Source organism: Prosopis cineraria, unplaced genomic scaffold (assembly GCF_029017545.1).
Source record: "Prosopis cineraria cultivar Desert tree isolate PC_DT_omini unplaced genomic scaffold, ASM2901754v1 PC2, whole genome shotgun sequence".
NCBI classification, from domain to species: domain Eukaryota; kingdom Viridiplantae; phylum Streptophyta; class Magnoliopsida; order Fabales; family Fabaceae; genus Prosopis; species Prosopis cineraria.
The window spans coordinates 8,648,785-8,720,873 of record NW_026555333.1 but is presented as its reverse complement, the minus strand read 5'-3'; the positions used below and the strand labels follow the sequence as shown (position 1 = coordinate 8,720,873).

Sequence of the window (72,089 nt, the reverse complement as noted above, 5' to 3'; positions counted from 1 at the left end):
GTTGTACTCATCCCTCTCTTTTAACATATTACAGAGCTAGCTCATCTAAAAAGAATAGAGGAAAGGAGCATTAGGCCATGTGATATTAATTACTTCTGTAGGCCTTTTCTTTTTATTTTGATATATGTATTTAGTTTATGATATTGCCAACTAGGATAATATATTTTTGATCCATTTGCATTATGAGTTTTGTGTTGGGAAAAATGTATTTTGGGTTCTTGGGAATGTGGTTTGATGCTTGTGTTATATTAATGGGCCAGAATATTAGTACAAGTGAAAATAGTTAATATCTGCTTAAATTGAGAACTTGAATGTTGTTATGGTTTCTCCTTGTGTTTTTGATGTCCAAGGGTGAGCAATTGATATTAATTATATGTGAATGAAAAGAAAAAATTCATACATATGACAGGCTATTGATGAATAAATGATATATATATATATATAGTATGATGACTAGGTAATAGTCATTGTGATTAATGTGATTGAGACCTTGGCCCCCTTTGCCAGTTATGGAAGGGTTTGAGTGGCCAAATATTATGTTATAAATATATATATATGTATGTATTGTATGTAGGTATTATGGAGTAAAGCATAGAGAGAAAATAAAGGGGGAAGCTTTTCTCCCATGTTGATGTGTTTCATTTATTATGCTTCCGCATATGTCTAATTAAATGATATGAATTTTTGAAATATTTTAAAAACTTAGGATCCATTTGTGTCGAATCGTTTGTAAAAATACATGTTAAAAATTTATTTAGAGTAGTCTCTTATAGGATAATCCTTTTGCATTAGTCATTAATTTATTATAGTTAGTCTGATAATTAAATCCTAATTTAAGACACCCTTTGCATAATATGATTGATATTTACCACAAAGTGATTTATCCAAAAGTTAAGAGGTTATATTTGATCTCATTATCATGTTAATATAGTTATTTACTATATAATTGATTAAAAAAATTAAATAGTAAATTTAATAAGTAAATAATAGAGCTTCTTATATTAAACGAAACTTTAGATCTCAAAGATGTATTTAAAATCATTCAATACTTATATAGAAGATGAAACTTTAACCGATTTAATAATATTTTATATTGAAAAAGAAATTGATAAAAAATTTATCATAAACAATAATTAATTATTTTTATGCTATAAAAAAATTGATGAGCGAAACTTAAAAAATAAAAATATATTTATTTTTTATATATTTATTTTTTTATATTTATTAAATTGAATATAAATGTATACGTTCAAATATTTATGTTATATTAATGATGGGTGTGTGTATAAATTTATATTAATGATGGGTGTGTGTATAAATTTCCTTCAATTATCATATCTAACTTTTGATTTCATCTCTCCCTAATAAAAATGTCTGGCACTACCACTGTTCACCATTAAATTGTAATTCTATCATCCAGATTGCACGCACAAAAAAATGGACTCTCAAATTGGATGGGTTTTGAACATGAAGTTGGATAGAGTCTGCATCCAAAATTTCAGCTAACACAGCAATCATACGGGCGAATCCAATCGCACAGAAGTAGATGAAAGAAACATTGATGATATCGGGATCGAATCAGTTGCTCCCAAAATTCTTCTTGTGCAAAAACGGTCTCTCGCTGCATGGAGAGTGTCTTCAAAGATGTCATGGCACCAATGACAGCGAAGATCAGCTTCAATACATGCCTTTGCATTTCTAGATAAGACTCCAAATTGTTGAGTGGGCATGTCATAAAACTAAGTTTTTCATAGGCTTCTTCGATTGTGAAATTCTTGGTAGAAGAAGATCCCCATGAAACAGAATCTTCCCCAAGTTCAGGAGAAGGGGGAATAATTGGAATAAAATTACTTAATAACATCACGTGGAAGATATGAACGTGAACACTACAAACACAATAATATGTTATCATTAACTACCATATTAAAGTGGAAGCTTTTTAGCTCATTTTTTAACCTGAAAGCTGGAAACAAAACAGTGCACTGTAAACCATGCATGCGTGCTGCAGCTTAGTCAAGGCATATCTTTTTGTGAATCTCAATGCCTTGCAAATCAAGCGGGGTTAATCTGGACTGTTCTGTATCGTCACATGCCTAGTTGTCCACCATCATGCAGTACATTATTACTAAATTCACCATATGATAGGAAATATTTATTGTGGGGTGAATTACAATACTCAACTGATAACCTGTGAATTCGTGCTCTAGAGTACTTAAGTTTAAATTTGTGCAGCACAACTAACCAATCAATTCCATTCAAACCCAGAGAAGGTCAACTCTCCAGCCAGGCCAAGGAATCCCGGAGCATTACAAATACCCCTATAATCCCCAAACAAATCTGTATATTTGGAATAATTTAGTGATTTATTATCTATTACTTACACTCTGCTAATTTAAGAGGATATTTATGACTTTCTCATACTATAATCGAAATTATAATTATGAATAAAAAGTCATTCAGAAGCATGCATTCGTTGAACAAAACCCCACATGTTTTGGGAAGTATGGTTATGATTAGAAACCAGAGCAATTCCCCTGTTTACAGGGTTAATTAAAGAATAAAAAAGATTAAAAGGCACGGACTTCAGGGAGAGAACAACATTTATGCAGTGCTGATGTATTTTGTTTTTATATTATTTATTGATTTATTGATTATTGATTATATATTCAGATATCCAATATCCCATTGATTAAAGCACTTTCCTTGAAATTGAGTAGGGCTTATTAAGAGTTCCGTTTATTGGTTGATGGATATATTTAGTTATTTACCGTTCACGGCACGTTAGTAATTTCTTTCATCTGAACTTCATGATAACAGGTTGTTAATTAATTCACATCTCGTGTCCTTTCTTTCTTGTTACTTGCATTTTCTTTATAATTTTAGCAGATAGTTATCCTAGATCCTAGTTTATAAACATATATCGCACGTAAGCTTTTATTGTATGACAATCTTGAGGCTCCTCTGAAAGAGCCGAGAGTAAGTACAAGGCACACGGTTTTCCATGTTTCCCAGCGCGGGAACTGGTTAATTTATAAATCATGTTGTTAATTACATATATAATATTACAACACATCTTCATTCTTATTTGCACTTCACGGCTGCAATAGTGGCCACGCACAGCCAGATGTCTCTTATTGCATTTAAGTTGTGCCTATCTGTATAAATAACTTCATAATTCACATGATCAGCTCAGAATCTGCTTTGTTCTTTATGGTGAAATCAAAGGAATCTTTTTTTCCCTCTCTATAAATATTATCGACTTGCCGCCTTCAACTTGTATGCCTATTAAGCCCATTAATATTATAATTATTCTAGAGAGGATATGTTCATTGATAAGCGTAGTCATGGTTGACTTAATAATATTCCTGTGTCAAGAGGGATATATCAGCTGAACGGCAGGCAGGCTCTATATAGAGTTGGGGCTGGTGTAATGAGTTTAATTTGAAGATTGAGACGGAGATATTATACAGAGAAATACAGAAAGATGGGGAAGATCAGTCCATGTGGCGCAGAGGAAGGAGAAGGCCTGAACAGAGGAGCGTGGACGGTTCAAGAGGACAAGTTACTCACTTCTTACATTGAGACCCACGGCCAAGCCAAATGGACACTCGTTCCTAAGAAAGCTGGTAATTAGTCTCTCATCTCTCGCCTTTTCCTCTGATTCACTGTGCATGCATGACCTTTGACATTAATACAAAATGCAGGCTTGAACAGAAGTGGAAAAAGTTGTAGGCTCAGATGGTTGAACTATCTCAGGCCTGATATTAAAAGAGGCGGTATCACCCAGGATGAAGAAGAACTCATTATCAGACTTCATAAACTTCTTGGTAACAGGTTATTCCCTCCCCGTTTTTCTCAATTCGTAGGTTATCTTACTTTTGTTAGCTTGTTAATATGAATCTATCTCAGGTGGTCTCTCATAGCTGGAAGGCTACCTGGCCGAACGGACAATGAAATCAAGAACTACTGGAACACCACTCTGGCAAAGAAGTTAAGAGCACGGTCATGTTCAATGTCTGAACTAGATGGAACCATCATATCAACAGTAAATAATAAGCCTGGTGTCACTCAACCACGAGTAATCCGTACCAAGGCTAGTAGATGCAAGAACGTGATGATTCAATATCCCCGGAGTCCAAAGCAAAAATCGCCAGCTTCAAATGAGCCACAGATTTATGAATCTCACCAAACCACTGATCAGTTCTCAAACCAATGTCAGGGTTCTGATGCTTCAGAAGCTCAGCTTTCACAGGAATATCAGCTTCACGAAAATCACAGTTCATCAAATGTGAATTTATGGAGCCCTGGAATAAGAAATGAGTTTCTAGATCAACTAAATGAAGCAGAATTTTGCCCACGCTTTAACCTTGACGAACTTTTGGTCAGTTGGACCAGTAGTGGAAAACTCGAGGACAACATCGCTATGGATCTAGATATATCCCTCATAGATGGACCTGACTTTGTTTAGTTTGAACTATATGTCTGTTAAGACCGTGTAAACGACATGAATGAACAATAATGAGAGACTAGTTAAAAATTCCACTTTTGGTCTTGCAAGTAAAACTGATTAAAAGAAGTAGCCTCATCATTCGTCTTCCCACTTGTTTTCTCGTTTATTTTCTTTTCTGAGTGACGAATCTCTATTGATACATTTCTTTTCTGAAGGACGTAAAATAAGCCTTTTGACTTCTTGTCTCTGATGATAGTTCTCTAGATTTAATTTTTAGGACGGAAATGCACTAATTTTTTCTTTGTACTTTGATCATTTGCGAAAATTTGCTAAATATTCTACAATTTGCGTGATAAAGCATGTGGGTGGAGCGTATTAATGAGTTCCTCTTTATCGTGGGTTAATAGATAGATGTAGCCATTAGAAAGAATCTCAGTGCATGTTTGGCTTTTTTTTTTTTTTTTTTTGGTTGCTGACCGGAAGGACAATTTCATTAGAAAAGTCACATCATATGCAAAGTTTACAAACACTAATTCCGACAAACGAGAGCTACGACAAAATGGAACCGATACTACGAGATCTAAAATACAAAACAAAATATAAAGGAACAAATTCAACAAGCAGATAGCCATGGTCCTGCAGATTGGAGAGGCAATGACTAAATTCTTGACTGCCACGTGATTCAAAGAGTGGCCATCGAGAGTGAAGCCATCCCCTTTCCAACACTGCTGGCAGCTTCGAAAACTCATTCTACAATAGAAGGATCAGAAAATATCTGAAAATCAGTAAGAACTAAAAAGAAAAAAATATCATAGCAGACCAGCTGAATCAGCCATTATCATACACAAAATTAATCCACAAGACAAGATTATTAAAAATAGGATTAAAAAGCGCACAAAAAGAGACCCTATGAACAAATACAACAATGCAAACACATAAAGAAAACAGGGGCAAGTAAACCATCTGCAACGTTCCAGAATTTCTTTCCAAAAAATAAATTGGGTTTAGACATGATTGGGAACTAGGAAGTGATTTTGGGCAGTTAGAATGGGATAGGTTAGGGTTTTGGACTAGTAGGTTCCTAGTTCATGCCATGCTGATGAAAGACAAAATGACATTGCACGATAAATAAATATCAATCGTCAACTCTTTTTTTTCTTTTTTTAATCAGAGGGACAGGTGCTAACACTTGAGGTTATTAGTAGAATGAAACCCGCTACATCGCGCATAAGAGAGGGAGGTCATATACCATCAAGCTATAAGGCCATTAACCAAGCCTTTATGGGTGATTTTGAAATCATTAAATTAGGCAAGGTATAGGTGACACATACTTTGAGTATGCATAAGAATCTCTCAGTTTTAATTAAACGATCAATATATCACAATATAATATAATTTTTTAAATTAAAGATTGAAATAATAAATTGAAATAAGTATAAAGTCTTAAATGCTAAAACACTTTTGAAAATATTGCCTCTAATTGGGCTTGCTTAATTCAACACGTCAATCTAATAATCTATTAAATTTTTATTCTTATAAAAACTAAGTACGCAGAAATCAGCTTTAATTTAAAAAAATAATGGATTTCATAAGAAAATTAATGTCAAATTATGATCTCTTTGCAATTAAAATTTTTAAATTAAATACTCATTCTCTTGAGTTTCAGTGCTATTTTTTTAAAAAAAAAAAATCTTGTTTTGGCATTCATCTTTTTATGAGGTCTTCACTTATTATTTTTTTAAATTTATTTTTTCTGGAAAGAGGCTATGATTTAATAGATGATTGGATTTTTGTTTTACACACAAACAATTTGCAAAGTCAAGAGTCAGTATCAATCATGTCGATTTTGATATGTACAATTAAAGTGCTTTAGTTTTATTATATAGTATCGTAGTGACTAATTTATTATCCGTGGCATCACGTTTAATTTACGTGCATTTGTGCCTCTATTTTTAATCATATATAGTTGAAGTTGGACGCAAAGCAAGGTCCGGTGCTTGCGCAACTACACATGAGAAAGTCATTACGCTTAAATGTTGAATTGATGTTTCGAACTTGCAAGCACTTTTTTTTTTTTTAATCAATGACTTAAACATAGCAATAAAAAATGAATTTAAAGCACTTTGTAGTGTGGTGTTGAAGGGCGGTCTTACGTCAAACCATATCCGATCCCTAGCAAATTAATTAAGCCACTCTTCTTTGAGTGTTAGATTATTATGTATCTCATCGCAACTCAAAATTCAGAGCGGTTTGCTCCACTTGGTTAAAATAGTAAAATAGAACTAATGTTACGTTGTATCGTTCTTAGAAAAACATTTTTTATCATCAAAATTTCTCTTAATTAATCTGCAATTTGGACCTTGCGTTTTAATTAGTATTAATTTCATCACAATATTCCAAAACGTTATATAAATAGTCCTATATATGAGAACTAGATTTTGAACCCGGTGTACTTTAAACATGAGGATCGTCACATTTTGAAGCCGTATAAAAGAACTAGATTAACATTAAGTAAAATAAATTAAGCAAATTACAAATGGAATTTTTTTACCCAAAAATTACAAGTTGGGTAAAACGATGATGAATATGAATTGTGTTTTTTCTATGATTTAATTTTATAAAAATAAAATATTTTTCTGCGTGACGGTTTTGAAATGAACTGGCTAGTTCTTTTTTTTTACCCCCATGCAAAAAAAGTTAGGTGAATGCTCACATTTCACTCCTCCTTATTATATTATAACAATTGACCTTATAATATTCTACTACATCATTATATACTTTGGAGAAATCTGATCATCGGTATAATTTTTTTTTTTTGGGGAAAAAATAGTTAGATTCCTTATATGCCCAGTTTATAGCGTTAGTCGAATATTTTATATAGTTAACCATGAATTAAAGCACATTTTAAAATTAGTATAATTTACTAGTATTTCATTTTACTAGAGATCTACGTATGTCCGGGGAGCAAAAGAATCTATTAGAGCCTGTTTCTTTTCTATTTTTAAAAATTATTTTTTGTTTTTTAAAAATAGAAAAATTTAAAAACTTGTTTGATTGAGTGTTTTTTATTTAATGTTTTGTAAAACTATTTTCATCTGTTTCTTTTTAAAAACAAAAAATAAAAGCAACTTTTATTTGCTTTTGTGTTATTGTTATTATTTTCAAAATATACTACACTTGATTATTAAAAATTATAATTATTTTGATCAATTTTTATTATAAATCACCATAATTAACCATTTATAACCATTATTATTAGTTTATTTTTTAATTCTAAAACCATTTTAAATTAACATAACCAAACGGATTTTTATTTTTTTATTTTAAAAAATAATTTTAAAAACTATATTATAAAACAACTTTTAAAAATAAGAAATGAGAACAGAACCAAACAGGCCTTAAGTGTTTGATCTTATTTCACTATTTTTCAAATTGTCGGTTCATAAGTGTTCTTTTTTTTTTTTGACATAATAAGGATTTTCCTCATGTTCACAAGATTATATTTTCAAATTTTATTACTAATATGACGACATTATTGGTCATCAGCAATATGTAAGTACATACATTATTAATTATAATAAGAGTATTTTTAACTATTTTAAAGAGACTATGAAATATAGTTATTGTCAATGGAAATTGTCTAGTTGATAATGATTTAATATATAATTAATAAAGTCATGTGTTTTTCAAATCCTACTTCTGAAATGAGATGCATATTTCCCTTCTTTCTCATTCCTAACTAGTTAATATGATCGACCAAAAAAAAAATAGTTAATATGAGAACACCTTCATTAACTGGGTTATTCTTATTTAAAATAATAATAAATACAGTAGACAATTAGTAGAAGAGTCTTACAAAAATGAATAATATAAAGTTGCAAAATAAGCTCTAGTAATTATAATGAGGGAGAGTATTTAAGGCACGCAAGGACGGATCTAGTAGGGCAAGGGGGGTGCTTCGCCCATACTTCAAACCGTTGGCAAAAATTATGATTTGACTAATAAAAATTTTAAAATAAATTTTGACCCCCACTTGATGTTTTATTTATAAGTTGGCCTCCCATTAATTAACTCCTCCATGGCTCCATCCGCCCTAAGGCACGTGTTTATATTCAGTATATTTTACCGTTTCATTTTACCGGAGATCGATGCACAGCTAGCAAAAGAATATATTAAAATATTAAGTAATTTGTGGATTTGATTTGATTTGATTATTAATTATCATTGACTTGTCGGCTTCAAGTAAGCATCGGGCATGTTGCCCTGAAAGCTTGGGGAAATGAAGCAGAGTTAAAGCATCGAACTAATGAATATCGGTATATGTTTTTTTTTTAAATATCAACAAATATGTGTGTGTGTATTTTGGCATAAAATGGGGCTAGAAGCCCAAAAAGAATATAAAGAATCTATCCACCACTATCAAAAAGGGTTGCCAGAAGGCTAATTATCAAAAATTTGAGGCATAATCAACAAGGAAGTCAGATTCAATTGTCTACGTGAAGACCGGTTGATAGATGATTTATAAGTATATATCCAAGCATTTTTTTTTTTAATCTTAAACGCATGCCTTCATGTTAGTGAATTTCTAAGGTTCAATTCACCTCAATTTTTAGGTAAAATGAAATTTCCTTGATTAGTGGCAACCTATTTTTGGAAATAAACAAATGACAGTCCAAAAAAAAAGTGAGAAGAAAATTAAAATACAACAGAATTCTAAAAAACGTACGACACTAAATATATTATAGAAGTGACTTTTTTTTTTTGAACATTGAGAACAAACACTAACAGGTACTTCATTCGATTCTATTTATAAATTATTTTTATTAATTTTATTAATACTAATATAATAAAAATATAAGGAATAAAAGTAAATAAAATTTTAAACATAACTCTCAAGTAAAAAATAAAAAATAAGTTAATCATATAATATTATTTTTTATCTCTCTCTCTTACTTTTTAAGGGTAATTTAAAAATTTTAATTTAAAACAAAATAATTCCATCAACAAATAACTTGTAAAGTGGACTAGATTATTATTTGGGCTAAAATATAAAACGTCACTCAAATAAATTACAGGATTACTTGGGCTAAGTAACTAAAGCATTAGATCCAATATAAACAAAAGAGCCAACCCCAAAACTCGATAAAGACCACAATAAATAAATATGTTGAAATCCCGTCATCTGCAAACATTGAACCGTTACCATGAAAAGACATAATCTCAAGTAATGCTGAAATCTACGAACTTCACACCCAAATATCTTAGTGAAATGAGCTTATTACCAAAATGGAGAGCATGAAAGAAAGACCGTGTCATGAGTTTCGCGAGATTCCTGATTCTTTGGCAGAACGTATTAGGTCTTAAGGGAGAAACTACCACCACTTTGACACTACAAATAAAAGATGAAGACACAGAAGAAAATAGTCAATACTCAACTAAAGACTCGCATTTTATACTTTTTAACCTTTAAGTTTATCAGTTAATTTTTAGTTTAGACTTGTCATTTCTTGTACTTTAATAAAATAAAACACTTGTTCTATTAAAGTTTTGTATCTTTTTACATTCGAGTGAATTGTGATAAAGGAATTTGAGACTATTTTTATTATCAATTGAGACTCAACATCTCTGACACACTTTATATCTATTGTTCATATATGAATAGTTATATTTTTAAAAAGTAACTTATATACTAAACTAAAGAGTATGTTAACTTCAGCATTCGACTGTTACAAAATACTTTGAAGTTTGAATCTTTCAAGCAGTTCCACGCTTGGATTTTTTCTTCAGGACAGTGCTTTCACACTTTCCTTTTCTTTTTAATATATACGTATATATAAAAGGTTTAGATGAATTAAGTCCCCATATTTATCAAAACCAGAACATGTTTTAAAATTTAAATAGTATTTATAAAAATACTTAAAGATCATTAATTAATAAAATTTTCACATTCATAACAAGATTTGATACCACAAGTAGCGGAGCTAGGACCTTTAGCTAAAGGGGACATGATATTATTTAAATATTAAATAATTAATTTTAATTATATTTAAAATTTCTATATATAAATTATATATCTTGCAATGATCTTGAGTTTGATAGTAATTTTTTAAAATTTATTTTTATTCATTGTTGTACAAATTTGATTTATATTGTTTAAAGATTATTCCTCCTCTAAATTTTAATGACAATTTAACTTTAATATAAATCAGATTTTAACATACATATAAAGTATCTCTAATATTTAACTGATTAAAAAGTAAAAAAAATACAAATTTACGATGGTATTTAAACAACAAACAGTACAAAAAAATGTTTGTTCTCTCGAAATTTTAAAAATATCACAAATATAATATTAGAAAAAAAACTCCTTCAATCTTCTCAATTTCCCATCATTAGAGGATGCAAAATTAGAACACTAGGGAGAGAGAGGACATAAAACTAATACTACAGATTTTATATCTAAAATTTCAGAGGCTGCATCTGCCCGCCTTAGAATAAAAGTAGCTCCACCAGTCACCGCAATCTTAAATGTCATAAGCCAAATTTTTATTAACAAGATAAAATTTGATGATAAGCTTTCACACTTTATATTTTCTAGGTTTAAAAAGTTTTACAGATCATCAATTAATAAAATTATTATATCATTAATGAAATTTAATTTTACGATCTTGTGACTTATGAGTTACATTTTTTCTGTGTTGGTCCTCTTGTTTAAATTCTTGTTCTCCTTCTTCAGCAAAATTTTGATCTACATTTCATCCTCGGCGGCTGTAAATTGCAGAGTTAGCCCATTTCCCTTCAGTAAAAGAACCTGGATTGGCTATCGTAAGTGCTTCTGCTTAAAATGATCTAGGGCTTGTTTGTTTTAGTTTATTTCATAAAAAATAAATTTTTTAAAAAAATATTTTATCAGTTTTTATAATGTTTGTTTAAATTTTTGAAAATAATCAGAATAAAAATTTTTTTTGATTATTTTAAAAAGCTATTTTGAATAGTTTTTGAAAATAATCTAATACGGTAGATGAGATAGGGTTTTAAAGAGATAGGATACATGAAAATATCATAAAATTTTAAAATAATATAACAATAAATTATTTTTATAAAATAAAAATTAAGGAAGATATTATAAAATTTAAAAATAATAAATTAATAATCACTTTTTATCATTGTAACCAAACATAAAATAATGTATGATTTTTATAAAATTTCTATAAAATAAATATATTTTTATAAAATCTTTAAACTATCTAAAAATTATATATTTTTTTAATCTTAAATAAACGAAATCCTAGCATTACTTTGTCGAAAACTCTTTAAAGACAGATTACTTTTTTCTTTTTTTCCCGTAGAGACTGTTTAAGATCTCGAAGAGGAAAAGAAAAAGAAAATTACAATTAAGGACAAACAAAAAAAAGTTGTTGCTCATGCGATCAAATAATTCAGATATTACTTTATAGGATCAAAAGACTGAATCATAATTAAAAATTTATTATAAAAAATAAAATTACCCCTTATATATACAAAAACTCTTTTAATAATAAGTTTGATCCTCATTTAGGAAAAAATAAATTTTATTTTTATTTTAATAATAATTAATTCCCTTATGACCAATTTTAAAAAAATTAACTTGGTGGTGAAGAGGAATAGGTGTTGTAATTTATGGAACAAGTCTCAATTTAGGAAAAAAAAACAAGTTCCATTTTTATTTAATAATAATTAATTTTTTTATTAACAACTTCAAAATATTAACTTGGAGGCCAAGAGGAAATATTGTGAAATCTGATAAACAAGTATCTATTTTAGGAAAAACAATTATCCCATGACAACAAATATATAAATAAGGGATAATTTTATCTTTTCATAATAAATCTTAATTGCTTTTAAAGACCAAATAATTTTAATATTACTATGTAAGATTAAAGAATCTTAATTGATCTTTAAAAGAAATTAATTTTTCTCACTGATCATTCATTCTGATTTTCTCAAGAAAAAAAACCAAAACCAAGCACCCACCAGCGAATTATTCAGTGGAGACAAAAATTATCAATAAAAATTCGGCATTGAGATCAATTTTTTTGTAGTGAATGATTTTCATATCCGCCATTTTACGACATCCAAAATCGCGGTGGAAATAAAAAACTATGCCCGGGTATAAATTAATCATTTTTATTGCATATAGCTATTTTTGCTCTCTAGGTTTGAAATGTACGTATTTATAGAATTGCGAATGTGGATCGTTTCCTCACCTCCCTTAACATTTAATCTTATTCATCTCTTTAATTGTTCATCTAATTTAACTGTATAAAATTACTAATACTAGAATAAATTAAAGAGATAAAAGTACATTTTAGAAGTACTTTGAGAATATTATTGAAAATGTATTTAGAAATTGTAAGATGATGAAACTTTTGAAAAATAAATTTAAAAAGTTGAGTATAATTATATTTGACCATGTTATTTCAAATATAATATATTATTCTTTTATTTAAAAAATAATGCTAATTCATTAAAAATATAATAATTATTTAAATAATAATAATTAGAGATCAAATTTTTAACATTATACATTGAATAATTAATCATATTAATTTTTAACATTATTGTATATTCAACTATGTGTAAAATTTTTGTCTCATAAATCAAAATTCATTTTTTATACTTTTATTATTTAATATATCAAATTGTATTAAACTTTTTTGGAATAAAAAATGTAATCATATATATTTTTTGAATCATGTTAATTTTCAATATTAATGTATATTAAATTATTTATTATATAATGTTTCTAACATATCAAACTTTATATTTTTATTTTTATTATTTAACATATTAAATTTTATATTATTTTAATTTTTTCACATTTTTTAAACATTTCTAATTTTAATATATTATATTTGTATAGTAAAAATTATAAATTATCATAAATTCATGTTTTTTGGTCGTTGTGTATTTAAAATCACATTTTAAAATATAAATTATCATTAATTTAAATAATTTTTAATTTACTAAACTAATTTTTAAAAAAATGCATTTAAATATAAATTTTTTTATAATAATTAATCTTTATTAAACCAATTTTTAACAAATGAACGCTCAGCAAATAAATTTTTAGGAAAGAGAAGCAAACACAAGTGAACACTTAACTGCTTTGAAAGACAAGACGAATTAATGGTATACAAAAGCTAAAAACGAATCCAGGGCCAATCCCCAGAATCCATCATGAATGTTGTCAAATCTAGATCCGCACTGACAACGTTCCTGAACCCATCAGTTATCCGGCAATCGACAAGTTCGTCGATAAGCGAGAACTCGTCTGCTTGAGCATCCATGGCCACGGGCATGCTATTGTCAAGGCCAAACTCCCTGAAAAAATCTACTGCATTCAGTTCATCTTGAAACTCATCATTCCGTTCAGGACCCGACAAGTTGACATCTGAATTCTGACATTCACCAACAGCCTGCGGAAACTGGTCTGTGAACTGGCGAGTGAGGTGAGCTTCCTCAAAGACCAACTGGTTGGAAGCTTGAGAGTTAATGGTTGACGTTTCCTCAGAATAAGGAGGATGTTGGATAACCACGTTTTTGCATCTTCCGGCCTTCTTTTGGATTACTAGTGGTCTGTTGATTTCATCAGACTCGCCTGATTTGCTGGATGGATGTTGTTCAGACGTTGGGCCTGACTGTGTTCTTAGCTTCTTAGCTAAAGTGGTGTTCCAGTAGTTCTTGATTTCATTGTCTGTTCTTCCAGGTAGCCTTCCAGCTATAAGAGACCATCTGTGTATGAAATACGATTACTGTCACAGTACTGCTGGAGTAGGAAGAAAAGAATAATAGGAAAATAAAATGGAGAGGGAATATATAACTAACCTGTTACCAAGAAGTTTATGAAGTCTAATGATGAGGTCCTCTTCATCTTGGGTGATGTTACCTCTCTTAATATCAGGCCTGAGATAGTTCAGCCATCGAAGCCTACAGCTTTTGCCACTCCTATTTAAGCCTGCAAATTACTGTCACGCTCCACGCAAATTGGAGAGCAGCAGGAATAAAAGGAAAATTGAAAAGGAAACTTAGAAGTTAATTACCAGCTCTTATAGGGACGTGGGTCCATTTGCCTTCGCCGTGGACCATAATGTAACAAGTGAGCAACTTGTCCTCTTGAGCTGTCCACGCTCCTTTGTTCAGTCCTTCTCCTTCCCTGGAGCAACTTGGAGTAGTGCTCCTCCTCATCTCTCTCTCTTTTATTTCTGTTTCCTCCTGGAACTTAGACCAATCATGACTCTTTTTATAGACCACTGTACTCAACCAATATGGCCAAAATTAAACTCGTACTCTGAATTTGTTGTACTACAAAGCAACGTTCATTAATACGTGTTTGGTTTTCCGTAGTAAATAAATAATAATAATTAATTGTAAAAGAATATGTAATGGTGTGTATTCAAATGAGGTGGGTGTGGCTCTAGATTAAGAAAAAAAATTCCCGAGCTCATCACGTGCTTCATGAAATTATTATCCAACTATATATCGACAACTTCAAGTTTAAAGGAGATTATATTGGCTATATATCTGATGCACATCGTTAACCGTCAAATGCAAAGAGACAAAAGTGTTGAGGGGTTCATGCTTGCAAGAATAGTTATTTCCCTTGGAATGCAAGCTTTCGCAGGTCTCCTAGTTTCGTTCGACCATGAAAGTCAATGTAAGAAGTGAAAGTAACGAAGTAAGTAGCTGTAAACCACGGTGCACGTGTCCATGTTATGATGATAAGAATATGCTTTGGTTACTACTGGTCTTGGGTTCTCAAGTACAATAGGTTTGGTTCGTACGCTGTTGGTTTAATCACGGCTTGGCATTTGGTTAAGAAATTTTCCTATATAAATCACATTGATAAGATGGACCAGTCTGCTACAAAAGCTAATGTGTAATTAGCTTGAATAAGGAGCAGCACCACATACCGTTGAAGTTAACTGAGTCCAAGGGATAGTTATATTATTCAACCTGGGATCTCTTATATATGTAGAGTACATATCTATGTTTAACTATTTCGTCTATGTCAACTCATACGCGTTACTTTGTCGTCAAGGGTGAACCTACCAGTCTCAAAGATCATCATTATGAATCTTTCATCAATCATCCTTGACCTTCTTCCTCGGATGCTGCCAGGGTTGCGTGCTTGTTACTACTTAGAAAGTTAGTTACGCTTATTATTATGAGAACCATTATATTAAGAGCTAAAAATTGCATATGCGCGTTTTGCAGCTCATCATCACCTTGCCTTCGAGTTTCATGGACTCATTTTTTACCTTGAAAGCTGTTACCGATTTTTATAGTTAAGAACGGACGAATAAGACAGGGCCCTGATCAATTTCTTACCTGCACTGCAATCACTCACCTTTTGGGGGTTTTACTCTGCACTGCAATCACTCACCTTTTGGGGGTTTTACTCTGCACTGCATGTATTCTTTATTCAACGCCCTTTTTACCTAACGAAAAAAGGAATCTACAGAAATTAATTACATGTCAAGACCCTAAACTGAAAATATTTTCATCGAGGGATATGAACATTGCTACCGAACATTTGGATCAACAATTGAGGGGTTATTCTAACTTAACTACTCAGTGGTCTTAAGTTTGATTCCTAAAAATGCAGAAGCATCAAAACTCGGTGGTAGAGCCAGCCGCTCAAAGAGGTTTATCAATACTTGATTCGGACTAAGTTTTGGTCTCTCATTAAGTCTCCTCGACTCAACATGGGACAGGGCAAGATATTGAGTGCACAAGCCCCAAAAAAATGAGGATCTAAACATTTTGAATTATTTTGAAGACGTCTATGGTGAAAATTTTTAATCGTAACGAGTCATTAAATCCTCGAACATTAACCTATAGAAATAGGAGAAAAAGATTTGTTTGGGCAGTAAAAACTATATTATGTTTTATGATATTAAGTGTAATTTCTCGTCCCCATCATTAAAAATTATCCACTTATAAATTTTTTTTATCTAATAACCATTCAAAATATATACTTTTAAAATTTAAAATTATTTTATATGAATAAATTTAACTTAGAGCTCCAAATGTAGGTCCAGTGAAAAGGATTACTTAACCGCCTCTAATTCACTTGTTAAAAATAGAGAGGAAAAAAATTATGCTGAGTTTTAAAGTTTGCTATTATTTCAAATCCAACACAGTTCGAACTTAAATCAATTAATTGGTGGGCATGATATCGAAGTTTGTTGTTAAAAAACTTTAAAATGTTTTTTTTTAAAATAGAGAAATTAACTAGTTTGACGAGGATGCTGTTGTCTGTTGAGCCCATTTGTAAGCTCCTGGAATAGCCGGGACAAGTACGAAATGCCGGGCCGAAATTCAGTACAGGATATCCAGTTTCAAATGAGGCACGCTGTAGTTAGAATATCTGAAAAGAAAAGAGGGGCAAACGAAGGTTGCGTCAGTAAAGATTTAGTTAATAACTTATAAAATTATAACTTTAATTTAAATTTTTTTAATAAAGATTCTTTAATTATATTTATTTAAATTCAAAGTTCATAATTTTCTAAAATTTCAGTAAAATTTGATATTAAATTTATGTGGAAATAATAAAATTGCCTTTTACTTAAATTAATATTAAAATTTTTTCACTTCACTTGTTTATTTAATTAAAAAATACTGTTAATTATCTTATTTCACTTGTTCATTTTTTTAGAATAAAATAAAATAAAAGTTTGACAATAAACAAGTACAGTGAAGAAATAAATAAAAGTTCGCAAGTAAATGAATAATATATAGTATAAGAATTAACAAATTATCTTAAGATAATTTGAATACCTAAAATAAAAATAAATTAAGTGAAAAAATTAATAATATTTTATAAGTAAATTAACAAATAAAGTAAGACAATAAATAGGGAAGTTATGATATTACTTCAAATCAGGGGTAATTTTATTATTTTTTTCAAAAATTTAATATCAAATTAGTACATCTGAATTGCAATGTAATTTCACAATTTTAAATTCTTTGCATTTAAATAAGTGTAATGATCTTTACTGAAATTCTCCCTTTAAATTTTGTTACTATCATTTTCCCTCTATTTAAAAATGTAAGTCATTTTTAATCAAATCTCACCCTCCAATAAAGTAATTATCTACTTTCAAACTAACCTTATCTTTTCATATTTATCCCTAACAAATACTCTATAATAACTATAAAGTCATTATTAATAGGGACACTTAAAAAAAAAGGTAATGATTACATTTTAAAATACTAAAAATGCCTTATAATTTTTTAACATCCAACTCCCTAAAAAATATCTTATATTTTTAAATAAAAAGAATAATTAATTTGTTCATAGGCGATCTATAAACACTTTTGAAAGTGATCCTTGAACTTGGAACCATGGCACGTCTATGATGATTCGGCGGACCTTAATAAATTAAATTATTGTAAGACTCATATAATTGGATGAAAGAATTTGTTTATTACCCTTTGCTGCGCTATAAAGTTTTAACCTGCATGCACATGCCCGCACACACAGACATGCAGGGTTAAAGTTACTTAATTATCACATGGGCCCCCTAATTCCCATGCCCAAGCAGTTTACTGTGAATCATCTTTCATGCTGAGTGCGCGTCTCAACCAAAATGGAGCAAGTTCGGGAAGTAGTTGAACTGTGTTGGAAATTCGATCAAGCACACGAGTGAAGTCTAACCGTAAATTATATATGTACATATTTATTGTGGACAACTTTTTTAAGTGGCAGGATCATTTGGTGATTGACTCGAAATCTTATCAGCAAAGCTTAATAAGAAGTCAGATACGTTTTATGAATTTCAAAACCCGGCAAATTAATTAAAAAAATTATAATAAAATTTTTTAAAATTATATAAATGTTAATGATAATTTGATCCTTCAAAATGTTATACTTTCACTAAAATCTCTTAAAAATTTTTTATCATTAATAAATTAATATAAATGATTAAATTACCTTTAATTTTGTCTCAAGTGTTGTTTAAAAAAATCACAACTTTTTTTTTAAATTATAAGAATGCAATAACAAATTACAAGTTCACATGTAAAATTCTTAATATTGTTAAAGTGTTGAAAATAACAAGTGTCAATTATAAGTTTTATTTAAAAAATTATAACTTTCATTCTTAAAATTTCAATAATACAATGCCAAATTACAAATTCATATGTCAAGGGTAATCTATCAATTTGAATTAAAGATAATTTAATTATTTATATTAATTTATTAATAATATAAAAATGTATGATGACTTCAATAAAATTATAATATTTAAAAAAATAAAATGATAAAACTTTTCTAAATCACGTGGCAATGCATTGCTGAACTTTGAATATGCTCCTCCCTACTCTTGCGGAGATTAGTGTTGTTCTTGGGCAATATCGACACACGGAGAAGTAATTGACTGATGCAACTTTGTCATTGTAGCATCGATCTCCATGAATACAGGGCCGCGTGGTCCAGTAATGTACAAGCACCAAGTGGCGTAATCATTAATAGGCACCGTAACGGAGAAATTCTTAACTCACATTAGTTGACTTGGCTTGAGGGCAAGAAACAAACAAACGAAGACAGCAGATCCAGGGGCAGCTTCTGTCAAGATACATGTCGATGAATTCCAAGGGGTGGCGAATTAATCGGGTTATGAATGAATTGATATTCAATATCACGTGGCAACATGTCCGACATGGAATCATAGCCATAGGAAGTTACTCTGCCCCTTCCGCTAACAAATTCAATAATAATTCACCTAACCCTTTGAAACTCTAACTTCAACTTCAACTTTGTGCACAGGACCCATGATCGAGGTCAATCTCTAGGTTTACGGATCCCAGGATAAAAATTAGGAAAGATGATAAATAGATTTCAAAAAAATAATTAATTTTTTAAAAAATAATATGTTAAACTTTAAAAATTTATAAATTTAACTTTTAATTTTATAATTTTATTGTGATAAATTTATAATTTATATTTTTAATGTTAATAAAAAATAAATTTATTTATTCTTAACTATATTAAAATTTAAAAAATAAATTATAAATTTATCATAATAAAATTATAAAATTAAGAGTTAAATTTATAATTTTTAAAAATTTAACACTTTAAGACTTCTTTTAAATTAATTAATCCTCTTAAAATTTATTTGTCGTTCTCCCTAAAAATTATAGACACACATTGATGGAAATGGTATGTTCACATACGACATTTTTTCGCGTGTTTATGTCTGCGTTTATTCCTCCGAAAAGGCTCTATTAATTTTGGTGCTATATGTAGGATAAAGTTGTACTTCTCTTGGTTCAAATTGCAAAACATTTTTCAGCTAAACTTTTGTTCAAAATATAAGACATGATTAGTCTTTTTTAAATTTTTTTTAAACTTAGCTTTGAAATAATTAATTAATGTAAGTATGAGAAATATAATAGAACTAAACACTTTTTTCACTCTTCATAATAAAAAGATTAAGAGCAAAAAAGGAAAGACATACAATTTTTGTTTGGGATTAAAGAAATAATTACTTTTATTGGCATGTGAAACATGGTTGAAAATGTCTTATAATTTGGATGGAAAATGTCTTATAATTTGGCAAACTTTCAATTCCTAAACACTTTTTATTTTGATCATTCATTTCAATGAAAGGCAAATTTGAAAAATTACATTTTTTAATTTAATAATATTAACCATTATTTTTTAAAAGTCGCGAAACTATATAATTAGACTAGTGGGAAGAAATCTTGAAAACCTTTTTAATTAATGTGTGCAAAAGGGAAAAGTCAATTAAGTCAATATCTGCGCACTCAAATATTTTAAAGTCTCCAATATTCTAATTAATTATTATAATAAATAATTAACAATAAACATCAATCAAAGTTCAGTTTTTTTAATGAAATAATGGCAAAGAAAAGTATACTTTAATCGCGTGAACAAGTTTGATAATTACTGAGTTCAATGTATCTTCATTGAACTAATGGCTTGCCTCTTGGCTTTTAGATATGAATTTGGATTAGAGGCAAAAAGCTCTCATTGCATGTATTCTTTGGCATATTTGAAAATCCAGATGCTCAAGGTCATGGTGGACCCTTGTTTTGTTAATAGTCGTGCGAATAATATGCTTTTTGAATTTTGGGATGCTAATGGCTGGTTTAATAATGCTGGTACTGTTGTTGATCATGCTGAATTTGACCAATGTCAAAACTAGGTTGCTCTCTTGGGAAATTATTTAAAAATTAATACTGATTGTGCTTTCAGGGAGAACCTAAAGCATGCTGCGATTATTTTTCTTGTCAAAGATTGTAATGGAAGGTGTGTGGATGGATCATCAGGGATTTGTGCTGCCTCTTCTGCTCTCAAAGTAGAATTCTTAGCTATGGAGTGTGCAGTTGAATTTGCAGTTCACAATGGTCTTCATAACCTATATATTTTTTGAATTTAATTCAAAATGTCTTGTTAACTGTTTAAATTTAAGATTGGCTTCTGCCGAATGGAAATGTTTTTACTCTTTTGAGAACATCCTCTTTAAGAGGAATTTTTTAAGGAACTCTTTGTTCTCTTGAGTTCCCAAGGAAGCTAATATGGTGGCAAACTGGGTTCCTCTGTATTGGGTTGCTCAGCACTCAATTCCTTTACTTAATCTTTTGAAGTTTGATCGTTCTTCTTTTAGAGATTTTGGTTAATGTTTTACTTTTTTTGTTGTTTGCTCTGCTTTTGTTGGTTGCAAGGCACTTTAATTTATTTGAAGCTCTTTCTGATGGCAATTGCATGGTCGAATGGATGGTTTTGGTAGAGTCAATTCATTATATGTGTCATTAGTTTTAACAGAACATGTGAATATTAAACACATACTTAAAGGTTAAACGCACAATTTCATTTTATTGCTCAAGAGTGGAAACGGAAGGATCTGTTAAATGAAGCGTAAATTAATCTAGTCAAAGTAAGTAAGACATACATATGTTTACCCAAAAAAAAAGAAGAAGAAGAAGAAGTTAGCAAGACACTTAAAAATGCTGTTACCTAGCCTCGTTACATCTCTATTTTAGGGGCGCATAACGAAGGATCATCAGCAATTAGATAAAGCCAAAAAATAAATAAAAAAAATTATCAATTTATTATCAGTAAATAAAAAATATATATTTTTGGGAAAAATATAATATTTTATTTCATCAAAATTCTCCTGACCGGATTTTTTCAGCCGAAGCATCATATTTTTATTTAATGATGATTCAATTCAGATGATTCATTTGTTCACTTATTGGCCGCAACCAAAAATAGCGAAGGATTAAGATTAAACATTAAATGTTTGTTCTAGGTGACTTTAACTATAATCAGGGATCTTCTGAAAAATGTTATCATACTTGAATTTAGATTCAGCAACTGTACTTAATATATGTATTGAGTGTTTATATCATTTTAACAGTTGAAATTTAGATAAATGGTTTTGAAGTCATGCTTCATTTGAGATTAATAAATAAGTGAATTTATCTGAGTTATTGATATTGATTTCAATGACTTGGATGGTACAGATGTTCAGTGCTTACAATCATCAAATCCAAATCCATCATACCTCATACGCAGTCCTTCAGCCTCCGCAGTTATTATACTGTTATCTATAATTTAATTTGATCATAATATAAATAACGATATAGAGGTTAATTAATGAAAAGGCCGTACAAGATTCATTCTACTCCAATTATTGAGGATAGCTTATGGGAACAGCAAGCAAGAGATGACTCTGTAGAAGCAGAGCTGTATTCTTAGAAATGAAGATTTCATGGCAAGTGTCAGTGTCATGAGTAAGTAATGCTAGCTGCAGTCTTCAGTATAAGTTTGGAAAATAAAGACCGTATCCTATATTGGGGGAAGCAATGAGCTACTGTCTTTGGACCTAAAATACATACGAGCTATATGGCTAATTTATATTTCTTAAATAAATTAGTTAAGTAGGTTATTTGTAAGAAAACCCCTCATTTTAATCATTTACATTGAAAACTATCTTTATTGATTTGAGTTTTACATTTATAATCGAAATGAGCATTTATTTGTATATGGGAAAAATAAGTTATTTAATTTAATTTCGACCAAGTTACATATTTATGTCAGCTAATTAAACCATATTGCCTTGAATAATTTACCATAAAACAAGTTGCACATTTCAGACCAATTATTGTTTATTTTATTTCAGATAACAGTTCACATTTTATAACATATATTGGTTTTGATTGATTGCTTAATTTTATTAGTCAACCTTGTGCTGTATATATTATATTGTGTAAGGATTGATTTACGTCAAGTACGTACGCGAGCACGTAGTAATTAGATTTCAGACATGATAAAAAAAATATTAAATTTGAGGAAATTACATAATTATACTATTATTATAAATATTTAAATTTGCATTTTTAATAATTATCTCTTACCGCACATGTAAGTTTCAAAACTTATAAAATACAATGAAACATACATACTATAGTATATAATCAAAATTAAATTAGTAGAAACTATATTTAATGTAATGATTAAGTTTCAATGCAAAAATTACATGAGTTGTTTGACTTTGTTGTTAAGCTGAATATGCTGATGACAAGATTTTCACTTTGAACCATTGAAATGATAATATAATTTTGAGATAATCCAACGGTTCAGATTATTATGTAGCTTATTCCTATATAGATTGGGTAAAAGAGTAACATATCAATATTGTTGTGAGGCAATCTAATACTCCCTCCAGGACCTTTTTATGAGAGAATTAGCTATTTGTCTATTATAAGAATCACGAGTATAAATTTATTGGAAAAACTGGCATAAGATCGATAGATAAATGCACTACTCGAACAAAATCTTTGTTCTACCGAGTTTATTTCTCTCGCGCGGTACATCTCTAGCTACGTACACATTTTCATCCGTTGATTTGATTATCCACTTGATTTAACGGTCATGCCTTTATTATTATCTTTTAAATGTTTTTGGAGATGCTTCGTTGTTTTGATAGTATTTAAATGAATAACATATTTAGTTTAATACTATAATTAGGGATCTTACATAATTAAACCAGATAATCGGATGAATTTGCATATGGGGAGAGATATTGATAAAAATTATGAAGAGGATCCAAATCAATCATTCAACTCATATTCTTCTTGTATTATATATACTAAGCAGTTGCATGGTTTTTGCCAACCCTCTCCACTGCTACAAAGGATCTCTCTTTAAGAACTATATATCTCACAAAATGATCAATGATGTAAAATTACTCATCTCTTTCTATTTATTAAGAAGGACACATTTTATTACACACTTTTAGAACTGGCTTTTTAACATATCAAGCATTGCAAATTATCTGCAGATCAAACTACAATCCTCATATTTAAATTTAACATTGAAATATCAATTTTCGATGTCATTTTTATAAAAGAGATAGACTTATATATAAATTTACACAAAATTTGATCTAAAGAGAAATTAATTCGTTCATTCGTGAGATAATGCAGCTATATCATATAATGTGGTTAGATTTAGTTTAGCAACACTATTACAAAAAATACTTTTTGAAGTGCTTATTTTTAACTTATGAATACACTTTTAAAATGCTCCCATAGCTAGCATGGCCTAAAGGAGAGGTTCCCCTAAAAGCGCTTTCATAGGCTTTATAAGTTTTAGTTCTATGAAAATTATGGGAGCGCTCTTTGTATGTCATTTTTGTAGTAGTGCAAGTTGGAGAGGTACAGCTTATGGCTGTGATCAGGCTATAAAGCCAGATTAAGTTAGTCAGAATTTATTAGGAAGTTAATTATGCATATATTCATCATCTGCTAATGTCAGCTGTATTACATGAATTAGTGCAAACTTCCATCAGCGAGGGATGTACAATGTTAAACCCTTGAGTTCTCATTTTGTTAGTGAAATAGACATAATACCCAATTTCCTCATTTCTCCCTCACCTTCACTCTTTGGATGCCGAAAAAAGGAAAGTTCCTTCACTCATACGTCACACAATCCTTAGACAAAAGAAAAAACAAAGATACTAAAATCTCGATTAAACAATGGGGCCGGAAAACAAAGCCATCGGGACAGAGATGTTTTTTTTTTTTTTGTTCACTATTCATACGTCACAAAATCTGCCCTTAATTAGACGCGCTCGCAGTGCAAATCAATTCACTGGACTCACATCCAGAACCTCAGATTCCAGGAGGAGGGCCAATGAATCTATCTCCCACATGGCAATGCTATTGAAGTCGACCTCCAAGCCACTTGTGGTCCAGCCATTGAACATAACTTGGTCACTAGCTCCGCACTGATCATCATGAGCATGCCTGGCCACACTGCTATCACGATTCATGTCCGAGCAAAGATCATAATTTTCATTAAACTGATGATTTTCATGGACATATTGAGGCTCTGGAGCAGGTGAGTTTCGAGATTCATTAGTGAACTGGGTGGTTATGCCAGCTTCCTCAAACTCCATCTGGTTTGAAACGAGCAAATTTTCCTTCGGACATGGGGGATGTCGGATAACCACGTGTTTGCATTTCCAAGGCTTTGTTTGGATTACTGGTGACGGGGTATCGTCGGGCTTCCTTGCTGTTGATTTGCTCGCTGGATGTTGCTCAGTCGTCATTTCACATGATTGTGTTCTAAGCTTCTTTGACAGAGTTGTGTTCCAGTAGTTTTTTATTTCATTGTCTGTTCGTCCGGGTATCCTTCCAGCTATGAGAGACCATCTAAATGATGTATATTTAAAAATCAGGAAGAGTAAGTCAGTCAGATAAACTACATATACACGAACCATGAAATAATGACAAGGGAGAGTGAGCATTAGCAACCTGTTGCCGAGAAGTTTATGGAGTCTGATGATGAGATCCTCTTCATCGCTAGTGATGTTTCCTCGCTTGATGTCAGGCCTGAGATAGTTCAACCATCTGAGCCTACAGCTTTTGCCACTCCTGTTCAAGCCTGCATTTTTATACTTGGAATTAACGTCACGCTCAGGAAAGAAAAGGAGGGATAAATATCGAAGTTAAATTACCAGCCGCTTTAGGGACGTGGGTCCATTTGCCTTCGCCGTGGGCCATGATGTAAGAAGTGAGTAACTTGTCCTCTTGAACAGTCCATGCTCCTCTTTTCAGCACTTCTCCTTTCTCGGAGCAACATGACCCTCTCCCCATCTCTCTCTCCTTTTTAAGAATTTCTCAGTCTCGGTGTCTTTGATCTTTGGAAAAAACACCCTAATAACTCATGTGTGTGTGTTTGTGTGTGTGACTGCATATATAGGCCTCCATGCAGACAATGACGAGTGAAAGTCAACTTTGGATTTGCTGTCTTAGAAAGCAACATTCAAGATTGCATGTGTTTGGTTTTCTGCATCAAAAGAATAACTATTTCTTTCTTTATTTTGGTGTTTTGTGGATTGCAGTGCAGATAGACAAGTAACTTATTTTGCCTTTCAGTGGTTTAAAATAGTAATGATTCACGGGAGATTTTAGCTTATGTTTAAGTTTTTGCAGCACCACTAAAAACAAAAAGGGCGAAGACGTTTTCTAGTTATTTAATCACCAACAAGATATATTCTCGAGAATTCGTAGCCAAAGAAAGGGACGCAGGACTCCATCGCTCTGCGTCACACAGTCATGAAATAAAATTTCTGGGGAATCCAATCAGGTCATACGAGTATTGATTATTGGACATGTCTTTCTAGCTAGCTAGCACATATATATGTATATATATATATATATAGAAGTATCCGACGTTGAATTTCTTTAATTCAACAAATGAACAACTATGAGGATAACGTGCAGAAATCCCATCAAACACGGAAGAGAAGCTAATTAGAAAGGAGACTGGTTAATGATAGAGTCACAGAAACAGAATGGCAGTGGATATAAAACAATAAAGGTATGTTGTACATGAGTAGAAGTTGGAAGGATCGTCACCGAATCGTTGAAGTTATTTAAAAGAGATGTGTGAATTATAAGCAACTAATTAATTCTTAATATAATTAAGAATTTAATGAGGAGGGCAGAGCAACTTGTGTTGGCTATTGTGTTCTGTGCTTCCGTGTCTGGCTGACTCGATCCGGATGAACACCCCCTTTCGTTCTTAATTACCCACCACACAAGCCTCTAAAATTCTTCCCGTCTTGTGTTTCTGAGTATATACCATTCAGTCTTTGAACGGCAACATATATATAATATATATATATATATATATATATGAATTATTTTTTTAAATAAACAATTCAGAAATTATTAAAAAGAATTTGCTAGTGAAAAGTTTAGATAAGCTTAGTCTCAAGGGTTTGCCAAGATTAAAACTACATACCTCCAACTATAAATATTTATGAATCATTTATTAGCAAAGTTTTCACATACATTGCCATCAAAATTTAAATTTACAATCTTACAAGTTACGAGTCAAATTCATATTAATTATTGGACTTATCTTTATTATATCGATGAAAAAACATGTTAAACCAGATTAAAATCTATTGAAATTTATTTTGTTTTGCTTCTAAAGTTACTTAAAATGTCAAGTTATTGAAGTTCATTGCTTCGAGTCCAAGACTCAACGATTTCACAGTTGAATGGGGAACCCATGGATCCATCGTGCATGGACAAGAGAACCGGGTGGCTTATGTGTGAGCTCCAAGTTTCAACCGAGAAGCATTGGCAGAATGTGGACCCAAAATACTTAACCCAGCCTCTTTTACTTTTCTTGTTTTATTAATTTTCTTTGAAGGCGTCAGAACTTCATTTTAGTCCAAGAGCCACTCAACTCATAGTGGGCCTAACCCACGTACGAGAGTAATATCATGTCCTGCCATGTCGGACCTTCCAAACTTATTAGTCAAGATGCATTATAAAATTATAATGATGTACCAAAAAAAGATGTATTATAATATCTTACTCCCTCTGATCCTTGTTATAATGATCTATTAACACTTTTCTATATAGATTAGTAAAATCAGTTAAATTAATGAATGTTTTTAAAATTTTAAAATGATCCTCGGTAAAATTTATTAAATAAAAGTTATTTAATTAGTTGGAAAGTTAGCTTAATTTTGTTTGTCAGGAGTAGACGGTCTTTGTGCGTGTATTGAAAGTGGATAAAAAAATTGAAGAATTTTAATAAAGATCCCTTGACCACATTTATTTAAATTCAAAGCCCCTTAAATTTTTAAAATTATACTACAGTCTAGGGGAGATTTGACATTAAATTTCTGAGGAAAATGACAAATCACTCCTCATTTAAATTAATATAAGAACTTTCATACTCTACTTGTTCATTGTCATACTTCACTTGTTAATTTATTTATGAAATGTTAATTATTATCCTACTTAACTTGTTTTTTATTTAAATCACCTTAAGATCACTTGTTTTTTTTTTTTTGCTGCAAACCTTAAGATCACTTGTTAATTATTATAATATACGTTTTTCATTTACTTATAAACTATTATTTATTGCCCTATTTAGGAAAATGAACAAGTGAAATTAAAGTAATTAATAAATGAGGTAGGACAATTCTGATATTAATTTAAATAAGAGATAATTTTATTATTTTTCTTAAAAATTTGATATCAAATCAATATCGTTGAATTGCATTGAAATTTTTAAAATTTAAAGGTGTTAAATTTAAATAAGTATAAAGGCATGGGAATCTTCATTGAAATTCTATTTAAAAAATTGGTTTGGTTTGGTGGGAAGTGAGAGAAGAGCGTTAAATGGATTGGAAACCAAGAAAGTGAAGGGAATCAAATCCAAATGTATAAAGGAAGGATTGAAAGTTACAATAAACGTCACAACGATCTCACAAATGTTATGCCAACTATAACCCAATTCACTTTGCGGCCTCTTAGTAAAATTAATTTTTGAGGTGATGCTGAAACTAAACCTGGTTGGCCAAATAAGAAAAGAAAGTGATATTCTCCACTGTTCCTAGCCAAAGCATGCATAGCGTCATCCTGCCGCCGAGGCACTGATATTTATAAATATTAAAAAAAATAAGACCATAAAATTTTAACATTTTTAAAATTAAGAGAAAGGGGGAGTTTTTTTTCAATTAAAAAAGTAAGGTTCGAATGAATTGCTTTGCTAGAAAAGGAAAAAAAAAAGGTCACATCCTTAAAAATCAAGAGAAAGGGGGAGTTTTTATTTTTTTTTCCAAATAAAAAAAGTAAGGTTCGAATGAATTGCTTTGCTAGAAAGAGAAAAAAAAGGTCACATCCTTAAAAATGATGAAAACATGCATTGCATTTTGAATAACGGACATGTTCCTAATCACAATCACATTAAGGGGACCCAAGATGTCAGGAACATTTAGTTCTTGCAGGAACGAAGCCATCGCCATCTGTGACATGAACAAGGGGTACTGCTGCAGCTGTTAACTGCAATGGTTGCCTCCAGCTAATTAGCAAGACACCATTTATTCTTAATTTATGCCAGAGAGCTGATCATTAACGTCGTTAATGCTGTTTCACACACACACGACTTCTGGAAGCACTTCTTCAAGAGTGAAAACTCTAGATGGGCTTTGAGGGATAATAGAGCCACGTAGAGATCATTGTAAAGTCAGAGCATTATTAATGCAGGAAGCTCACAAATAATAAACAGAACTAAACAAGATTAAATAATTAAAAATTATAGAAAAGTTAGAGGAAATAATGAAAGATAACATTGAAAATTTAATGTCAAAAACTCCTCAATATAAGGGACAAAAGACCCACAGAGATGAATTTCACGATGGAAATTATAATAATGGTGTCCATTATGAATGATGGAAAGAAATAGGATACGCTTGTGTGTCTATATATATAGAGAGAGAGAGAGATTTTCATCAAATTATTTTGAATAATAATAAATATTTTTTAAAATCTCAAATATAGATATGATAGTTTAAACAAATATAATATATAAAAATTTAAGTGCGTAACCTCAACAGATCCGACTGCGATCCAGGCTAAAGTTAATTTCGAATAGGAGAGGAAAAAACCCAGTACGTACGTAGCCTTTCTGTAGAAAATTAATAGCACAGCTTGGTTGCTTGCCCCACTTGACTTCTCTCTTAGACCAAAGTAATCTATCATTGATTCTGGAGTAGACTATCACTATTCAGAGGATGGATTCCCCTCATCATAGTGTGGAAAATTAATAATTAACAACGGGTTAATTCGAAATTTCAATATTGTGAAGCACTGTGAAAGTCCTTTTCTACTTTTGCATGCAAATACAATCTTGGTACTATTAACTTCACACGCGGAGAGGAGTCGTGGCGGACTCCAAGTTGTGTGATGGTGCAAATCACAATATATATTGGAAGCTTATACATGCACTGCGCGTTGGATATTCCATAGACTAACCAATCGATGATCCCACATTTGAATGAAAATTAGGAGCACTTTGGCTGTGTAATCATTACAATCATGCACCAGCTTTCATGGATAGACTCATTTGTAAACTTGAAAGTTGAAAATGAGGGAATCGAACATTGCAGCCGCCTCTAATAATGGAGCCCCCCAAGGTAAATGAAGTCAATATATAATTATTTTTTCTAAGCTGTGGTGAATATATTTTCCAACCTCTATGTCAATGAGGGCCCGCAGGGTCACGTGGTAACATGTCATTTACCGACAACGAAAGCAACAACGACCTGGAGGACCCCGTCTCATGGTTCTCATTTGTGAACTTTAATTGTTCGGCAGCAACGTTTAATTTTGTGCCTCATTCATTGATGGAACACCCTCCTGCATCTTCATGTGCGCTCATATTTTTATTCCTGCTTCTGCTATACCTAACCTTTGAATCCCCCTTTCATCATGTTGAAGTTTGCGTAAAATAAGCCTTGTTTCAATGTTAACAAAAAAAGAAATCCAAAGGAAGCTTCTCTTGGCCGGTTTTCTCCTCGTATACATAGTTTTCTAATTCAATATTTATCACATTCACGGACGCGCTTACGTTTTTGGTGTGTGCATATGTATCATATCTTCCCACAAGTTCGAGCTACCTGCTGTGTCTGCAACTGACGGACAAAGCAAGAAATCATCGGGCTGAGAATCTCCCGTTGATTTGGTCTACATATAAAAAATTGCGGTTCTTTTTTTTTTTAAAAAAAAAGAGTCAAAACTATAAATAGTACCCTAACTCAGTAACTCCCATTTCCAATCCAGCTTCATCCTCACCCCTGCAATTTATCTAGCTTTAGGTCCTTCTCCGGAAGCAGAGCGAGATTGCAAGTTATCCTATTTATATTATTTTCCATGTTATTACATTTTTCTATACACAAAAAAATTATTTTTTTAGTTTTTTCAGAGATGTATAGGATTTAAAAAATGAGTCATGCAGAACTATTATAATAATTTTTAAATCATAAAATTTAATATAAGCTTGATTATATATATGTGTGTATGTATTGATGGAATGAGAATAATCCGAATTTTTATTGAGATGCCACCACTATATGCGTGTGTGCTTAATTTGTTAAATATGTTTACTGATTTCAGACTATTCAGTTCAGCTGAATCATGATGTCATGGGATGGGAATTTTGATAAATGACATTCACAAGTCATAAAGAATAGTATGATTTGTATTTAACAATGTAATGGTATGACAAATGATTCACAAGTCAATAATGTTATAGTATGATTTATTTTGTTATTATTAAATCCATCCGTTAGTGATGGCCTTGATGAATTTTTGGTGTTAATTTCACTTCGAATTGCTGGCATGGCATTATATTCAACCAGGTTATAGACCATATGCAACAGCAACAACAACAACAACAATAATAATCCCATTCCAATGGAGTCCCTGTCTCTTTTAAGACTGTGTTTTTGGTAAAGGAAAGGGGGGCCTCAGCCCACTAGTCTTAATGAATCAGAGCAACATGCCTTGGCCTCTCGACGCATACGTTCCTCGTCCATTAATCCCCAATGCTCTCTCTCTCTCTCTCTCCTAACCCACACGCGGATAGGCCTTTTCTCTTTCTTCATTCACGGAGTTTTCCTATACCCTTTCAATTCACTGTCGGCATTATTTTTTGGCTTTATTTGCTCCCAAGTTTTTATTCTACTAAGGTTAAAATTTCCATTTAAAAGCAGTTACTAGGTAGAGTTGATTGATCTCACATGCACCATTGCACATTGCCCAAAATTATAACTTCGATGGTCATGTGAGGAGAGGGGACAGATGATCTGAAAATGGGAAAGAAAGAACAAATGAATGATCAATAAGTAGTTTTAGACACCATATCTTAAATCCATAATCTTAATATTAGTCAATTTTATAAATTATTTCACTTTATTATATATTAATCATTAAGCTAAAATTTTAATTTTATTCGAAGCTGGATTTCTTATATCGATTTAAGTTCTCACATACATTAATATTCTAATTTAAAATATATATACTGTATGATGTTTGACCAATTTAAATAGTGAGATCATTGAGATAAAGTTGATTTAATTAAATTGATAGAGAAATATTTAAGTAAATTAGTTGCACCAAGTTATTTATAATCTGTTCAATTAAATTGCTCAAAATAATCTAAATAAAATCTCATTTTACATTTTTTAATTAATTTTATTTTTTAAAAAATGTATATTTGATTTATTGCCTTTTTCTCTTTGTTATTATTAATATCAAAATCAATTTATATTTAATATCATTTAAATATTATGCTTTTATTGACTAATCACAAATGATGTAATGTAATATTTATTTGCATTGACATGTTTCGATATGAAATTTCTTCGAAGCTGAATCGTAACAATCTTTTAACTGAATAAACATTTATAAACTATACTTTCATTCCGTTGAGGGAGTTATATTTAAAATAATTAACAAGGAAGCGTGAGGAAAGGCTTGGAGATTAACGTCAAAGAGATGGGGTGGGAAAAAAGATGAATCAAGATTTGGAGGGAAAAATATGCATTGAGGCATGGCTAGTTCCAATCCAAGATCAGCAGTTTCCCCTTTAGCGTCTGAAATAGAGAGGAATACGAAAAAAAAAAATAGTAACACTGTTAACAATTTTTCTTTTTCTTAAAAGAAGTACAAGCCTTGAGCACCCAAGCATCGAGCCGTGAAAAGCCGCCATTGATAACCACCGTGGAGCCAAACAAAAGACAGAAACAAAATGCTTAATCAATAAGATCCAAAATATTAATTGAAACCTCCAACTACTTTCTATTTTGATGCAGCAGGATTTGCATTTCAGATGCAGCAGGATACACAAAGTTAGATGTTATAATTGTATATTTTACATATATTTTATAATTTCAAACGTAGATACTGTTATATTTTTTATATTAAATATGCTTAAAGATGTTTCATTTTACTAGAATGATTTGTGTCCCAAACTTTATATATTCATGATCCATATTTCAATTTTTAAATACAGGACTTTGGTTATTTTCCCTTTACTATTTTTTCTTCATTTTATTATTCCCTGGGCTTGTACATTTTTAATCTCACACGCCTTTGGTGATCTATTTAAATTTTCTTCTTCCTCCTCTCCCTTTCTTTTTAATCTATAGTTTTTTCATCTTTTATTCTTTTTTTTTGTTTTTTTTCAATCAAATGGCTTTTGATATTATGTTAAATTATTTTTATCAAGATGCTTAAGACAATCCACTGCACCAAAACAACTTCGAATTAGTGGATTTGGATTTGGAATTTAAATTTGAAATCTTACATTTAAAATTCATAAATTCTAAATTCTTTGTTTGGATGATATAAAAAAATTTAAATTATATTAAAAATCCTTTATTTAGATCTCAAATAAATTTTAAAATTTAAATTCAAATTTTGAATTTAAAGGCAACTCAGGTGATGTTAGTGGTTCGATTTTAGTCAAAGTCAATGATTTGGTCCAAATTAAGGTTGGCAGCCTAATATTAACTGACTCCAGCTGTCCGAACTCAAATGATATTAGTGATCCAATCTCGATCAATAGCAGTAGCTTGATCTTGATCAACACCAACTGCCCAAACCTAAACAATGTTTGTGAATTAGCATAAGATGATTACAACAACCTGAGGGCTATAGATTAGACCTGGATGACAACACTAGACCATTCCTTATTACTAGTGACATTTGGCGCCGGACAACTAAGGTAGACAAATTGAAGATGGTACTTATAGATTAGTCCTATTCTAGGATGGTAGTCAAGTCTCGATCGGCATTAGTGGTCCAATCCTTATCAATGCTAGTCATGTGGTCTCGATTAGCTCTGGCTATATGGTACTAGTCACTACTAGCTATCTAATTCGAGTCACATTTGGTGGTCAGTTCCTAGTCAAAGCCGGCCTATGGTCCCGATCAAAGCGACTACGCATGCAGTCTTGGTCACAACCAATAGTATAGTCCTCGTCATCACAAATGCTCCAGTCCTGTTGGTATTGATAGTTCAGTCCTAGTCACATCCGATGGTCCATTCTCAATTGGCTCCTATCATTCGATTTCAGTCACAGCTGACCGTTAAGTCTCAGGCATCACCAACGATCCAATTCCATTTTACTCTAACAATCCGATCCTAGTCAGCAGTCTAGCGCTAGTCATAATCGACTGTCTGGTTCCAATCATAGCCATCAATTTAGTGCCAATCATAGCCGGTGGTCTGGTGTTGGTCTATTTTAACCCTTTAATCTCGATCGACGCCAAGTGTGAGGTCTCAATTGTCTCCAGTCATCCGATCCTGATTGGTGCTAATAGCATGATCCTGATCAAATTCAATTGCCTGATCCAGGTTGGCTTTGGTAGTTTTGTCCCTATCAATGTCAATCGTTAGGTCTCAGTCAACATCGACAGTTTGGACTCAATGGGTGTAGGCATTCTAGTTCCAGTAGATGTTAGTGGTCCGGTCTTTATAGATGTTGGCCAAAGGCAATGATGTCCAAGTTGAGAAGGTAGTGAAGTCAATGAATAAACGTGAAGAAAAAGAGAAGTTTCTATTGAAATTTGAAATAATAAAAGTTTAAAAATAATTTAAAATTATAAAAGGATTAAGGTAGGATTTGAATTTAGATTTGAAACAAATCTAGATTCACACATTTTTAATTATTCAAATCCAAAATCATGCATTTTTAATTACTTAAATAATAGATTTAACTTAAATCCAAATCCACATACATCCAAACATAGCACAAAATCATTTAGTTAGACACATCTCAAGATTTATATATCAATGATCTATCTTTTAATTTTTATGCATGGGAGTTAGACTTCTTTTAGCTCCAATAGATACAAGAAATATACAGATATAATTATATGTTTTGACAAATTAGTACAGGATTAGTGAATAATATAAAGAATTAAGTATATTAAATAAACAAGTATATTAAAGAAGATACAAAAAATCATTAAAGAATAACTAAAAATTTACGTTTTCATTGTGGTCTTGAATCATTTTGGAGCATGAATCTTAGAGTTTTTGCGGCAAGAGAAAAGAATCTTAGATTTTTTTAAAAAAAAAGAGAGAGAGAGAGAAAAGAAAACAAAAGAAGAGAGAAAGAATGTGAAGAATATTTCAAAAAATAACATGTCGTGAATCACATGGGATGGGTTTACAGAGCGCGCCAGCGATTTCCCTCCCTGGCTCCTCACAAAAAATGACTCGTTACAAACCGAACCAGACAATGGATTTGATTTCAATTGTCCTCTCGTTTAATTTGTCCGCCCATCTTCACCATTCCTAAGTTGTAACATTAAAAAGAAGACGACTTTTTTTGCTCTCTCTTTAATTTGGACCCATTATATTCACTTGCTATCCTTTTTGTAGTGCTGGATTTTTCTTTTATAGAGCATCCGATGTTTTGTGCTTGCATACGTTAAATTGAGGAGACCCAAGGAGATCCAGAGACTAATCTGAATTGAGTCGAGACGGGACCCTTTCGTATGGAAACTCTATGCCTATGGTGTTATATTTTTAAGATTTAAACTCGATCGAAAACTCTAGTTAAAAATATACGATTCTCTAACATGCCTCCAGATAACTACTGGCCTGCAGAGTATTGTCCTCCTTTTCTTTTTCCATTATCTTCCTTTTAAATTGTTAGGTCAATATTTAAATGATTTAAATTTATTTTTTTAATAAAAACTAAAACAATATTTTATAAATAGAAATAACTGTTCGAGTGGAGGCTGCTTGTGGTCTTTTTCTGTTGTCTGACCCAGATAGTGGCTTATACATGTTACGGAATTGAACATGATTAGGATCTTTTAAGAATTACTGAGTGCGTGATTGGATATAGATTTTGCATTTCACAATGATGGAATGGTTTTTTTTTAGCTCAGAGGAAAGAAAAAGCAGTAATTCTGGAGTCCATGTGCGCGGAATGGAAATTCACCTAATCTAATAATTAATTCCAAGCTTCACCTAATTAGAGCGTGATGAACTCGTTATTAGTTTTTTTAATAAAGAACTCGTTATTGGCTTTATTTTGCACAAGTGATATGATGATGCTCTCTATTTTGAACATATATATCATTTTCCCTTTTGAAATGAAGATGCCGTGTTCTCCAAATTATTGTCACAAGTTTTTTTCAGGCCAACGAATTATAACACGATGTCTAGTAAATATCACTTCACACCAATTATTATTGTTTTATTTTAATATGTTTATTAGTGCAATTAAATTAGTTGATTATTTCCCTCGACGTTAATTAATTAAATATATGCGGATTTAAAATTAAAATATTATTTGACATTCAAATTTATTTGTTATTTATAACCATAATGCAAAAATTCACGTGCATAATCTGAAAATTTTTCTTATATGCATCTCTTTAATAGTAGTTTTTGATTGCCATGGCTGGTTATATCGTTAACGTTGGACATATTATATTGATGGGGTGATTTTTTTAGTTACAAATTGATTGATTGATTTAAACACAATATTAATCAATGATTAGAACTTTCAAGTTGGATTTAAATTGATGTGAAAAATCTCACATGAAATAAAATTAAGCTTAGCTACATGATTATGAGCGCACCCCCTCCATAAAAATATACTTTCTCCATCTCAAATTATACAATATTTTTAGATAAAATCTCACATATCGATAAATCTTATTAAATATACTTAAAAATCTTATTGTTTTCAAAATGAAAATATAAACTTTTAAAAATATTTCTCATTTAATAACCTTAAATCTATACTTAATTAGTATTAAACAGAGAGATAGAGAGAAGGTAATATTAGAATAAGCTTATTAATTAAACATTAATATTCTCAAAGTGTTTTGCATTTTGAGATGGTAAGTCCCTCATAAAAGTGTCTTATAATTTGAAACAAAAGGTATAAAATATTTTTTAATTAAATCATACCTTTTAATAAGTTAACTAATTTCATGTCTTTAAATTATATAGCTAACACCATATTTTTATCTTTGCCATTATTTAATAAAGTATCACGTATAAAAAATAAAGGGTTCATGATTTGTTTATTTATTAAGGATATTTTTTAAGATAAAAGCTCATCAATTACATATTAAAAAATTAAAAATATATTATATTTTTAAACATTTAAAATCAAAAAAAGCCTTATACTCCCTCCATCCCAAATTATAAAATATTTTGAGACAAAATTTTACATACCAATAAATCTCAATAAATACACCTAATAACTTTATCTTTTCAAAATAAAAATACTTTCCATCATTTAATATATTAAAAAGAAAAGAGATGAAAATTAATTATAGAGAGAGAGAAAGGATAATATTAAAATTAGTACATTAATGAAACCTTAATCTACCCAACATATCTTATATTTTGGGATGAAGAAACTGCTTTAAAAGTATTCTGTAATTTGATATAGATGAATTATTTTTTAATAGAGTATATGAAATAAGATGAGAGAATTCATAACTCTTTTTTTTACCAAAAAAAGAATGCATAAATTCAAATTTTAAGATGTTGAGTGAAAAGATGTCGTGCTCCCAATGCTCTTTACCTAGCTTTTTCCTCTTGTTTTCGGACCTTGATTCCCCTTTCTAACATTAATTAAAACACTATCTATTTATATTTAAAAAATTGCAGTCTATTTTTCTCAAATAATTTTGTTTTTTATTTTTTTATTTCTAGCAACCAAACAGAACCTATATGCTTTTGAAATTCCGTTTGATATAAGCTATTTTTTTCCTTTGAGAATTCAATTTTCAACATTTAAGCATTTTTCATTTTTTCTTTTTTTATAATTGATTCTTAAAAAAATTATCAAATTTATAGCCAGTCCTAGGGTACCACCTCATTCCTAATTTAACTAGTAAACTTGTACAAGCTCTACCCAATTAAATATAATTCTACGCCTCATTATTTTAATTTTAATTTAAATATTGAAAAGCCACCGTGTGCAGATTGATTAGTAGCAGCAGGACAACCAATGTTTGACTTTGACTTAAGCTCTCATTTGCGGGATTAATTAATTCCAAGCTTAAGACTCCATTCTTACATGGTCGGCAACCAAATTCAAGGTGGTAACTCCTACTGTAGAGGAGATTCTGAATCATGCGTGTCTACTCTTATAACATACGAAGTGCACCTTGCAAATTTCATCTTTCTCTCTGATCCTCACCCTCATCTTCCAAAATGCTCTCCACATTCTCTACTTCTAGATATTTTGCCTCCTGCATTGCAGGAAGCCTTTGCATGTAATTAACTCTCAAATTATTTGCATACAACCCTTGACATCCACACCACGATATTCACGCTTGACTGTAGTCTTACATATATCACAACGTACAGGTGGCTCCTGGTGGCTTTCTTTTCCTTTAATTTTGCCCCATCCTAGTACCCGTTTGAATTTTAATTAGATATAACATATTATAAAAATAATTAATTAAGTAGTAGATCTTAATCATAATTAATTATATTATAACGCAATCTGTTTGAATACTGTTTTTTTAAAATTAATTATATAAATTACTATATAATTTAATTCTTAAATAAAAAACATCAATTTTTTAAGGATGCAAAATTTAAACTTTATTTAAAAAAAGTTAACAGAAGAAAGTTTAAATTTATTTTATTTAATGTTGTGTCTTTTTAATATTTTTTTCTTGAGCCTTTATTTATAACTTTTCCCAACATTTTTTATCAACTTTTTGCAGAAACTGATCCAGAGAGCTTACAGAAAAACGCGCATCTTGCCCCATAATTGATTTTTAACTTTTTTTGACTATTTGGGTAAATTGGCTCAAAAAATTAATTTTGGCGTAAAAAACCAATTATTTCTCTTCTCCTAACGCAATCTTATTTTAATTTCTAATGCACGGACTTTTTTGGCGCGCTTATATCACGATTTGCGTACCTGCTTGATTTAACTACTCGTAATCTGAATGGGTTTAGCTTGTGAAATGACAATATGGGGACCAGGCGTTCAGCTTTTAATTTGCTTTAGGACTTTTGCCATGTTGAGCTATGAAAGACGTTATAATTATGCGAAAATTCTAAAAAATGAGCCCTCAGTGGATTGCCCTTTTCGATTATTACTTCCTCGCTATTGTCATGAACGAGCCGACACTCATCGCCACGTGTACGTAATTACGTTGAATGCATTCTAATGTCAGGAAAGAGTTAAATTTGCTCGTGTATGCAGTTTTTAAATTACCTCATTCAATTCTTAAGAATTGAGCTCAAATAACCTGTTCATCAAAACTCTCGGATCGTTTAGGCTCAACTAAACTACAGATGGAAGGATTTGTAGTGGGTCGAGTGCAAATTAAATTACCACTTCAACTCCACCAACTGAATCATTTTATTGTTTTACCAAACCAGTACGCATCTATAATTGCCTCTCACTTTCGTAATGCTTCGTCATTTATACTAAATGGTCCGTTAGAGGCTGCGCAGACGTGGAAACAAAAGTAGTTATAAGAAGAATGGGATGAGAATGAAGAAGCTATCCAAATTTATGCAGTTGCAAATGGATTCAGGGCCAATCCCCAGAGTCGAGCTGGAGGGCCAGTGATTCCAAATCCATTGCGCCATTATTCTCGTGGACGTCGAAGCCACTCGTTGTCGTGGCCCAGCCGTTGATAATAAGTTCCTCGATGAGCAGGGGCTGGTCAACGTTAAAGTTAAAGATCCCGGCATCTCCGTACAAATTTTCTGCAGTCAGGGCAAAGTGATCATCGCTTCCAGAACTCCACATATTTACATCGGAATTATGATTTTCAGCTGGAACCCCATCTTCGTCTGCATTAATAACTTGAGGTTTTGGAGATCGAGAACCCTCCTCGTCAGATTGATTTACGGCTTTGGGAGCTTCATCCTCAACCTCTTTCTGGTTTGTAGCCGAAGAGTTGATGTTGGAGTTTTTGTTTGGATGTTGCGGCACTGGGATAACTACGTTGTTACATCGACTGGGCTTGGTTTGAATTAACTGTGGCCGAGGATCAACTGGAGAGGCCTGGTCATGAACTACTTCCTTGCCTGCTCTTGATCTGCGGGGAGGACTTGGTTCCGAGGGTCTGAGCTTCTTTGCCAGAGTAGTGTTCCAGTAGTTCTTGATTTCATTGTCTGTTCTCCCTGGAAGTCTTCCGGCTATGAGAGACCACCTGGGTAACACGTGAAATAGGAAAGTACATATCCAGGAACTAAAGAGGAGAAGAAGAAGAAGCTGGGAGGGAGAAAAAAACAGAACGAACCTGTTACCAAGAAGTTTATGGAGCCTGACGATGAGATCTTCTTCGTCGCGAGTGATGTTGCCTCGCTTAATGTTAGGCCTGAGATAGTTTAACCAGCGAAGCCTGCAGCTTTTGCCACATCTTCTCAAGCCTACATTTGGAAGTGGGATATGCGTCAGAGTGAGTGAAGATAGAAAGCGAAGAAAGAGGAAAAGAGAGGAGGAGTGAGGATACCGGCTCGGAGGGGGAGGTTTCGCCATTTGCCTTCGCCATGGGCCTGGACGTACGAGATCAGTAGCTTGTCCTCAAGGGCAGTCCAGGCTCCTCTGTTCAGTCCTTCCTTGGAGCAACAAGGACTCCTCCCCATCTCTCTCTCTCTCTCTATCTATCTCTCTCTCATTAGAGCAGCGCCCTTTGGTCTTATATAAACCCCACGACTTATGCATTCAAGTGTGAATCAAGTTTGTCTTTTGGCTTAGCTCCTTGGGGGTGTCTTGGTACTCTCGTTAATCATATATGCGGGTGTTGGTTAATTGGTTTCCCTGCAACTTGAACGTACAGCAGCACCTTTTTACGATCCTAGTGATTGATTGAGGGACTGCTATAATGTAATCAGATGTGTATCTCCTGCCTTCTTCTTTCTGGTTGTATAACAACAAAGGCGATTGATAAGCCACGGGGCCGCAAGGCTCTGGCTGGTAATTGAAACCCTGTTTAGTCATAATACTAGTTTCAATACCCATCATGCTAATAAATATTAATAACTCATCACTTTTGAATTATTTAAATTTAATTTGAATGGTTTAAATTTATAATTTGTCAACAAGTATTTTTTAAATAAAAAATTATTTTTTGAAAAATTAACAGTTAAGATTTTTTCTTTATTTTAGATTCTGTATCCATTAAAATAATTTTTTTAATAAATAAAAAAATTATTAATCTGAATTATTTAAATTAGATTTAAATAATTTAAAAGTGATGAACTCTCAATACGTATTTGTATGATAAGTATTGACATTGGTTCCTTTGATCCCCTGGCCGTTTCAATTTTTATGACGCCGGAGAAAAGCTGAAACATTCTTAATTGTACAAAAGTAGTTACTAGTTACTCCCTTTGATCCAAAATAAAAGAATTTTTTCTTAATTAATGTTAGTTTAAAATATAAATAACCTAATATATATAAAGTTTTTTTTTTCTGTTTCATCCATTGAGTTTATTAACTTAAATATTTTTGTAAGTGTATCTCTCACTTATTACGGAGTGTTTTGGTAACTGAGATTAGGAATAAAAAAGAAAATTTTTATAAAAATAAAAATTTTATTGATATGCCAATTTTTTTTTTAAACCACTATTTTGGACTGGAGGGAGGAGTAATTATCTAGCAGTAGTAGGTTAGTAGTCATTGAACATGTGGACGAAAGACCAAGACATGAGATGTAGAAAAACACGGACATTATTTCTCGTTTGAATTATTATACCACATCTCAGCACATCATTTTGTTATATATAAACACCCTGATCGTGTGGTAATTATAAGCCTCCTTTTCAATTCTTTTAATAATGAAAAAATTTAAATGGCTTGAATTTCAAAAGCTCATCAAGATAATATCCTTCCAAATTTAAAGACAACACTGAAAAATTGTGTGAATAAGATTTTTACATTGATAATGAAATTTGATCTTATAATTTTATATATTACAAGCAAATCTTTATCAACTGGACTAACCTTTATTGGTTAGCCTCCTTTGCAATTTTACATTCAATAATTTTAATTTTAATATCTATATAGACACGAACACATTATATGGCAACTAATTTTATATGAGAGTGTTAAGAAATGGTGCGATACGATTTCTGAATGGAATTAGTCTCTCGCCCTTGTCCGTGTCATAAAAAGCTCGGTTATTCTCGATTACAAAATCTAAATAATAAAAGCAACTAGTTACTTATAATTTGCTAAAATCTGAACGTGGTATAGCATGAGAAATCATATACCCTGTCACGTAAATTTTAAGTAAATTATTTCAAATTTAGTACATGATATTAGTTTATCTTAGGGAAAATGATATTGAAAGTCCTAAAAATAAAAATTATTACAATAAGAACTATCAATTTTGCATCAAATATTATACTGCGAAAACACTGACTTCTAGTTGTGATAAGGTGAACCTTAACTTATATTTTTTGTTAGGATTTTTTCATAAATTTAACAAGTTAAGCTTCACTTTTTTCACAACAAGAAGTCAATGTTTTCACAATACAATATTCAATACAAAATTAATATGCTTTTATTATAATAATTTTTTTTAGGGCCTTCAATGTCACTCTCCCTTTACCTTAGCCCAGCAATATTCAATTGGTAAAACCGTAAAAATATACTGTTCTATTTTTATTTGTAAAAAAAATATCATTTTTTACTTATTTTTTATATAAATAAAATTACATATTTCAATAAATATTTATTATATATTTCTTAAATCACCCCTTATAATTTATATTAATAAAAAATAATTAATACATACTTATATTGATGAACATATGGCATTTTAGTCTAATTTTGTTATTTTTAAACATAATTATTATAATTAATTATTTTTTTTAAACTGTATAATATGATTTTGTTCTTTTTATATATAAAAACAAAGTGAGTAATTCATATCCTATAATGTTATTTAATTGAGTCTGATTTATACTTTTCATTTGAGTAACTCATCAGTGGGGTGCTTTACAAGTGCTTTTTAAGTGATGACTGTTGCTCTAACCATAGAAAACCTTCGATAAGAAGAGAAGGCAAATTAATAATAGTCATGAATAATAATGTGGTCATCTCAAACTACATATATAACTTATTTTAGTTATTTTTATTTTTATTAATAACAATAACAATAGCAAGGGAGTCTCACGTGTCATGGCTCGTTAAAGTTGCGATTGGACAGACAGTGATGGGATTAATTACTAGTTCAAGGCTCTAATTCTTTAAGAGTTCAATAAGTAAAAAAATAAAAAAGACGAGGGACCCCAGCACTCCAACCGGTCACGGAATTTATTACGTCGCTTACTTGTACCCTGATAACCAAACAAGCTGGTCCATTTTAACTCAAGTTGCACTCTTACAACTAGGGCTATAGGCGGCCAGGTTGGCCGGTCAATCCGATACTGTTCAAGCCAGTCGGATATTTTTTGTTGTGTAATTTTATTTAATATTTTTGTGTATTGTATTGTTTTTAGGTTTATTATTATTTGAACTAAAATATAAGACGTTGCTAAAATAAATTACAAAATTAATTGAGCTGAGTAACTGAAGAGTCAGGCCTAATATAAATAAAAGGGTTAGCCTCTAATTTCAATAAAGGCCACGATAAAATAAATATGTCGAAATCCTGCCAATTATAAATATTAGACCGTTGGCACAAGAAGACATGATTTTGAGTAATTCCTGAATCTGCAAATATCGTGCCCAATTATCTCAATGAGACAGATTAATCACCAAAAATGAGAAACTTGAAATAAAGATCGTGCCATGAGTTTTGTGAAATCCTTAATTCCTCGACAAAACATGCTAAATATTAAGGGAGAGGCTACCACTACTCTGACATTATAAATGGAAGATGAAAACATAGAAGAAAACAGTCAATACTCAATCAAAGACTCACATTTTTACACTTTTTAGCTTGTAGTTTATCAATTAATTTTTCAATTTAGAATTGTAACTTCTCGCATTTCAATAAAATCAAACCCTTATTCTGTCAAAACTTTATATCTTTTTATATCCGAATGAAATGTAGTAAAAGAGCTCATGATTCTTTTATTATCAGTTGAGACTTAGCATATCTAGCACGCTTGATATTTATTCTTCACCAACGAACAATTATGAATTTTTTTTGTGATTTCAATTTTTTAATCTTTTTAAATACTTAAAATTAATTTTTTTACTTTATATCATCTAAAAATGATGAATAATTGTTAATTATATACAATTTAAAAATCATTACTTTAAATTCTAACATTAGTTAAAAAAATCCATTTTTGTTGGCTAATAAGATTATTTTTAAAAATAATTTTTGGGCATCAAGTCAAATCCAACCCTAACCTTCGATCAGCTTGGTGCTTGAATTTGTACATAGAGCTAGGCATTTGGCTAGGGTAGAGCTCAGCTTGACTTGATCCATATTCACTCTCACTAACAACTGAAAAGTTTTAAATTATTTTAGAGAGTGCAATTTTATTTTGTTGTATATAGGCTTTGAGGTGGATAACAATTAAATACTTAATCTTATATATTTAATATATTTTTTTCTAACTAAATTAAAACAAGTAAATTTTAGTATGTTAATAATATTAATAAAAGTAAGTTATTATAGAATAAATAATCTAACAAAATTTCACACGGCATAATTTAATTAAAAATAAGCACATTATATATATCAGACTTATAATATAAGTTTTCCCTTACTCGGTTCCTCTATGCAAGAAATCATTAATTATAGCCCAATAAAGAGACAGATATTCCATATGACATACTTTAAATGTTTCTACTGTTACTATACTACCTTCATACCAAATTATAAAATACCTTTAGAAAAAATTTGGCAGCTTAGAAAATAAGATATTTTAAAAATATTATACTTTTATTAAACATATTTATTCTAATATTATCTTTTATCTCTCTCTATTTAACATTAACTAAGTGTAAATTTAAATCTATTAAATAAAAAATATTTTTAAAAGTTTATATTTTGTTTAAAAATAAGTTTGATAAATATATTTAATGATATTGATTGATTCGTAAGATTTTATATAGCATCTTATATTTTTTTCAACAAACATTGTTGTTGCATAAAATAAATCAGCTAACAATGATGATCTCTTTCCATATCACACATGGTAGTTATTTCATGTCTCAAATAATCGGGTAAACCTCGAACATGAACGATTCAAAAAAAAGAAAGAAAGAAAGAATCAATTAACGGGCTTCATGCTCTGTCATAACACCAGCATAGTACTCCATGTTTTTGCAACAACGTAGTAAAGAAAAAGGCCCACTACATAGACCAAAATGAAAGAATTAATGTGCACTGCTCTGAGAACGAACTGGCATGTGGCATTCATTAGATGCTTCACTCTGCAGCTATGTTCATCTGACTTTGTCAACATGTTGTTTGTGTCCAGGATTTGTTTCGTTGCTCATTGAAAAAAAAAAATAATAAAAGGGGGAAGAGAAGTAAGGTTTTTGAAGATTTTTTATCATCAAATTTCGACATGATTTGAATCAAAGCTCAAATATGTATTAAATTAATAAGAGAATGAAAAAGGAAAGGGAACAATCATAGGAACCATTTGTAACTACTTTTGTAGGTGGGCGCGTCATTTTCAGAACGTGAAAGCCCCCAGGAAGTCACAGGAGAGCAACAAACTTTCAATTTAAGTCCGAATGTTAGTTTGGGGTGTAAGGGGCAGAGGGCCACACCCCACAACCACAACATGGCTTTGAAAGAATGGAATGGTAGATGAATCGTCCTATAGCTTCAATCTCATTCACTCCTACTATAAAAGCTTTATCCTTGAGCACAATCCCCAAACTTCAGGGACACTGTCATTTAGTACTTTGTGTTTGAAACTTCCTTGTAATTTTGCGAGATTTCAACAAGGGTACGAAATTAATTACGTTCAAGTGAGGCTGCACCCACTTATTATTCTGCTGTCATGCATCGACCCATGCACATAGATAAGCAAACAGGTAGTGTGTAGGGTACAGCCTCGTATGAATTGAACTGATCGCAGGATACGAAGGCTCAGCGATTCAGATAGATAGAGAGGCAGGTGGATATTATAGAGTAAGAATGGGGAGGACTCCTTCGCGCAGTAGTGAAGGGCAGAAAAGGGAGGCTTGGACTGCTCAAGAAGACAAGATTCTGGCATCTTATATCAGGGCACATGGCCAGGGCAAATGGGAAAACATCCCCAAACAAACAGGTCGTGACATGAAGATGGTCTTAACTGATGATACAGTTAATTAATTAAGGTCTCTCTCTCTCTCCCTAATCTTTATATTATCATTCACAAGCAGGTCTCAGGAGATGCGGAAAGTCGTGCAGGCTTCGATGGATGAATTACTTGAGGCCAGATATCAAAAGAGGCAACATTACACCAGACGAAGAAGACCTCATCCTCAGGCTCCACAAGCTCTTGGGCAACAGGTTCGTACCTACCCTTCACAGTCACACACACACACACACACAAGAAAATAATTAAGAAAGGATAATTTGTTGTTCAGATGGTCGCTGATAGCGGGAAGACTTCCAGGGCGAACAGACAATGAAATCAAAAACTACTGGAACACCAACTTAGCCAAGAAGGAGCAAGAGAAGCGATCAGCCGATAAACGTCAAAACGGGGAAAGGGAAATTGCAGAATCAAGAGCGTGCCAGGAGGCTCCGGAGAGGGTTACTTTAGAGCCTACGGAGCCGCCAAACACACACATGGTCGTAGACACGTTAACTCCGATGGAACTCGAGACTGAGTACTGTGCCGAATCTGATGTTGCAGCAGTGGAATCCGTTGCTATTGATGAAGGAAACTTGGACGGGGATTTGATGAATTTTGATTTCAAGGACGTGGAATTTTTGGAGTTTCTGGACTTGGATTTTACTGGACTTGCAGATTTTGACATGTTAATGAACACGGGCGATTCGGAACAAGAAGGCAACCTGGTTGATTCTAAGCCGTTTTCATTTTCTACGGAAACAAATGCTGCGCGGGGGAGTCAGAATGTCACCGATGAGTGAGACTGGTAAAACGATTCGGTGTCTTGGAGTGCTTCCCTGTGCTGTGCTCAGAGGAAGAATGCAGCAGTTCAGTTCTGTTCCGTTCGGATCTGATAATAAATAAGGGAAAGGTGGGACGTACGTGTAAATGAATTCTCAAAAATCAGTGATAATTTGATTATATAATGAAGATAATATATAAAGTAACTTGTCGGTCCATGATTCATCCCTGTTTCTCCAAAATTGGTTTCCCCACTCATCCTCATATTTAGAATGAGATCTAACTATCCAATTTAAAATATTATTACTATATTATTATACATTATATTTATTAAGAGAAAAATTTATAAAAATTGTCAAATAATTTTAATAAATTTTTTATTTTTAATCTACTATAAATTTAATTTAGAAGGTCCAATTTATTATTAAAATTTTTATAATTAATGTATATTGATTATCCATATTTATTCTGCACAATTTAGGACTATGCAGGGTACATTTGAATAATCAATATACATCAATTATATTTCCTTCATTTAAAAATGTAAGGTATTTTTTGAGGAGTTGGATGTTCAAAAATGTGAGGTATTTTTAATTTTTTGAGATATAATCATTACCTTTTTTTAAAAAGTGTCCCTATTAATAGTAACTTTATATTTATTATAGGTGTTTAATAGGGGTAAATATAGAAAGATAATATTAATTTGAAAGTAGATAATCACTTTATTGGAGGTGAAATTCAGTTAAAAATATTTTATATTTTTTAATTTTAAGTCAAGAGAGAGTGAGAGAGTAGAAAAGGCCAGAAGGGGGAGAGAGAGCAAGAGAGAACAGAGAGGGAGAGAGACGGTGATGACGGGCCTCACTATTCACAAAGCAACAGTCATTTATCTCATATTAGTGATAAGGGGAAATTTTTTTGAGTTTAATCATCCATGATTCAAAATATATTAAATACAAGTTGTGAATTTAAATCAACTCTATGCCTATAGTTTAGAGTCCAAATTATCAGTTAACCCTGGAAAGTATAATGCTACAAAACTATATAGGTTCAGCAATTAAAAAAAATAAAAAAGAAAATTATTGATTCTTATAATTTTATCAAATTTTGCTTTCAATCCTTATATATTTTTTTTTTGTAGTGTTTTCAATCCTGTAGGAATTGAAAACATTGTAATTACAAGAACATGAGTAACAAACATCACCCATTCTTATTAAAACTATATGGATTGAAAATACTAAAAAATCTGTAGAAAGTAAGTAAAAGCAAAATCTGATAAAGTTATAAGGATTGATAATTGTGTTTTTTTCTAAAAGAAATTATAGAGGTTCATATTAAAATAGCTAGAAAGTTATTTTGATCATAGTTATATATACATTCTTGAAGTACAGGATAAGAGAATTATACACACACAGACGTGGACACCGTGTGTTCTAATCAATGAACTCTCATCAGAAGATCAACCACTTCATGTTTTTCCTTTCTAATTGACAAACGAAAATCAAAGAATCGCATATTTATGTTATGGATGCTCTCTAGATATTTCAAAACAATTGATACTTTTGAAACAATGTCGGCCCAATAGTAGCCTGGAAAATGATTTGGGCCCCACTGTGATTTACTTCAGCCTACCTTCAGGGGGAAAACATTCGAAGCCCTACATTAATTAAAAGGCCATTAGGCCTGACCCGGGTTGATTCTTCTTTTGTTTTTTAATATTGCCTGGCACAATAAGAGCTGAGAAGTTTTTACAAATTCATTTATATATATATATATATATATATATTTACAAGAAAGAAACGTTCGGACGATTCCTGAGTCGAGGAATTGTTATGAGGACAGTTTCAACGTCTAGAAAGGCTCTGACAAAAAAAAAAAAAAAACGTCTAGAAAGGCTTATTACATCGGCAAATGTATTATTCCACACATAATATCTACTTTGTTGGCCAAAACACATAATATCTACTTAATATTTCCTTTTTATCAGCTTTAATTTGAAGATACAATGATATTTTAAATTACAAATATTTTTATTATTTTTTATCTAGTGCATAAAAAATCAATAAACACATATAATGGGTGAAAGTGATTTGATAACCAATTCTTATTTTATCTAATATTTCCTTTCTTATTTTTTAGTTATAAATATTTTTATTATTTGTTATCTAATATTTCTTTTCTTATTTTTAAGTTATAAGAAAGATAACCAATTCTTTTTTTTTTTCACTGAAAAGACAACCAATTCGTATAATGGGTGAAAGTGATTTGATGAAACGTCTTTATCCATTCCTCGATCGAAAGGCAGTGTACGTACTAATGGCTATTTTTTGTTTATTATAAAAATATAAATGTCAATAATGACAAGTGGTGGATATCACTATATCATAAGGCAATTGGAAACATAAATTTCCCTATAATTAGTGGCGGACCGCATGACTTATTTGGTGGTCCAAAAATAGAATTTTTTAATCTTTTTTATAAATCTTCACTCTGCAAGCCCAAAAAAAAAATCTTTTAATTAGTCCAACTGACATCAACTTTTGAATTGGTTTCTGTTTTTATTTTTCCTTTTGTTGTTACATCACAGAATAAAAAAAGAAAAGAAAAGAAAAGAGCGTCAATTAGCATTCGAGAACATATATGGTCAGGATAAAATACAAAGTTGCCCCCACCTACAGTTTAAAAATATTTTAGAAGGACAATAACATAAAGGATAAGCCTTATTATACACACACACGCCTGATGGTAATATAAACATTAAAAATAATAGTGCAGCAAAGAAAAATATTACAATAATATGATGTGAAGATTTGTATCTGGTTTTGATGGTACCCGCTGCTCTAATTAAATCCTACCTTCTCTTAATTAATTTAAGAAACAGATAGTAAGAAGTCTATTGCATCAATTCAACCACCGCTGAATGACGTGTCTCTTTTAAGGTAACGTATTAAATGTTGGTGTGTGTGTGTGTGTGTGTGTGTGATATTTTAGAAATCTATTCATTATTGATGCATGCTGCCACGCTGACAAAGATGTTTAGTTTGTCTCTGGATTGTACCAAGTTGAAGGAAAAAAGTATACGTTTTAGACATGTATGTACATGTCATAAAAATCACAGTACAGTTATATAGTAGTGGAAGTAGTTGAAACGAAAGACTAATTCAGCCTACTTATAGCCACGATCAGGCTACATTTCTCATTCCCCCTCCACCTGTGCCAATGGAGGATCACATCTTGAAAGCCATGGCAACCTCTGTTGCCTTTCTAGCTGTCCTTGGTTTGATGATGATGGTCCATATTTTCTGGTGGAGGCCCAAAAGTGTTGAGAGGACATTAAGGAAGCAAGGAATCAGGGGCACTTCGTACCGGGTCTTCACAGGAGACGAACCAGAAATGAAGAAGTCCGCCAAAGACTCATCCGCTAAACCTATCGCCCTCAACGCCGAAATCATCCCTCGAGCCATTCCTTTCTATAACAACATGGTCAAGCGATATGGTAAGCAAATTGAACCCAACTTTCAAACAGTATTCATAAAATAAGTAATATATAGTCTAATACAAGGGAGCAAAGAACTGATGATATTTTTGTTTGTACAGGAAAAGTTTCGTTATGTTGGTTTGGAAGCATTCCGAGGCTGATAATAGGGGATGCAGAACTGATAAGGTTGATATTAGAGGATAAAAAAGGTGATTTTGTGCATCAACGTCTTAACCCACTGGTGAATCTCCAACACAAGGGTGTGGCGACCTTGGAAGGTGAAGAAGGGAGTAAACGCAGGAGGCTAATAACTCCTGCTTTCCACTTTGAAAAGTTGAAGGTGAGTGTACACACACACACACACACCCCACACCGAACCTGTAATTAATTAATTTCTCATCAGCCAACTGACAACTGTGTTATATGTTATCATTGCCAACAAGTATATATACATGTGACAAGACTAGAGCGTAAAAAATGCAGGGAATGGTTCCTGCATTTTCAAGTTGTTGCTGGAACCTGATCGAGCGGTGGCAAAAGCTAGTGGAACCACAAGGGTGGTGTGAAATTGATGTTGCTCCGGAACTGGTAGCTCTGGCCTGTGATGCCATAGCTCGAACAGCCTTCGGAAGTAACTACCAAGAGGGAAAGGAGTTATTTGAACTCCAGAAAATGCAACTGCCATTGCTGATTGAAGCCTATAACTCCATCTATGTCCCAGGCTTCAGGTGACCAACTTCACAAGTTAATATCGCATATAAAACTACAGAATTAATGTTGCTTTTTTTTATTATGAATTATATATATCTCAGACTTTGTAACAAAGAAGATGAAGTCCGTCACTAATTATAGCAGCTAACACACCTTAATCCTATCTCAAGATTCGTACCGACAAGGAAGAACAGGCGGAGGTACCAATTATACAACAAAATCATAGCATTGTTGAAGAATATGATACAGCAAAGAGAAGAAGCAATGAAAAGAGGAGAATTGAGAGCAGGGCTTGATTTAATGGACCTACTATTGCAGTGCAAAGAAGAGAGCAACAACGACCTGACAATTGAGGATGTGATAGAAGAATGCAAATTGTTCTACTTCGCTGGTCAAGAGACCACCGCCACCCTCCTCACGTGGACCATGATCTGCTTGTCCATACACCAGAATTGGCAAGAGAAGGCAAGACAAGAAGTTTTAGAGATTTGTGGCAAAAGAAAGCCTGATTCAGGAACCATTAATCGCCTCAAGATCGTAAGTGGAAATGACAATAATAATGTGTTCAAATGTTTCAACACTTAGTAATTTGACTCTTGCATGCAGGTATCAATGATACTTCATGAAGTGCTGAGACTGTTTCCCCCTCTGCCCGATGTCTTCAGATACACAGTGCGTGAAACCAAGATGGGAAGCTTGTTGATACCTGCAGGGGTTGAGCTGTGTTTATCGGTGATGCATGTTCATTATGATACCACTTATTGGGGGGATGATGCTCCGGAGTTCAAGCCGGAGAGATTCAGTGAAGGAGTTTCAAATGCTTATTCAGAGGATCAAATGGCTTTCTTTCCATTTGGCTGGGGTCCAAGAATATGCATAGGCCAAGCCTTTTCCCTGGTCGAAGCAAAGACGGTTATGGCCATGATCCTTCAACATTTCTCATTTCAACTCTCCCCTTCTTACACTCATGCGCCTTACCTTAACTGTAACATCAAGCCACAGCATGGTGCTCCTATTATTCTACGCCATGTTTAGCCAAGTTATACTTGGCTTTGTGTTGTATTACTTGTACCGTGTTGTGGCTGACTGGTTGGTTTTGAAACCCCTCTAGTTACCTGTAAGATGTTGGTGATTGAATAATGTAATATGGCTGTGTAAAATATAATAATCTTTTGTCTAATTTGAGATGTATAGAGAATTACAAAATATTTTAAAATCGAAAATTGATTAGCATATAAGAATACAATTAATTAAATATGTTAGCATATAAGCGGGCCCCCATTGCTTAACATGCCCCGAGTCATGTTTTGATTTTGCCCATGCTGACTATAATTGAGAAAGCAGAGACAGAAACAAGACAGAAAATAAAAAATGTAACGACCAAAACAGAGCAGAACAGAGCGGTAGATGCGAAAACCTCTACACTACCCCTGCTGGTTGGGAGGGTTTTTTTATTTTTCAATAATTTTTCAGCAAGGTGGAAACATCCTTTTAATTAATTTTAAAATTCTAGCTGTTTTATCGTGTTATTTATACGAGCGCCCGTAGCACACAAGCCCCATATCTATATCAGGCTTTTATTCTTGATAAATTAACAGGAATAAAATTTTAATATTTTCCTGATGTTGCATTTATTTAATGTGTAACTGTTAGTTTATAACAGTAATTTTTATTTAGAGTTAATTGATTTAATTTCTAAAAACAAGGTAAAATAAAATATAAAAAATATCTATTTACAAAAGATACTAGGGATGGCAAATTTTTTTTAAATAAATAAATACGATACTTTTTAAAAGATCATATTATAATAGCTATTGTAAAAATATAATAAATTAAAATTTTATTTTTTCAAATTTTATCTAATTACTTTTAAAAAGAAGCGTGTAATTGGTTAATTGTGAAAGGGGAAACTCTACCTCTCATTGGCATTTTTTCTGAGACGAAGCTTACTTTCTTAAACATTTTTTTACAATTTGTGATTTCAATAATCAATTTTTTTTTTTTTTAAAAAGATGCCCAATTAGCTTATCAAGCCCACGCGACCGCGCCCCTCTTGTCAAAATCTAAACCCTAACCCCAACGGTCATTTCCAAGCGCCGACCTTCGCAGGCGTGGGTAAAATCGGGTAGCGAAAGGAGCCTAGTCGTGCGCGATCTCTCCACCCCACTCCTGTCTTCAGTTCTTCCTTCGCTCCGAATTCTTCTTCACCGTCAAATATTCTTCCTCCACTGGGCTGTCTCTGTCTCTCAAGTCTCAAGGTTCGTCTTCGTCCCGCAGACTCTCACCCTTCGTCTCTGTCCTTGCTCCATGTCTCTGCTCTTGGGGATTGCGAATGGAGGGAATGATTTTGGGTTGTTCTTAGATTCGAGAGCTATTTCCTCTGTTGTATTTGTTCTCTCTCTCCTTTTGTGTTAAGAGACTTAGAATTGATGATATATCTCATATTTCACTTGTGTCCTTCGTCCTTCTCAGTAAATGTTGGTGTTTCGATTGGCTGTTAATTTTTGTTTCTCTCCTTCACGTTTCCTCCTTGAGGACAAGTTTTTTCGGGTTTGATCTGTTCAATCTTTTAGTGGTTCCATATATTTTTCGAGTTGTATTGTAATAAATTATAAAAATCATAGCTTTAGATGCTGAAATAATACTACTGTACTGGATCAGTACTGCAGGCCCTGTGCGTCATAGGATTTATATTGTTTGTGGACTTTCGTTTATTTACTAGTCTCTATGGTTTGTGATTTGTGTTTACCTTGATTTTTCTGCCGAGATTATATCTTTTGTGGCTTTTCTACCGTCCTACAATTACGCAAGGGTATTGTTCGATTTATTGAGTAAATACTAAGTAGTCTCTGTTGGCTTTTCTGATCGAATTTTTGTGCCAATTTGTTCGTTTACTTTGCAATTTTCATACTTATCTTCAATTTAAATTTAAATTTAAGATGATGAATGCTGGCTCTGGAAATGACACCCCCACACCTACTCCCACACCCGTTTCAAATACCCCTCCTACTCGCAATGCTTCTGGAGGGATTGGATTAAAATTATGTGTATGGATATTGAATGACTTGGCCTCCTATACAAATGTTGTATTTTGATTTCAAATTGATTTCCTTACTCTATATGTGACCAAGGACAATTAATGCACTGCTATGAGGCTCAATGACAATTATATGATTTGATGCCTCATCTAAATGTGCATAAATATGTTTAATGAGGTTCTACCTTTTCATTTCAGCTTAGACTCTTCCTGTCTTTGTTGCAATGTAGTCCCCTCAAATATTTGCTAAACATATATTTGTTTGACAAATTTCTCTTGGAAGCACACTTGCAAAGATTGACCATCGTTACATCCTTTGATACTTGATTTGGTTGCCCTTGTCTATTGTGGGAAAAGTGAGGTTAATTAAGAGGCTTGAATATGACAAGCAAAGGTATCCAAGTTTTGCTTACATGCATGTTTTCGAAATATCATATGTGGCTTATCCATAAAATGGTAAAACATTTTTCGTTCTGGAATATCATATGTGGCTTGAATATGACAAGCAAAGGTATCCAAGTTTTGCTTACCAGTTTTGGTGGCTGCCTTACATGTATGCTATATATTTTTCCTTATGCTGGCAAATTTCTTCAATACAGACCATTGAAAAGATTGATGACTAGTGTATCATTTGATATCTTTCATGAAAGCTCTCGTCTAAATGTGGGATAATTAAGTGTGGTTTGGAGCCATGAGCATGGAATACAAAGCTGCTTTGCTTTTCGTGGCATTAGTATATTTGCCGGCTAGACAAGTGGTAGCATTTTGATTTAAAATGGATTTCCTTACTTCTACATTTGACCACGGACCATTCATGCACTATTATGAGGCTCAATGACAATTATATGATTTGATGCCTTGTTTAAATGTGCATGAATATATTCAAAGGGGTTCTGCATTTGCTTTGCAGCTTAGACTCTTCATGTTTTTGCTGCTTTGTAGCCCTCTCACATATTTCATGGACATATTTTTATATCACAAATTCTCTTGTAAGCACAGTTGCAAAGATTGATTATCGTTGCTTCACTTGATGCTTGATTTGGTTGCCTTTGTTCGATTGTGGGAAAAGTGAGATTGATTAAGAGGCTTGAATATGACAAGTTTCTATTGTAAGCACAATTGCAAAGATTGATGGCTGTTGCATCCTTTGATGCTTGATTCGGTTGCCCTTGTCCATTGTGGGAATAGTTGGATTGATTGAGAGGCTTGAACATGACATGTGAAGGTGTCCTAGTTTGGCTTGCATGCAGGCCTTTGGACCTTTCAGAATATCATATGTTGCTTATCTAAGAGATGGTAATTTTGATTGAAAATTGATGCCCCTCCTTTGGCATTCGAATTTATATATTTATATATGCAATGCACTCCTACGAGGCTCAGTGACGTATGTATCATTTGATGCCTAATCTAAATGTGCATAAAGGGAAACATAGGGGGCTATTTTTCCTATTTAGCCTAGACTCTCAGTGTCTTTGCTGCTTGTAGCCCCCCCTTTACATGTGTGCTATATATTTTTCCTTATGCTGGCAAATTTCTTCAATACAGACCATTGAAAAGATTGATGACTTGTGTATCATTTGATATCTTTCATGAAAGCTCTCGTCTAAATGTGGGATAATTAAGTGTGGTTTGGAGCCGTGAGCATGGAATACAAAGCTGCTTTGCTTTTCGTGGCATTAGTATATTTGCCGGCTAGACAAGTGGTAGCGTTTTGATTTAAAATGGATTTCCTTCCTTCTACATTTGGCCACGGACCATTCATGCACTATTATGAGGCTCAATGACACTTATATGATTTGATGCCTCATTTAAATGTGCATGAATATATTCAAAGGGGGTCTACATTTGCTTTGCAGCTTAGACTCTTCATGTTTTTGCTGCTTTGTAGCCCTCTCACATATTTCATGGACATATTTTTATTTCACAAATTCTCTTGTAAGCACAGTTGCAAAGATTGATTATCGTTGCTTCACTTGATGCTTGATTTGGTTGCCTTTGTTCGATTGTGGGAAAAGTGAGATTGATTAAGAGGCTTGAATATGACAAGTTTCTATTGTAAGCACACTTGCAAAGATTGATGGCTGTTGCCTCCTTTGATGCTTGATTCGGTTGCCCTTGTCCATTGTGGGAATAGTTGGATTGATTGTGAGGCTTGAACATGACATGTGAAGGTGTCCTAGTTTGGCTTGCATGCAGGCCTTTGGACCCTTCAAATATCATATGTTGCTTATCTAAGAGATGGTAATTTTGATTGAAAATTGATGTCCCTCCTTTGGCATTCGAATTTATATATTTATATATGCAATGCACTCCTACGAGGCTCAGTGACGTATGTATCATTTGATGCCTAATCTAAATGTGCATAAAGGGAAACATAGGGGGCCTATTTTTCCTGTTTGGCCTAGACTCTCAGTGTCTTTGCTGCTTGTAGCCCCCCCTTTACATGTGCGCTATATATTTTTCCTTTGCTGGCAAATTTCTTCAATACAGACCATTGAAAAGATTGATGACTAGTGTATCATTTGATATCTTTCATGAAAGCTCTCGTCTAAATGTGGGATAATTAAGTGTGGTTTGGAGCCGTGAGCATGGAATACAAAGCTGCTTTGCTTTTCGTGGCATTAGTATATTTGCCGGCTAGACAAGTGGTAGCATTTTGATTTAAAATGGATTTCCTTCCTTCTACATTTGACCACAGACCATCCATGCACTATTATGAGGCTCAATGACAATTATATGATTTGATGCGTCGTTTAAATGGGCATGAATATATTCAAAGGGGTTCTGCACTTGCTTTGCAGCTTAGACTCTTCATGTTTTTGCTGCTTTGGAGCCCTCTCACATATTTCATGGAGATATTTTTATTTCACAAATTCTCTTGTAAGCACAGTTGCAAAGATTGATTATCGTTGCTTCTCTTGATGCTTGATTTGGTTGCCTTTGTTCGATTGTGGGAAAAGTGAGATTGATTAAGAGGCTTGAATGTGACAAGTTTCTATTGTAAGCACACTTGCAAAGATTGATGGCTGTTGCCTCCTTTGATGCTTGATTCGGTTGCCCTTGTCCATTGTGGGAATAGTTGGATTGATTGTGAGGCTTGAACATGACATGTGAAGGTGTCCTAGTTTGGCTTGCATACATGTATTGGACCCTTCGAAATATCATATGTGGCTTATCTAAGAGATGGTAATTTTGATTGAAAATTGATGCCCCTCCTTTGGCATTCGAATTTATATATTTATATATGCAATGCACTCCTACAAGGCTCAGTGACGTTTGTATCATTTGATGCCTAATCTAAATGTGCATAAAGGGAAACATAGGGGCCTATTTTTCCTATTTACCTAGACTCTCAGTGTCTTTTGCTGCTTGTAGCCCCCCCCTTTACATGTGTGGCTATATATTTTTCTTATGCTGGCAAATTTCTTCAATACAGACCATTGAAAAGATTGATGACTAGTGTATTCACAAATTCTCTTGTAAGCACAGTTGCAAAGATTGATTATCGTTGCTTCACTTGATGCTTGATTTGGTTGCCTTTGTTCGATTGTGGGAAAAGTGAGATTGATTAAGAGGCTTGAATATGACAAGTTTCTATTGTAAGCACACTTGCAAAGATTGATGGCTGTTGCCTCCTTTGATGCTTGATTCGGTTGCCCTTGTCCATTGTGGGAATAGTTGGATTGATTGTGAGGCTTGAACATGACATGTGAAGGTGTCCTAGTTTGGCTTGCATACATGTATTTGGACCCTTCGAAATATCATATGTTGCTTATCTAAGAGATGGTAATTTTGATTGAAAATTGATGTCCCTCCTTTGGCATTCGAATTTATATATTTATATATGCAATGCACTCCTACAAGGCTCAGTGACGTTTGTATCATTTGATGCCTAATCTAAATGTGCATAAAGGGAAACATAGGGGGCCTATTTTTCCTATTTAGCCTAGACTCTCAGTGTCTTTGCTGCTTGTACCCCCCTATACATGTGCGCTATATATTTTTCCTTATGCTGGCAAATTTCTCTTCAATACAGACCATTGAAAAGATTGATGACTAGTGTATCATTTGATATCTTTCATGAAAGCTCTCGTCTAAATGTGGGATAATTAAGTGTGGTTTGGAGCCATGAGCATGGAATACAAAGCTGCTTTGCTTTTCGTGGCATTAGTATATTTGCCGGCTAGACAAGTGGTAGCATTTTGATTTAAAATGGATTTCCTTACTTCTACATTTGACCACGGACCATTCATGCACTATTATGAGGCTCAATGACAATTATATGATTTGATGCCTTGTTTAAATGTGCATGAATATATTCAAAGGGGTTCTGCATTTGCTTTGCAGCTTAGACTCTTCATGTTTTTGCTGCTTTGCAGCCCTCTCACATATTTCATGGACATATTTTTATATCACAAATTCTCTTGTAAGCACAGTTGCAAAGATTGATTATCGTTGCTTCACTTGATGCTTGATTTGGTTGCCTTTGTTCGATTGTGGGAAAAGTGAGATTGATTAAGAGGCTTGAATATGACAAGTTTCTATTGTAAGCACAATTGCAAAGATTGATGGCTGTTGCATCCTTTGATGCTTGATTCGGTTGCCCTTGTCCATTGTGGGAATAGTTGGATTGATTGAGAGGCTTGAACATGACATGTGAAGGTGTCCTAGTTTGGCTTGCATGCAGGCCTTTGGACCCTTCAGAATATCATATGTTGCTTATCTAAGAGATGGTAATTTTGATTGAAAATTGATGTCCCTCCTTGGCATTCGAATTTATATATTTATATATGCAATGCACTCCTACGAGGCTCAGTGACGTATGTATCATTTGATGCCTAATCTAAATGTGCATAAAGGGAACATAGGGGGCCTATTTTTCCTGTTTGGCCTAGACTCTCAGTGTCTTTGCTGCTTGTAGCCCCCCCTTTACATGTGCGCTATATATTTTTCCTTTGCTGGCAAATTTCTTCAATACAGACCATTGAAAAGATTGATGACTAGTGTATCATTGATATCTTTCATGAAAGCTCTCGTCTAAATGTGGGATAATTAAGTGTGGTTTGGAGCCGTGAGCATGGAATACAAAGCTGCTTTGCTTTCGTGGCATTAGTATATTTGCCGGCTAGACAAGTGGTAGCATTTTGATTTAAAATGGATTTCCTTCCTTCTACATTTGACCACGGACCATCCATGCACTATTATGAGGCTCAATGACAATTATATGATTTGATGCGTCGTTTAAATGGGCATGAATATATTCAAAGGGGTTCTGCACTTGCTTTGCAGCTTAGACTCTTCATGTTTTTGCTGCTTTGTAGCCCTCTCACATATTTCATGGAGATATTTTTATTTCACAAATTCTCTTGTAAGCACAGTTGCAAAGATTGATTATCGTTGCTTCTCTTGATGCTTGATTTGGTTGCCTTTGTTCGATTGTGGGAAAAGTGAGATTGATTAAGAGGCTTGAATGTGACAAGTTTCTATTGTAAGCACACTTGCAAAGATTGATGGCTGTTGCCTCCTTTGATGCTTGATTCGGTTGCCCTTGTCCATTGTGGGAATAGTTGGATTGATTGTGAGGCTTGAACATGACATGTGAAGGTGTCCTAGTTTGGCTTGCATACATGTATTTGGACCCTTCGAAATATCATATGTGGCTTATCTAAGAGATGGTAATTTTGATTGAAAATTGATGTCCCTCCTTTGGCATTCGAATTTATATATTTATATATGCAATGCACTCCTACAAGGCTCAGTGACGTTTGTATCATTTGATGCCTAATCTAAATGTGCATAAAGGGAACATAGGGGGCCTATTTTTCCTATTTAGCCTAGACTCTCAGTGTCTTTGCTGCTTGTAGCCCCCCCTTTACATGTGTGCTATATATTTTTCCTTATGCTGGCAAATTTCTTCAATACAGGCCATTGAAAAGATTGATGACTAGTGTATCATTTGATATCTTTCATGAAAGCTCTCGTCTAAATGTGGGATAATTAAGTGTGGTTTGGAGCCGTGAGCATGGAATACAAAGCTGCTTTGCTTTTCGTGGCATTAGTATATTTGCCGGCTAGACAAGTGGTAGCATTTTGATTAAAAATGGATTTCCTTCCTTTACATTTGACCACGGACCATCCATGCACTATTATGAGGCTCAATGACAATTATATGATTTGATGCGTCGTTTAAATGGGCATGAAATATTCAAAGGGGTTCTGCATTTGCTTTGCAGCTTAAACTCTTCATGTTTTTGCTGCTTTGTAGCCCTCTCACATATTTCATGGAGATATTTTTTTTCACAAATTCTCTTGTAAGCACAGTTGCAAAGATTGATTATCGTTGCTTCACTTGATGCTTGATTTGGTTGCCTTTGTTCGATTGTGGGAAAAGTGAGATTGATTAAGAGGCTTGAATGTGACAAGTTTCTATTGTAAGCACACTTGCAAAGATTGATGGCTGTTGCCTCCTTTGATGCTTGATTCGGTTGCCCTTGTCCATTGTGGGAAAGTTGGATTGATTGTGAGGCTTGAACATGACATGTGAAGGTGTCCTAGTTTGGCTTGCATACATGTATTTGGACCCTTCGAAATATCATATGTGGCTTATTTAAGAGATGGTAATTTTGATTGAAAATTGATGTCCCTCCTTTGGCATTCGAATTTATATATTATATATGCAATGCACTCCTACAAGGCTCAGTGACGTTTGTATCATTTGATGCCTAATCTAAATGTGCATAAAGGGAAACATAGGGGGCCTATTTTTCCTATTTAGCCTAGACTCTCAGTGTCTTTGCTGCTTGTAGCCCCCCCTTTACATGTGTGCTATATATTTTTCCTTATGCTGGCAAATTTCTTCAATACAGGCCATTGAAAAGATTGATGACTTGTGTATCATTTGATATCTTTCATGAAAGCTCTCGTCTAAATGTGGGATAATTAAGTGTGGTTTGGAGCCGTGAGCATGGAATACAAAGCTGCTTTGCTTTTCGTGGCATAGTATATTTGCCGGCTAGACAAGTGGTAGCATTTTGATTTAAAATGGATTTCCTTCCTTCTACATTTGACCACGGACCATCCATGCTCTATTATGAGGCTCAATGACAATTATATGATTTGATGCCTTGTTTAAATGTGCATGAAATATATTCAAAGGGGGTCTACATTTGCTTTGCAGCTTAGACTCTTCATGTTTTTGCTGCTTGTAGCCCTCTCACATATTTCATGGAGATATTTTTTTCACAAATTCTCTTGTAAGCACAGTTGCAAAGATTGATTATCGTTGCTTCACTTGATGCTTGATTTGGTTGCCTTGTTCGATTGTGGAAAAGTGAGATTGATTAAGAGGCTTGAATGTGACAAGTTTCTATTGTAAGCACACTTGCAAAGATTGATGGCTGTTGCCTCCTTTGATGCTTGATTCGGTTGCCCTTGTCTATTGTAGAAAAAAAGTGGAATTGATTAAGAGGCTTGAAAATGACATGTAATGTGTCCTAGTTTGGCTTACATGCATGTCTTTGAACCCTTTGAGATATCATAGGTGGTACCAAAAATACATGAGTTTGTGCATACTTCAATGTGTTGGAGACAATGCTTTTCTTGGGAAAGTCAAAAGATAGTTTGAAGAAAGTAAAGGTACAGGATGCTTCCTGTCAGTCTTAAACTTCTTCGACGCCATATTCTGTGAAATGACCTATCTTTCGTAAAAACTTGGTGATTCATTGCCATTGATTAAAAGGTAGAGTTATGCAAGAAGTTGAAAGTTATTGGGTTAGGCATGATGCGTTTATTATTTAATACTAAGGAATGAAGAATACTTTTATGTTTACATTGCCGTGTTGTTTAAAACAAGTGCTTGAATTACTTCATCAATATTTGGGATGCAACAATTGCTGTTTATTGTTACAATGAAGTAATTTTTTTTTTTTAAGGATGGGTAACTAGAAATTTTGGATCTATATTTTGAGAAAAGTTATATTGATTAAGAGGCTGGATGTTAAGTTTTTTTTGTAGAACACCTGCAATGATTGATGACTGATGCATCATTTGGTGCTTGATTTGGTTTCTATTGTCCATTATGGGAAAAGTGCAATTAATTAAGAGGCTTGAATATGGCATTGACATGTAACGGTGTCCTAGTTTGGCTTACATGCATGTCTTCGGAACCTTTGCAATATCGTATGTAGCTTATCTGAAAATTTGATGTCCCTTCTTCAGTATTTGAATTTTGTATATGCAATGCACTCTTACGAGGCTCTGTGACGTTTGTATTGAATTAGCTAATTCCTCTTGTGATCCCTTGCCACTCCCTCATAGTTTACACTCATTTAATTGCAACAAGAGCATCCAACCTCACCTTTTCCCTCTTTGGCAATCTTCATCTTTCTCTTTCCTTTTCTTTTTTGTTTTGTTTTTATTTTTGGTAAAATTGCATTCTCCATCTTATTTGTTCTTTGTTCACAAGAATGCATACCTTCCTCTTATTATTATTGAAAAGGCTCACTTCCTTCAAGCATGCAAAGGACTTCATTTTTTCTGAAACATGTAATTTGAACTTACAAATGCTTGCTCTCCTTTTACCCATTTCCCTAGAGCTCCACTTTCTATCTCTGATTGACTTCAAACTATGGAAGCATTTGGGTGTTCTTTCATTCTTCATCTCGCTTCCTATCATTTTTTGTATCTTGCATCTTCCTATATGGGGTTTTTTTTTTTTTCCCTTTTAGACTCTTCACATCCTGTCATTTCATGCATTTATGTTGACCTTGAAAGTACCTTGAATCAGTTGATTTTGTTGATGTTGCCATACTTCTGTTTAGTTCTAATTTCTGTTTAATGTAGATTTTTTTACCAAAAATACATGAGTTTGTGCATACTTCAATGTGTTGGAGACAATGCTTTTCTTGGGAAAGTCAAAAGATAGTTTGAAGAAAGTAAAGGTACAGGATGCTTCCTATCAGTCTTAAACTTCTTCGACGCCATATTCTGTGAAATGACCTATCTTTCGTAAAAACTTGGTGATTCATTGCCATTGATTAAAAGGTAGAGTTATGCAAGAAGTTGAAAGTTATTGGGTTAGGCATGATGCGTTTATTATTTAATACTAAGGAATGAAGAATACTTTTATGTTTACATTGCCGTGTTGTTTAAACAAGTGCTTGAATTACTTCATCATATTTGGGATGCAACAATGCTGTTTATTGTTACAATGTAGTAATTTTTTTTTTAAGGATGTTGTAACTAGAAATTTTGGATCTATATGTGTGACACTTTAAAATAGGGATCTCTGGCCTAGCAGCCCATGGAAACCAAGTGCAGTGGAGTCAAAGAATCATAGAGGAAAAGATTTTATTAGGTGTTAGCTCTAGGTATTACAACAAAATCAAACATGATATTCTTATGGACCTACTGAATGTTTTACCCTAAGAACCCAAAAATTACACTTGCATTTCACCCAAGCACCTTAGGAAACAAGTAGACAATCAAATGATAGGTTCAAAACCAGAAACAGAAACAGAGAATAACAGGATTAAAGGGTCGGGAGCCGGAAGAATTCAGGGAGAATTAGATGAGAGAGAGAAAAAATCCTTCACATATTCGATAAGCAGATTTGAGTATGTCTCTTAAACAAAATATGACGTGCTAATATAGCTAGCTCATAATAGAAAGCTATGTTAAAATATTATTGATATTAAAAATGCAGGAACGCATAATAAAACATGCCCCAAAATAACAAATGTATCAATGCCCCTCCCTTAACATCATCCTTGTCCTTAAGGATGAGCAAACACATGTGGAGTTTGAGAAACGATGTTCAACTTACGTCTATGGAATCCATGTAACCTCTTCCGGAAACTTGTTAGTCCAGTGAATTAAAACTTGAGAGTAATAGCTTGATTTTGTTGAACCAAATAACGATCGAGTATTGCAAAGAGTTTTCTAAGGTCTCCCTATTAATCTCTAATTAACTCCCCTATTTAAGGTAATTAAGGGATTATCCCCAATAATTTTACCAAGTTTGTAGAATTACAAATTAGAGTCCTAAGTTTTTCAAAAATTTATACTCTAAAATATCCTTGCAAGTTGAAAATCATAGAGTTTAATTAGTTTGTGGAAACGTGAGATCTCAAAAAGAATCAAAACATTTGTATAAAAGTGAAAACAGTAAATTAGTGTAGTAGAGAGGCATGCACTACGGTTTAGGCGTCATATGCTGCAGCTCATTGCACATATTTGACAGCATTGTTGCTATCATTTTACAGCAATAAGGGCAAATTTTTGACCTGTCTCATTTTTTCATCCGACGTCTAATTGAGAGGATTTAGATATCTGCAAAGAGCTTTTTCCTAACCTTTATTAGTGGCATTGATTTCACAATCATAACATTTCTCAATCGAAATTTGGACATTCATTTTAAAAACTCACTCCTTTTCAATCTTACCATACAACTTGGTGTTTAATTTGCACTTAAAGCCAAATTCATACTCTAGATCACACTCAAAAGACCAAAATAGACCTGTGTAATATACCATATCTTACAAATAACAAATGCAACACATTTTTGATGCTCAACCCCTTAATTTTAAAAATAGAAAGGGGAGCTTCAATCACATAATCATCAATTAATTATCATTAATCACATGTCATACCTAACCTTTACTTGCATGAGTATTTTAGCCATGTTATAGAGCTCACAAATTATTACATATACACAATATAAGTTAACAATCTCTTACTGCAAGTAAGCCTAAACATGAATAGTTTAGTTGGCAATATCATATGAATTATACAGATACTAGTAATCAAAATATATGAGGCCTATAAATTTTAGGATAAAATCTTAAGCCCAGTTTGTTTCCCTTGATCTTAACTCAATAAGCTAGTTCCTATAATATTGAGGAGAAATGGATAAGTGCAATCACTCAATAACTAATGTTCATCTTGTAAAATCTCATTCAACTTAACACAATTAATCAATAAAAACTCATGGTAATTAAATGATTAACTCGAAAAGTGATTATCAAGTTTTAGTTCAAATTCAAGGGATTTTAAGTTTTCATAATCATAATGAGTTTAAAATAATCATAAACTCTTTATGTCAGAGCAAAAATATTTCAGAGGAGTAAAAGAAATTAAAAACTGTTGAAAAACACTCAATGGACTTTCGACGTGTCCCGATTCTCCATCCGACATTCGAATGATGTGATTTAGGTGTCTACAGAAAGCTCTTTACATGAGGTTTCACTTTTAAAACAAATCATACTAAAAAGTTAGACATCCAAATATATTTTAACTATTTTTCATAACTTTCACACAAAAGGATGTGTAAAATCCTCAACAAGTGCTAAAGTCTTTCCTAATGCCTGGATCATGTCCATTAGACTTAGAATTATTAGTACAACATGTCACATGCATGTATACAAATAATATCACATAAAATACTCCTCAACCCCGTTTAAGCATAAATAGAAAGGGGTGGCATATTTCTATTGCATTACACCCAAAACTAATAAAACAAGTCATGTTAAAAAGTGAGACACCTAAACATATTTTATTACTTTTCACAACTTTCACATAAAAAGGGTGTCCAAAATCCTTAACAAGTGTTAAAAGTCTTTCTCAACACCTGGATCATGTCCATTAGATTCAGGACTATCGGTACAACATGGCACATGCATTTATACAAAATATAACATAAAATTACTCATCAACCTTGTTTAACCATAAATAGAAAAGGGTGGCATATTTCCATTGCATTACACCCAAACTAATTAAAACATATACAAATCATCATTTCTACACTTGCACGAATATTTTAGCCTAATCAACATATAATATATATATATATATAATCTTATACAAATACGTAAGCTTCAAAATATAACTCAGACATTTGCAACAACAAAATAGTGTAAGTGTGTTGGAATGCAACCTAAAATTAGCAATTATATACTATTACACAAAATAAATTTAAGCTAGAGGCATGTATAGGAATGTGCTAATTTCTAACCTCTTGAGCCTTCTCCTTCTTTACACTAGAGCTAGAGTCTGAAAAGTGTTAAAGAAAAAAGAATAAATCTAGCCACTTAATACTGAGGTAAAACCTATGTTATGCTCTTATATATCATTTCTAAACTTTTCAATAATGGAGAGGATTCATCTAGTAACTTGGAGGATTTAGTAACTGGTGAAGGAGAACAAAATTTGTCATTCTATCGAATAATACGTGACAAGGAGGTAAAGGAAGCTCTTAAGAAAATGGCAAATGGTGGAGTCAACGGACCTGATTGTATATCTATCGAAGCGTGGAAATGTTTAGGTGAAGAAGGGGAGATGGTTAACTAAGTTATTTAATGTGATTTTACGGTCCAAGAAAATGCCTGATGAGTGGAGGAGAAGTACATTAAATCTTATTTATAAAATAAAGGAGATTTCAGAATTGTACTAACTATAGAGGGATTAAACTCATGAGCCACACAATGAAATTGTGGGAGAAAGTAATTGAGCATAGGTTGAGATTGGAGACAAGTATTTTTGAGAATCAATTTGGTTTTATGCCAGGTAGATCAACTACAGAGGCGATTTATCTACTAAGGGGATTAATGGAAAAGTCGTTGTAAAGATAAAGATCTACACATGATTTTTATTGATTTGGAAAAAGCTTATGACCGTATACCAAGAGAAGTGCTTTGGAAAGCGTTGGAAAAAAAGGAAGTACGGATTGCTTATATTAAAGCCATACAAGATATGTATGAGGGGGTAAAAACTAGTATAAGAACGCCTAGTGGTCAAACAAAGGATTTTCCTATAAAGATTGGACTATATCAGGGATCATCTCTGAGTCCTTATTTGTTCAACTTAATTTTAAATATTTTGACGGAACATATTCAAGAGGAAATCCCAAAATGTATGCTCTTTGCGGATGATATAGTTCTTATAGCAGAGACAAGAGAAGAGGTTAATTGCAAACTTGAGTTATGGAGGAGGACATTGGAGTCGAAAGGTTTTTGTCTGAGTAGAAGTAAGACGGAATATTTATATTGTAAATTTGGTAAAGGACTATTCGACAATAATTTGGAAGTGAAATTGGGAGATTAAATTATACCTCAAGTAGAAAAGTTTAGACATTTGGGAGCCATTATTCAAAATGATGGCGAAATCAGTGGAGATATTTCACATAGAATTCAAGCTGAGTGGTTTAATTGGAAAAAGCTAAAGGAGTTATTTGTGACCGTAAGGTGCCTAATAAACTTAAAGGAAAGTTTTATCGCACTGCTATTAGACCGGCAATGTTATATAGTAGTGAATGCTGGGCTCTAACGGGACAGCAAAGCATACAGTTGGAGTAGCAGAGATGAGAATGTTACGATGGATGTGCGGACATACATGTAAAGATAAAATTCAAAATGAGCACATACGCGAAAAAGTGAGGGTGGCACCTATTGAGGAAAAAAATGGTAGAAAATCGGTTGAGATGGTTTGGGCATGTACAACGAAGACCAAGGGAGGCACCAGTGAGAAGAGTGGAACATATAACTTTGAGTCCGATTAAGAGAGGTAGAGGAAGGCCTAAGAGAAACTCTTGAAAGTTGTTGAACGCGATCTCTTAATTAATAATATTCCTAAAAGCTTGATAAATGATAGAGCACAATGGCGTCTTGCAATCCATGTAGCCGACCCCACCTAGTGGGATAATGGCTTGTTGTTGTTGTTGTTGTTGTTGTATGCTCTTATATATAATTATAACCAAGCACATGCATATGAAATCAAGTACTCAAAGCATACTTACACACATCATAGTTCAACATTAGTCTTTTTAGAACATCTTTATCTTACATATATTAGGTGCATTGTTTACATTGCTTTTAGATATGTGACCGTGACCCATTATTCACATGACTTGCCACATTTCAACATGTGTGACACGTCATTGTTTACATAGGTAATGATCAACCAACCTTATACCATCTTTATTTCCTCAAACTGAAATCATGGGCTATAAACACCTGAATAGGGCTTCATTTATGTGATTAGATTACTCAAACTTACCAATCATGAGTGTGATCCAGCCAAAGATCACATGACTCACTCTCGGATCACGACTTCCCCTACTATCGAATCTTTGTAGTGTCTCATACCTTAGGTTAATTTTTCTTGTTGGACCGAAGGAAATGGCTAAGTTCTAGTCCCCCAACAAATTATGAGACAGTCCCTCAACAAATTGTGAGACAAGGCTATACCCCTTTGTACCGAAGTGCAGCCTAAATACCATATAAATTTTTCTCTACTCCCAATCCCTAGGCGAACTCTCGCCAATTGATCATGCTAATATGATACTCATTCATTTTTCATAAGCTCATTTAGATATCATCGAAAACAACATATTAGGCTCACATATATGCGTTATCCAAGTGAATATCAATACTCCTTTCATAATCATCAACTAATCCACTATTTTCAAATCTAAACATCCATCAATATCACAATCATTATCAACGCTTAAATTTCACATATCATATCAACTGCTATTCATTTCAAAAGATCACCTTTGCATAATTGACAATTTATTTTTTTGAAGCAGTGTATGAACATGACTTTTCATTGCATGATACCCAAAATTTCTAATCACAACTCATAAGTACAAAACATATATTTAACATTACAATATAGTTAACATATAACTACTTAAATTAGGGTTCCCTGATTACCTCAAATTTTTAAAAAGGTCAAATATTTATCTCTCAATATAATAGCTTTCAAGCTTGAATTTCCTAGCTAAATAGGTGTCAAGAGCTCAATTTATAGTTTACCAAGTTAACTTTTATTAATATTGCCAATTTCACATATTTCAACTCTAATCTTCCTTTTTAGATTACTCAATGCCCACATTGCTTGCATATGGGCTACCTATTGGGCGTATTATCTATCTATAGCATCATACGCTTCATTAAATACTGACATTGTCATTAAACCCTCAACAACTTAATAATGACAGATTTAATATTCATTTTCAAATATTAATAGAGCTTATCATCCAATAACCACTAAATCATTAATACTAAGTTTAAGTATTCTAAAATAACTCCATTAATTCCATGTGAGTCAATGGGTTCAGACTCATAACCTATGGATTGAAATCACACCATCCTCATCCAAACCTTAATTCAAATCTTGAGAAAATAGAAAAGAAAAGGATAAAAAGATTTAGAAATCTTACCTTGGATAATTTAAAACTTCAACTTTCTCAAGTCCTCCCTTAAGTCTGCATGGCCTTGGCAGTAAATGCAAGCTCCTCTATTTCCCTTTCCTTTCCTTTTTTATTTTTACATCACTTCAAGACTTGTTTGCAGAATTCACACCGTGTGTAGTGGCGCTTATCCCCACGCATTGCGACATTTGGTATAAAGAAGGCAATTCTCGTTTTGTGGCCCTGTGCATTGTGGCACATTGTGCACGTGCTGGGGCATGTGGCATAGAGGCTTTTCAACTTGTTTTTCTCCACTTTTTGGTCCCCAAGTGACTCAATTTCACTTTAAACTTAAATTATACCTAAAAATCTAACAAAAAACACTTATTATTCTCCTCTGACCACACACCATGTTAACCTACTTAATTATCTTAATTAAGCTTAGTAAATTAAGAATTAAAAATTAGGATGTTACACATCTAATTTGTACTAATGATGTTAATCAATTTAAATGTAAGTGGGAAACATTATCGTACTCAAATCAAATCAACACATTTAAGCAATATTTGCCTTTTCATCATCAATGGCATAAATTCATGAGATAATATCATAAATTAATATTCATATAATATAGATTAATTACAAGACTTCATCTGAAAGGACATAATATAGACAATAATGTGCCTTTTATATCACATTATACATGATTACGCATCTTTTTATCTTCTTTTTATTTTTTGACACACCATAGGCGAAACACATTGGGCTCTCTAGAGATGAGACTACTCTAACTATTCACATGTAAGAGGTTACCCAGCCAAACTTGCCTAACTTAATTGTGGGTCATGATTTTTTCTAAATCTCACATTATGGGATGTAATTTTTCCTAAACTAGATTCCTTGTTGAACAAGTAGAAAGTTAGTGAGGTTCAAGCCCTTGTCGAACAAGTGGACAATAATAAAGCTTTATTCAGGCAAACCATCGAGCTTTGATAGAAGCTTTATCTTGTAGATTTTAACTCACTACTCTTCTTTCTAGACAAACTGTTACCTCTCATAATCATGCGGTGCATAAATGCAATATCACATAGTTTTTCGGGTATGCTTAATACCATCATCGTACTCACATTACATATGTTTTTATCACATAAACACATCTCAACAAGTGATTGAACTTGACTCTTAACGGGACGGGACGACTTTCGGGACGGGACGGGACACGGGACCAAAATTCAGTCCCGATATTTTTTCGGGACGGGACACAGGACGGGGGTGTCCCGATCCCGTCCCGTCCCGTGAACACCCCTAGTTAAAGGTTTACCCCCTTAATTACTCACTTCTAAAGCTTTCACAAAAACTTGAATGGTGTCAATAGGTAGTTGGTCTATAATGAATTATGACACAATTATCAATATCCTCTTTTAGGATAATTTCTAACGCTTAGTTCAACACTTCAACACTCTCAAAATTCAATTTCCTCAATTACCAAGGTACCCATAGTATTTATTAGCTTTCTCTACCTCCCTTTAACTTTATTGAACTCTTAAATAATCATTAATAGAGTCATATTGCTCCAACCACCTTATTAATAATGAAATTTCGTGTATTTATGGCTCTCAACTATCAAAAACATGTAGAACCATAAATGCTAAGTGTAAATAATCTAAACAACTCTAATTAACTATATTTAAGTTAATGGGTTCAAACTCATAGTCTTTATAAATCAAAAATTAACTTTCTAAACTAAATCCTAGCTTTCATATTCAAGAAAAATGAAAAAGGAAGAGAGATTTCAACTTAGGGAACATACCTTTAGTATTTAGAAGCTTTAAAATACTCTTAATACTTTCAAATCTCAAGTCCTAATAGAGCTCCTTACGTTCCTTTTATTTTCCCTTTTGTTTCTCTTCTGTTCTGTAGCAGTTTTGTGACTTTATTTTTACATATTTGTCATTGTGCGCTATAATGCGTGGTACAAGGAGGAGTTTTTGTGCTCTGATTGGCTCATGGGCCATGGCATGCCATGTATGTGCCGCAACATGTGGCATAAAGTTATTTCTCATTATTTTTATTACTTTTTCATGCATGAGTGACCCAATTTCACCCCAGACTCAATCCTAAGGCTAAAATCACAACTCATAACATTCGTTAGCCCTCTACAACCACATATTACACTAATTTACTTAATTTACTTCATTTATTCAATTAATTAGGGTTACATTCTCTAGGATGTTACAAGTCTTGGGTGTAATAACCTGAGAAGAATAATTCAAGATAGAAATGAATGGCATTGTTGGATCTAGTCATTACTTAAGCATTAAAACATGGAAAGTGGGGTGCACCCATAATGAGGTAAGCAAAACCAGTTTGTAAGCATCTTTACCCACCTTTGCAATGATTTGGAAGGGCTTATAATAAGGAGGGGACAACTTCTCCAAAGAACAAGTAGTGAGTGAGGTCTGCTGATAAAGAGCAATTTAAGTTATTGTTTAGAGCAATTCTTATTTGCATATTGCTTCATTAGATTCATTACAACATGCGTGTGAGCTTTGAGTTTCAAGAAAAGTGCTTCATGAGTCGAGAATGATTAGTCCATCGCATCCATAATGGACTCATGAGGTAAATAAGGCAATTGTAGGGGAGGAAGTTTAGGATTGTTCATGCAGTCCTGTTACACAGTTAGTGTGCTCCTATTAGAGTTGATCGGGTTGGTTAGGTGAGGGTCAATGCTCGCCCGACCTAGCCTGAAGATATATACACCTTTTGTTTATTAATTTTGTGTGAAAATTAATTATTTTTCTTTAGAATTTTTGTTTTATGATTATTATAGAT

At 32.7% G+C, this 72,089-nt stretch overlaps 6 protein-coding genes across 6 annotated transcripts; 3 read left to right on the top strand and 3 right to left on the bottom strand.

The window, feature by feature from the left end:
- Positions 1-2,820: 2,820 nt before the first annotated feature.
- Positions 2,821-4,588, top strand: LOC129303732 (transcription factor MYB1-like). The gene is made up of 3 exons (XM_054943235.1): positions 2,821-3,626; positions 3,705-3,834; positions 3,910-4,588. Exons 1-3 carry the CDS (start codon positions 3,485-3,487, stop codon positions 4,466-4,468), a joined length of 831 nt encoding a protein of 276 aa, XP_054799210.1. The 5' UTR covers positions 2,821-3,484; the 3' UTR covers positions 4,469-4,588.
- An 8,994-nt stretch (positions 4,589-13,582) lies between these two features.
- Positions 13,583-14,685, bottom strand: LOC129303891 (transcription factor MYB1-like). The gene is made up of 3 exons (XM_054943461.1): positions 14,533-14,685; positions 14,318-14,447; positions 13,583-14,224 (listed from the first exon to the last, which is right to left on the bottom strand). Exons 1-3 carry the CDS (start codon positions 14,675-14,677, stop codon positions 13,633-13,635), a joined length of 867 nt encoding a protein of 288 aa, XP_054799436.1. The 5' UTR covers positions 14,678-14,685; the 3' UTR covers positions 13,583-13,632.
- A 9,785-nt stretch (positions 14,686-24,470) lies between these two features.
- On the bottom strand, positions 24,471-25,675 carry LOC129304035 (transcription factor MYB123-like). Its single transcript, XM_054943659.1, has 3 exons — positions 25,486-25,675; positions 25,283-25,412; positions 24,471-25,180 (listed from the first exon to the last, which is right to left on the bottom strand). The coding sequence occupies exons 1-3, from the start codon at positions 25,622-25,624 to the stop codon at positions 24,610-24,612; spliced, it is 840 nt and encodes a 279-aa protein (XP_054799634.1). The 5' UTR covers positions 25,625-25,675; the 3' UTR covers positions 24,471-24,609.
- A 13,576-nt stretch (positions 25,676-39,251) lies between these two features.
- LOC129303557 (transcription factor MYB123-like) lies at positions 39,252-40,756 on the bottom strand. The gene is made up of 3 exons (XM_054942946.1): positions 40,313-40,756; positions 40,100-40,229; positions 39,252-40,009 (listed from the first exon to the last, which is right to left on the bottom strand). The coding sequence occupies exons 1-3, from the start codon at positions 40,443-40,445 to the stop codon at positions 39,382-39,384; spliced, it is 891 nt and encodes a 296-aa protein (XP_054798921.1). The 5' UTR covers positions 40,446-40,756; the 3' UTR covers positions 39,252-39,381.
- A 4,889-nt stretch (positions 40,757-45,645) lies between these two features.
- On the top strand, positions 45,646-47,069 carry LOC129301885 (transcription factor MYB1-like). Its single transcript, XM_054940508.1, has 3 exons — positions 45,646-46,052; positions 46,147-46,276; positions 46,354-47,069. Exons 1-3 carry the CDS (start codon positions 45,920-45,922, stop codon positions 46,862-46,864), a joined length of 774 nt encoding a protein of 257 aa, XP_054796483.1. The 5' UTR covers positions 45,646-45,919; the 3' UTR covers positions 46,865-47,069.
- Positions 47,070-50,006: 2,937 nt separating this feature from the next.
- Positions 50,007-52,213, top strand: LOC129303620 (cytochrome P450 CYP72A616-like). The gene is made up of 5 exons (XM_054943048.1): positions 50,007-50,340; positions 50,442-50,662; positions 50,806-51,050; positions 51,204-51,570; positions 51,640-52,213. The coding sequence occupies exons 1-5, from the start codon at positions 50,064-50,066 to the stop codon at positions 52,066-52,068; spliced, it is 1,539 nt and encodes a 512-aa protein (XP_054799023.1). The 5' UTR covers positions 50,007-50,063; the 3' UTR covers positions 52,069-52,213.
- The last annotated feature ends 19,876 nt before the right edge of the window (positions 52,214-72,089 follow it).

Bases quoted from the DNA above. Each gene is read 5' to 3' on its own strand.
- LOC129303732 (XM_054943235.1), top strand. From the start codon at position 3,485: ATGGGGAAGATCAGTCCATGTGGCGCAGAGGAAGGAGAAGGCCTGAAC. The intron at 3,627-3,704 runs GTAATTAGTCTC...TACAAAATGCAG, and splicing joins ACTCGTTCCTAAGAAAGCTG to GCTTGAACAGAAGTGGAAAA. The intron at 3,835-3,909 runs GTTATTCCCTCC...AATCTATCTCAG, and splicing joins CATAAACTTCTTGGTAACAG to GTGGTCTCTCATAGCTGGAA.
- LOC129303891 (XM_054943461.1), bottom strand. From the start codon at position 14,677: ATGAGGAGGAGCACTACTCCAAGTTGCTCCAGGGAAGGAGAAGGACTG. The intron at 14,448-14,532 runs GTAATTAACTTC...AGTAATTTGCAG, and splicing joins CCACGTCCCTATAAGAGCTG to GCTTAAATAGGAGTGGCAAA. The intron at 14,225-14,317 runs GTTAGTTATATA...TTTCATACACAG, and splicing joins CATAAACTTCTTGGTAACAG to ATGGTCTCTTATAGCTGGAA.
- LOC129304035 (XM_054943659.1), bottom strand. From the start codon at position 25,624: ATGGGGAGAGGGTCATGTTGCTCCGAGAAAGGAGAAGTGCTGAAAAGA. The intron at 25,413-25,485 runs GTAATTTAACTT...ATAAAAATGCAG, and splicing joins CCACGTCCCTAAAGCGGCTG to GCTTGAACAGGAGTGGCAAA. The intron at 25,181-25,282 runs GTTGCTAATGCT...TACATCATTTAG, and splicing joins CATAAACTTCTCGGCAACAG to ATGGTCTCTCATAGCTGGAA.
- LOC129303557 (XM_054942946.1), bottom strand. From the start codon at position 40,445: ATGGGGAGGAGTCCTTGTTGCTCCAAGGAAGGACTGAACAGAGGAGCC. The intron at 40,230-40,312 runs GTATCCTCACTC...TTCCAAATGTAG, and splicing joins AAACCTCCCCCTCCGAGCCG to GCTTGAGAAGATGTGGCAAA. The intron at 40,010-40,099 runs GTTCGTTCTGTT...CGTGTTACCCAG, and splicing joins CATAAACTTCTTGGTAACAG to GTGGTCTCTCATAGCCGGAA.
- LOC129301885 (XM_054940508.1), top strand. From the start codon at position 45,920: ATGGGGAGGACTCCTTCGCGCAGTAGTGAAGGGCAGAAAAGGGAGGCT. The intron at 46,053-46,146 runs GTCGTGACATGA...ATTCACAAGCAG, and splicing joins AAACATCCCCAAACAAACAG to GTCTCAGGAGATGCGGAAAG. The intron at 46,277-46,353 runs GTTCGTACCTAC...TTTGTTGTTCAG, and splicing joins CACAAGCTCTTGGGCAACAG to ATGGTCGCTGATAGCGGGAA.
- LOC129303620 (XM_054943048.1), top strand. From the start codon at position 50,064: ATGGAGGATCACATCTTGAAAGCCATGGCAACCTCTGTTGCCTTTCTA. The intron at 51,051-51,203 runs GTGACCAACTTC...TCCTATCTCAAG, and splicing joins ATCTATGTCCCAGGCTTCAG to ATTCGTACCGACAAGGAAGA. The intron at 51,571-51,639 runs GTAAGTGGAAAT...TCTTGCATGCAG, and splicing joins CCATTAATCGCCTCAAGATC to GTATCAATGATACTTCATGA.